Below are 72,089 nucleotides of genomic sequence, written 5' to 3' on the forward strand. Positions count from 1 at the left end.
GCCTGAGGGGACGGGACTTCCTGACACAGACTTCCTGTTTTACCTTCACACACAGAGAGAGCACTGACAAGTGTAGAGCAGAGATGAGGGGTCACAGTGGAGTCGATGGATATTCCGGATCCACTCAGTGTAAATCAAGTCATTTAATTCAACTCAGGTCATATACAGTATGTTCACTGTCCATGTAACTCCTGGTTGAGGTTGACCCACCAGGTCTGGCACCGGGACTTTAACAACTAGGGGGAAAATGCAAACTAAGGGACCTTAGATTAGTGTCTAATGTGTCACTGTGTCTCCTTCTCACTCTCCACACATATCCTAGTGTGTTGGCCTATGCAGTGCACTGGCAGACCTCTGGCTGGACTGGTGGTCATCTGTAAAGACAGACTGAATGGGGAGGGATACAGCCACCAAGGCACTGTGCGGGTGACAATAACAGTGTATATGTGTCACAGAAGGATGGTGAGGGGTGGACGGCTCATAGTAAAAGCTGGAATGGAGTGAATGGAATGGAATGGTATCAAACATGGAAACCATGTGTTTGATAGCATTCCATTCATTCTGTTCCAGCCATTACTATGAGCCGTCCTCCCCAATTCAGGTGCATGTGGTTTGTGAGTGTGTGTGTTTGCATGGGTGTGTATATAATAACTGTTTTGCTCTCTCCAGACAGTGAGTTTCTCCAAAGAACTATACAGCACCTGGAGAGACTGTTCCCACTGCTCCTAACATCAGTAACCTTGCTTGTGTTGTTTTAAGAGATATGTTATACTGTATTACAAGGCTATCTTTCTTTTATTGTTACTTTATGCTTTTCACTGTGTTTCCTTTGGCCATGAGATGGTAGGCCTTTTTGATTTTCATTACGGTTTTGTATTGTCTGGGTTTGTCATGTTGTTTTCTATCATACTGTGTTGTGTTGTGTAGCTGTGTAGCTGGGGTGGGCTGCGCGCCTCCGGGGTCAGGTGACCAACACAGATGAGACAGGTCAGGTGAGGATCTACAGCCAATCAGTGATGTTTATGAATCTAGCAATATTTTAAAGGCTCCTCACTGAGACTAAGCCAATTTTCAAAAGCTAAAATCAATGTAATTTTTTTAGCAAGCTAGCTTCATACTTTTTTCTGACATGCCGAAAATGCAGTCTTGTTGATTACATTTGACACTTCACGGCCAGCAGAGTTTTACACGTGACCACAGTTTGCATTGAATTGTGGGTCATATCAACCTCGCAAGTGACCAAAGTTATTCACTCGCTCCCTCGAGCTAAATTGAGATCAGAGGGGGGCAACGTTAGTGAATTGGACATCCACTTAAGATGGCAATCAAACTGCATCCGGTTTCGGCGTGGAATCCCCAGAGGGAAAGTGGATAGCGCAAGGGCTGAGGGGGTAAAAATAACGTGTTTGGACTGCAGCCCTGGTCTCTACTGACCCTGAGCCGGGAGGACCACTTGAGAACCTGGTATGGGCTGACCCTGCCATCTATACTCACATTCTATTATACCCTATCCTTAACCCTATTAGCTAAACTTTCCTCTAACCCTGACCTTAACCCTTTAACCTAACTCTTAATCTTAACCCTAACCCCTTACCCGTTAGCCACCTAGCCACAATTTGTAAGATATCATATGTTTCGCAAATTCATAACATATTGTATGTTTAGCAAATTCGTAACATATAATGCGAATTGTAATTCGTAATATATCATACTAAAAGGAGTGTCTCGGAGTTACATAGAGAATAATACAAATGACTCTGAGACCAGGTTGCGACATTAGGTAGCCTATGCCTAACTTGGTGGTTGAGGGTATTAAAAATATTACATTTTCTTGAGACAATATGTCTGGGCATAGGTAGACATTGCAATTAGAGGATGCATTTTATGCACATTCTATAATAATAGGCTATTCAACAACTGTCGGTACAAACTTTGATTGAGGAAATTATGTAATTAAAAAGGGTTTTGCACTACCTTACCTTAAAAAAATAGCACTACACCACTGGCCTTCACCCTCCTGAAATACCACAGTCACACCATACTCATATACTCTTTCATGAAATGCTTGTGTGGTCTTACTATTCACATTTGGCGGATAGTACTGAGGTTCATTAATGTTTTCACAACATTCTCACACTTTCTCTCTCTCTCTCTCTCTCGCTCTATATAAGTATTCAGACCCTTTGCTATCAGACTCGAAATTGAGCTCAGGTGCATCCTGTTTCCACCTGTGGTAAATGCAATTGATTGGACATGAAAGGCACACACCTGTCTCCATAAGGCCCGACAGTTGACAGTGCATCTCAGAGCAAAATCCAAGCCACGAGGTCGTAGGAATTGTCCGTAGAGCTCCAAGACAGGATTGTGTCTCGGCACAGATCTGGGGAAGGGTTCCAAAAAATGTCTGCAGCATTGAAGGTCCTCAGAACACAGTGGCCTCCGTCATTCTTAAATGGAAGCAGTTTGGAACAACCAAGACTCTTCCTAGAGCTGGCTGCCCTGCCAGACTGAGCAATCGGGAGAAGGGCCTTGGTCAGGAAACCCATGGTCACTCTGATAGAGTTCCAGATTCCTCTGGAGATGGGAGAACCTTCCAGAAGTACTCTACCAATCAGGCCTTTATGGTAGAGTGGCCAGATAAAAGGCACATGACAGCCCACTTGGGGTTTGCCAAAAGGCACCTAAAGGACTCTCAGACCATGATAAACAAGATTCTCTGGTCTGATAAAACCAAGATGGAACTCTTTGGCCTGAATGCCAAGCATCACATCTGGAGGAAACCTGGCACCGTCCGTACGGTGAAGCATGGTGGTGGCAGCATCTGCTGTGGGGATGTTTTTCAGCAGCAGGGACTGGGAGACTAGTCAGGATCAAGGGAAAGATGAACGGAGCAAAGTACAGAGAGATGCTTGATGAAAACCTGCTCCAGAGCTCTGACTGGGGTGAAGTTTCACCTTCCAACAGGACAACGACCCTGAGCACACAGCCAAGACAACGCAGGAGTGGTTTTGGGACGAGTCTCTGAATGTCCTTGAGTGGCCCAGCCAGAGCCCGGACTTGAACCCAATCGAACAGCTCTGTAGAGATGTTCCTCACCCAACCTGACAGAGCTTGAGAGGATCTGCAGAGAAGAATGGGAGAAACTCCCCAAATACAGGTGTGCCAAGCTTGTAGCGTCATACCCAATTAGACTCAAGGCTGCAATTGCTGCCAAAGGTGCTTCAACAAAGTACTGAGTATAGAGTCACTTTTTTTGTGTCATTATTACCAGTTCGGATTTAAGTACAACTTTTGTATGACTTAAGCCTTTAGTGAGAGGTCTAATGCTTTAATATTTAATCATTTATACTGCTACATACATAGTGTTACTTTAACTGTAGCTAGGTCATCACTTTGGGTAGCCTCAAAGCATTTGATTTTCCCTTACATGAAGTCTATAGGAAAATAGCAGTAAGATGTTTTTGAGAGAATGTATATATATCTGGTTTGTGTCTGTAGTAAGTTTAATGTGTGTATCCTTTGTGTGCTTGTAGGTGAGGGAGGAATGTTTGGATCGCTGTCGTCCTGTCATGACAACTCCTCCTCTTTCTTCTGCATGGGAAAGGTACTGTATTCTGAAACAGAGCCTGGGACTGAGGAGAGAGTGAGATGTATGTTTATATGAATATCCCACTCATCATTCCTTACAGCAAACAGTTTCTTCATTCCTCAATGTTTTCTATATCTGTTAAAAATCAAATCAAATGTATTTATATAGCTCTTCGTACATCAGCTGATATCTCAAAGTGCTGTACAGAAACTCAGCCTAAAACCCCAAACAGCAAGCAATGCAGGTGTAGAAGAACGGTGGCTAGGAAAAACTCCCTAGAAAGGCCAAAACCTAGGAAGAAACCAGGTTATGTGGGGTGGCCAGTCCTCTTCTGGCTGTGCCGGGTGGAGATTATAACAGAACATGGTCAAGATGTTCAAATGTTCATAAATGACCAGCATGGTGAAATAATAATAATCACAGGCAGAACAGTTGAAACTGGAGCAGCAGCACGGCCAGGTGGACTGGGGACAGCAAGGAGTTATCATGCCAGGTAGTCCTGAGACATGGTCCTAGGGCTCAGGTCCTCCGAGAGAGAGAAAGAGAGAATTAAAAAGAGCATACCTAAATTCACTCAGGACACCTGATAAGACAGGATAAGTACTCCAGATATAACAAACTGACCCTAGCCCCCCCGACACATAAACTACTGCAGCATAAATACTGGAGGCTGAGACAGGAGGGGTCAGGAGACACTGTGGCCCCAACCGATGATACCCCCGGACAGGGCCAAACAGGAAGGATATAACCCCACCCACTTTGCCAAAGCACAGCCCCCACACCACTAGAGGGATATCTTCAACCACCAACTTACCATCCTGAGACAAGGCCGAGTATAGCCCACAAAGATCTCTGCCACGGCACAACCCAAGGGTTGTGTTCTCTTCCTCCATCTCACTCTCTGTCTGACTTGTGTTCTCTGTGTGACTTGTGTTGTCTGTCTGTGGTTTAGGGTGTCATTATCTCCACCTCCACAAGGGGGAGTGCCAGACTGTTCTGGATAGTGTCTTATTTATAAACCTCTGATAAACAGGGTGAGTCTTCTGGTCTCATTCACTTTGTTTTATCTCTATCCTGTCCTCGCTTCTGTTCTGACAATCTTTCATATTCTCTTTCCTTCTTCTCATTGTCTCTCCATATCCTCTCCACCACTCTTCTTTCTCTTCCCACCCCTCACTTTTCTCACTGTGTTTTCCTGTAGACTGAGTGTTGGAAAGAGGACAATGAGAGAGAGACTGTAAAAGAAGACTGGAGTGTAGAGATGTACCGTTTAGACAGATGATGCTTCTTTTCTAACCTGAGCAGGGAGGTCAGTGTGTGTTTTTGTGTGCAAGTACATATTCTTGTCAGAATGTCTCCCTCTCTGTCAGAATGTCTCCCTCTCTGTCAGAATGTCTCCCTCTCTGTCAGAATGTCTCCCTCTCTGTCAGAATGTCATCCTCTCTGTCAGAATGTCATCCTCTCTGTCAGAATGTCATCCTCTCTGTCAGAATGTCATCCTCTCTGTCAGAATGTCATCCTCTCTGTCAGAATGTCTCCCTCTCTGTCAGAATGTCATCCTTTGTCAGAATGTCATCATCTCTGTCAGAATGTCTCCCTCTCTGTCAGAATGTCATCCTTTGTCAGAATGTCATCCTCTCTGTCAGAATGTCTCCCTCTCTGTCAGAATGTCTCCCTCTCTGTCAGTGACTCTGTAGTGGGTTGTTGTTGAAGGCCCAGGCAGGGGTTTCACGCACCCCAAAAATCTGAGGGGGCACAAAGTAGGGGGTGGTCCAGAGGGGGGATAAGTTGGAGAATTTTGTATTTAAAAATACATTATGTCTATTCTGCATATCTAAGCATACCTCTTGAGCTGCCTGTATCCTCCTGACTGATGGAATGTGAGTTTTCAGTATATCTAGCTATTGCTTGCTTTTCTGAAGTCTACAAACCTTGCCAGCCAGCATGCCAGATAAGATCATTAGACAAGCTAGCTACTCTAATTTGATTGATGGGCTGAAATGGCTTGTTGGTAGCTGCTTTTAGCAACGCTAGGAATTACTACACATTTATATAGCATTTCTTGGAATTAGATTGCAAAAAAAACGTAATAGTTCCCCTGGATGCGAGAAGTTACAATTACATTTCAATTTACTCTGTTGATTGTCTTTAGGCTTGCTCCTTATGGGAACTTGAGACAAAAAAACATCTAATGGAACATATAATTAAACAGAATTTTGAAGACCCATACAGTTTCTCTAGCTTTTTTTGCAGGTATGGGGCATTGGCAGGACTTTTATTTTAACATGAGGTAAGAGGAGAAGTAGTGGGTCTACAAATCAAATAAAAAATACAATCAAATGTTATTTGTCACATGCTTCGTAAATACAGGTGTAGACTAACAGTGAAATACCTACTTATGGGTCCTTTTCCAACAATGCAGAGTTAAAGTAAAAATAACATGGCTATATACAGGAAGTACCAGTACTGAGTCGGTGCAGGGGTACGAGGTAATAACATGGCTATATACAGGGAGTACCAGTACTGAGTCGGTGCAGGGGTACGAGGTAATAACATGGCTATATACAGGGAGTACCTGTACTGAGTCGGTGCGGGGGTACGAGGTAATAACATGGCTATATACAGGGAGTACCTGTACTGAGTCGGTGCAGGGGTACGAGGTAATAACATGGCTATATACAGGGAGTACCAGTCGGTGCAGGGGTACGAGGTAATAACATGGCTATATACAGGGAGTACCAGTACTGAGTCTGTGCAGGGGTACGAGGTAATAACATGGCTATATACAGGGAGTACCAGTACTGAGTCGGTGCAGGGGTACGAGGTAATAACATGGCTATATACAGGGAGTACCTGTACTGAGTCGGTGCGGGGGTACGAGGTAATAACATGGCTATATACAGGGAGTACCAGTCGGTGCAGGGGTACGAGGTAATAACATGGCTATATACAGGGAGTACCAGTACTGAGTCGGTGCGGGGGTACGAGGTAATAACATGGCTATATACAGGGAGTACCAGTACTGAGTCGGTGCAGGGGTACGAGGTAATAACATGGCTATATACAGGGAGTACCAGTACTGAGTCGGTGCGGGGGTACGAGGTAATAACATGGCTATATACAGGGAGTACCAGTACTGAGTCGGTGCAGGGGTACGAGGTAATAACATGGCTATATACAGGGAGTACCAGTACTGAGTCGGTGCAGGGGTACGAGGTAATAACATGGCTATATACAGGGAGTACCTGTACTGAGTCGGTGCGGGGGTACGAGGTAATAACATGGCTATATACAGGGAGTACCAGTCGGTGCAGGGGTACGAGGTAATAACATGGCTATATACAGGGAGTACCTGTACTGAGTCGGTGCGGGGGTACGAGGTAATAACATGGCTATATACAGGGAGTACCAGTACTGAGTCTGTGCAGGGGTACGAGGTAATAACATGGCTATATACAGGGAGTACCAGTCGGTGCAGGGGTACGAGGTAATAACATGGCTATATACAGGGAGTACCAGTACTGAGTCGGTGCGGGGGTACGAGGTAATAACATGGCTATATACAGGGAGTACCAGTACTGAGTCGGTGCGGGGGTACGAGGTAATAACATGGCTATATACAGGGAGTACCAGTCGGTGCAGGGGTACGAGGTAATAACATGGCTATATACAGGGAGTACCAGTACTGAGTCGGTGCGGGGGTACGAGGTAATAACATGGCTATATACAGGGAGTACCAGTACTGAGTCTGTGCAGGGGTACGAGGTAATAACATGGCTATATACAGGGAGTACCAGTCGGTGCAGGGGTACGAGGTAATAACATGGCTATATACAGGGAGTACCTGTACTGAGTCGGTGCGGGGGTACGAGGTAATAACATGGCTATATACAGGGAGTACCAGTACTGAGTCGGTGCGGGGGTACGAGGTAATAACATGGCTATATACAGGGAGTACCAGTACTGAGTCGGTGCGGGGGTATGAGGTAATAACATGGCTATATACAGGGAGTACCAGTACTGAGTCGGTGCGGGGGTACGAGGTAATAACATGGCTATATACAGGGAGTACCAGTACTGAGTCGGTGCGGGGGTACGAGGTAATAACATGGCTATATACAGGGAGTACCAGTACTGAGTCGGTGCAGGGGTACGAGGTAATAACATGGCTATATACAGGGAGTACCTGTACTGAGTCGGTGCGGGGGTACGAGGTAATAACATGGCTATATACAGGGAGTACCAGTACTGAGTCGGTGCGGGGGTACGAGGTAATAACATGGCTATATACAGGGAGTACCAGTACTGAGTCGGTGCAGGGGTACGAGGTAATAACATGGCTATATACAGGGAGTACCAGTACTGAGTCGGTGCGGGGGTACGAGGTAATAACATGGCTATATACAGGGAGTACCTGTACTGAGTCGGTGCGGGGGTACGAGGTAATAACATGGCTATATACAGGGAGTACCTGTACTGAGTCGGTGCGGGGGTACGAGGTAATAACATGGCTATATACAGGGAGTACCAGTACTGAGTCGGTGCGGGGGTACGAGGTAATAACATGGCTATATACAGGGAGTACCAGTACTGAGTCGATGTGCAGGGGTACGAGGGGTAGAACAGACCCACGTTTGGAAAGTCTGTTTAATTGATGTTCTATTAGATGTTTTTTCTAAATTTCCCCGTATGTAAGGACCAACCCTATGAACAACTGGAAGAGAAAGTTGAAATGTAATTGTGTTTCACTTCTGGCTTTCGGCGGACTATGCTGTTTTTTTGCAAGCTAATAGCAATTCTATTGTGTAAATAGGCTACTAGTGTTGCTAAAAGCAGCTAGCTTCTTAACTAGTTATCAGGTTGGAAACATACCTGGGCTAGCTGAAGTCAACTTCATAAAATTGCTAGGTGGCTAGTAGTATTACAGAGAAACAACAAAAACATGGAATTATTATTATTATTATTACATTTTCTTACAAGACAAATCTGAGGAGGCACATGCCCCTGTGCTCCTTATGGGCATGACGCCTCTGGAAACAGGTGTACTGGAATAAACAGGTATTGGATACAGATGTCTGCCTCTGAATGGATGGACTACCCAGGGTGGGGGCACCATTGAGGTAACTTTGAGTTTGATGAGCTTGGGTGACTCTATAACCTCCGTGATACGACCTTTCTACTGTGATTCTTGACATTAATGAATGAATTCATTAATTCAGGTGACAGGATACAGGGCTTTAGTGTTCTGTCCTCACAAGAGGTTGTGTCATTACTTTGACATTGACCTGTCCACCAACAACCTGACCCCTCCCTCTCCAGCTTCCTCAACAACAGGCCCAGTGACTGCTGAGAAGTAAGTATGACACAAAATGTACTTTAAATTATATTATTTCAAGTTTTAAACAGCATTTATTTTTCTCAGACAACAATTATTGTTCAGTAAATCAGAAATGCAATGTTATGTATACATTTAGTATGAATAAAATGTGTCTCTATAATTATTCAATTTGATCTCTGTTCTTTTTTTAGTCAGGTCAGTAAATAAATATCAATGACGGTCCCATTCTGATTTGCTTCTAATAGTACCAAAAATTAGAACAGGACATGGTAGAAATAGTTTTAGTTACTTAGCTCCGTGGTCCTGGAATTCTGTCATGAACATTTTAAAATGTAATGATCTAGTTTCGTTGGTGGAGTTTAAACACTTGATCGATGTATATATCATAGAAGAGTGTAATTGTTTTTAGGCCAGCTGTTTTTAGCCAAGACGTTTGTGTTTTTAATGTACAATGTTTTTGTTGTACTGTATGTGTGTTTATAGTTTTGTTTAATGTTGTGTTAGTGTATGTTAGTTGTTTTGCCTGAAAAGTTGTTCCCTCTGCTGCTATTGGACCAGGTCTCTCTTGGAAAAGAGAAAAACCTGTACAAATAAAGGTAAAATAAAAACAATTCTCCCTCAGTGTTTCCCTGTTACACCAGATCACATGCCTGACCTGAGCCTGACCTTTGACCCTCCCTCTCCTGTACAGGGGGTCAGTACAGATGTGGCTGCAGTCCGTCTCCTGGCTGCCCTGATGGTGGCCTACAGGAGATACAGTTGAAGTCGGAAGGTTACATACACCTTAGTTTTTCACAATTCCTGACATTTAATCCAAGTAAAAATTCCCTGTCTTAGGTCAGTTAGGATCGCCACAGAATTATAGCAGAGAGAATGAAGTTTGCTAGAGAGCATTTGGATGATCCAGAAGAAGATTGGGAGAATGTCATATGGTCAGATGAAACCAAAATATTACTTTTTGGTAAAAACTCAACTCGTCGTGTTTGGAGGACAAAGAATGCTGAGTTGCATCCAAAGAACACCATACCTACTGTGAAGCATGGGGGTGGAAACATCATGCTTTGGGGCTGTTTTTCTGCAAAGGGACCAGGACGACTGATCCGTGTAAAGGAAAGAGTGATTGGGGCCATGTATCGTGAGATTTTGAGTGAAAACCTCCTTCCATCAGCAAGGGCATTGAAGATGAAACGTGGCTGGGTCTTTCAGCATGACAATGATCCCAAACACACCGCCCGGGCAACGAAGGAGTGGCTTTGTAAGAAGCATTTCAAGGTCCTGGAGTGGCCTAGCCAGTCTCCAGATCTAATTTCCATAGAAAATCTTTGGAGGGAGTTGAAAGTCCGTGTTGCCCAGCAACAGCCCCAAAACATCACTGCTCTAGAGGAGATCTGCATGGAGGAATGGGCCAAAATACCAGCAACAGTGTGTGAAAACCTTGTGGAGACTTACAGAAAACGTTTGACCTCTGTCATTGCCAACAAAGGGTATACAACAAAGTATTGAGAAACTTTTGTTATTGACCGAATACTTATTTTCCACCATATTTTGCAAATGAATTAATAAAAAATCCTACAATGTGATTTTCTGGATTTTTTTACTCATTTTGTCTGTCATAGTTGAAGTGTACCTATGATGAAAATTACAGGCCTCTCATCTTTTTAAGTGTGAGAACTTGCACAATTGGTGGCTGACTAAATACTGTTTTGCCCCACTGTATATGAGGAATAATAAAGGGAGAAGATTGCAATCATGATAAAAATAAGCAGCAAATGTCAGAAATGTGCAAGTCGTGATAAAAGTTAACAGTAACATCCATCTACAGACTGTAGCCTTGGATGCAGATGATGCAGAGATATAAGGCCCATCCTATGAACACATCCTGCTCAGCTCACAAGTACTTCCTGGTAGGCAGAAGAGGGCGCTTTTGGGCATCCAACTTTGATCTCGTCGTACAGAGTCTGCGGCTAAATGTGACAGACAACCAAGAAGAAACTGTTTCAGCATCATGAAAGGTAGACCATTTCCAAAGTAGTCTACATGGCCTGCCATTCCCTCATAGACTGTTTTGTTAGATTTTTGCTCAACGATATCAGATATGACCATTCATGTCTCGCTCTCACCTTGTTCAGTCTTGGTTCAGCCAGATCATCCACTGTCCCTCTTGTCTGGAATAAAAACAGAAATAGGTACTTAAACCCATAAACACAATGGATGAACATTGCACAAAACATAAAAATACTGCACATGTGCAGAAAATACACAGCAACAGAAATTACAGTTGGCTACACATACATGGGCTTACACAAATTCAGATACATAACGGCAATGCATACTTACATCTTTATTTATTGTACTGCCCATAACATCCGCATATATTGTCTTGTCATTTTGATGTACTGTGTCTGACAAGAACAAAATATCAACCAATCAGATCGATACTAAACAGGATATCCACAAACATAAACAGGATAAATGAGACACTTATGAGGCTCCTCTCTCTTTTTCCAATTTCCTTAATATTCCAAGGCCAAAAGTCTCTAATTATTCAACATCATAATCATCCTCAGAATACTTGCAGAGCCATCTGAAATGTTAGTTCATAAAGTTGAGGGCCCTGTGCAGTACATACCCGTGTTACGGCTGCCCCTGCAGCAATACACTGCCACCGCTACAATGAGGGTCAACACCACTACAATGCAGATGATACACCACACCAGCCCTGTCAATAATAACACCCATATCAATGTTATGCTATTAGACCATAGAGTATACAGTCACCACCAAAATGATTTGAACTCTTGATAAAGATGAGCAAAAAAAGACTGAAATGAATCATTCAAATACTGAGCTATATTGTATGCTCAAAACTATTTGGGAAATTATATTATTTTATACTAACACATTTGCTCAGTAAACATTTTCTTCTCAAAAAGATAGGTGTCAAAATGATCGACATCCCTGTTTTAAATACTCCAGCACCCTTCCCTTGCGAAGATAACGACACTGAGCCTTTTTTAATAAAACAAAAACAAAATTCTCCCCAATTTCATGATATCCAATTGGTAGTTACAGTCTAGTCCCATCACTGCAACTCCCGTGCGAACTCGGGAGAAGCGAAGGTCGAGACCAAGCCGCACTGCTTCTTGACACACTTGCCCGCTTAACCCGGAATCCAGCCGCACCAATGTGTCAGAGGAAACACTGTACTGTACTGTACTGTGTCAGCGTTTATGCACCCGGCCCACCACAGGAGTTGCTAGAGCGCGATGGGACAAGGACATCCCCTAACCCGGACAACGCTGGGCCAATTGTGTGTCGCCTCATGGGTCGGCTGCGACCTAGCCCGGGATCAAACCGGATCTGTAGTGACGCCTCAAGCACTGCAGTGCCTTAGACTGCTGCGCCACTTGGGAGGCCTCAGATTCATGATATCCTTCGTCTGCGCCTATGGACCGTCCTCTTCAATTCAAACCACAGGTTTTCAATGGGGTTCAGAGACTGAGATGGCCATTGCAAAATGTTGATTTTGTGGTACATGTCCTGGCAGAGGCAACCAGGTTTTAATCATGAAGTACTTTGAAAGGCTGGTTATGGCACACATCAACTCCATCATCCCAGACACCCTAGACCCACTCCAATTTGCAGATCCATAGATGATGCATTCTCAATTGCACTCCGTACTTCTCTCACCCACGTGATTAGTGCATTGGTGATTAGTGCATTAGTGATTAGTGCATTGGGCCAGTAACAGAAAGTTTGCTAGATCGAATCCCCGAGCTGAAAATGTAAAAATCGGTCATTCTTTCCCCGAAAGAAGGTAACCCACTGTTCCTAGACCGTCATTGTAAATAAGAATTTGTTCTTAACGTATTTGCCTCGTTAAAATTAGGTAAAATAAAAAATAACACCTACAGTACCAGAAAAAAGTTCACACCTGTTTTTTCAGTGAGGGATAAAACACCAAAAACAAACCAGGCTACGGCATGAAACTGTGTTCCAATGTATTATTTCTCCTAACTGTTATTTTACTTATTTCTTCTGTCCTCAATAATTCATTTCCTTTCTGTGCACTAGTACCAGTCAAAAGTTTAGACACACCTACACCTCCTCATTCAAGGGTTTTTCTTTATTTGTACTATTTTCTTAAATTGTAGAATAATAGTGAAGACATTAAAACCATGAAATAACACATATGGAATCATGTTTTTAAACAAAATCAAAATATATTTTATATTTGAGATTCTTCAAAGTAGCCGCCCTTTGCCTTGATGACAGCTTTGCAAACTCTTGGCATTCTCTCAACCAGCTTCATGAGGTAGTCACCTGGAATGCATTTCAATTAACAGGAGTGCCTTGTTAAAAGTTAATTTGTGGAATTTCTTTCATTCTTAATGCGTTTGAGCCCATCAGTTGTGTTGTGACAAGGTAGGGATGGTATACAAAAGATGGCTCTATTTGGTAAAAGACCAAGTCCATATTATGGCAAGAACAGCTCAAATAAACAAAGAGAAACAACAGTCCATTACTTTAAGACATGAAGGTCAGTCAATCCGGAAAATGTCAAGAACTTTGAAAGTTTCTTCAAGTGCAGTCATAAAAACTGGCTCTCATGAGGACTGCCACAGGAAAGGAAGACCCAGCGTTACCTCTGCTGCAGAGGATAAGTTCATTAGAGTTAACTGCAGCTCAGATTGCAGCCCAAATAAATGCTTCACTGAGTTCAGACATCTCAACATCAACTGTTCAGATGAGACTGCATGAATCTGGCCTTCATGGTCAAATTGCTGCAAAGAAACAACTAATAAACAACACCAATAAGAAGAGACTTATTTTTACCCCCCCAATTTGTAGTTACAGTCCTGTCCCATCGCTACAACTCCCGTAAGGGCTCAGGAGATGGGAGAGGGTCGAGAGCCATGTGTCCTCCGAAACACAACTCAGCATAGCCGCACTGCTTCTTGACACAACGTCCCCTTAACCCGGAAGCCAGCCGCACCAATGTGTTGGAGGAAATGCCGTACACCTGGCAACCATGTCAGCATGGATTGCACTCAGCCCACCACAGGAGTCGCTAGTGCACGATGGGACAGTAATATCTCTGCCAGACAAACCCTCCCCTAACCCGGACATCCCAAGGGTCTGGACTCTGACCAGGTTTTCTAGTGGCACAGTTAGCACTGCGATGCAGTGCCTTAGACCACTGCGCCACTCAGGAGGCCCTTAGATTTGCTTGGGCCAACAAACATGAGAAATCTGACCTTTTGTCTGATGAGTCAAAATTTGAGATTTTTGGTTCCAACCGCCGTGTCTTCATGAGACACAGAGTAGGTGAACGGATGATCTCTGCATGTGTGGTTCCCACTGTGAAACATGGATGTGGAGGTGTGATGGTGTGGCGGTGCTTTGCTGGTGACACTGTCAGTGATTTATTTAGAATTCAAGGCACACTTAACCAACATGGCTACCACAGCATTCTGCAGCGAAACGCCATCAGATCTGGTTTGCGCTTAGTGTGACTATCATTTGTTTTCAACAGGACATTGACCCAACACGCCTCCAGGCTGTGTAAGGACTATTTGACCAAGAAGGAGAGTGATGGAGTGCTGCATCAGATGACCTGGCCTCCACAATCACCTGACCTCAATCCAATTGAGATGGTGTGGAATGAGTTGGACCGCAGAGTGAAGGAAAAGCAGCCAACAAGTGCTCAGCATATGTGGGTACTCCCTCAAGACTGTTGAAAAGCATTCCTCACGAAGCTGGTTGAGAGAATGCAAATTGTGCAAAGCTGCCATCCAGGCAAAGGGTGGCAACTTTGAAGAATCTCAAATATAAAATATATTTTGATTTCTTTAACACTTTTTTTGGTTACTACATGATTCCATGTGTTATTTCATAGTTTTGATGTCTTCACTGTTATTCTACAATGTAGAAAATAGTAAAAATAAAGAAAAAAACTTGAATGTGTAGGTGTGTCCAAACTTTTGGCTGGTACTGTAGATAAAACAAATACCTATGTGAGAATGTTGTTCACACCATAGTCCCCTCCAAGATCATCACAGAACTTTTAACCCTGGAACTTAACCTCCCTCTGCAACTGGATCATGGACTTCCTGACAGGCCAACCCCAGGTGGTAAGGGTAGGCAACATTACATCATCGCAAAGGAGGGTGCAGGAGTATTGAAAAAAGGGGTGCCAATAATGTTGGCACCTACAGTATCTTTTTGAGAAAATAAATGATTAATTGTTAAACAAAATCTCTTTCTCTGAGCCTTTGTGTTTTTTTGAGCATACACTATATGCTCAGTATTTATCATCTTTATCAAGGGAGCCAATACTTTTGGAGGTGACTGTATATTAAGCTCTAAAACATGTCTAACAGAATATTAAGAGAATATTACATTATATTTGATAAGATAAGCTTATCAGCACACTGAAAAGTGTATGGAGTGGATTATTATTATATCTAGTTACCTGGGATGGTTGTGTCATTACTACACTTTACTGTTGTAGAGGCAGATTTCTCACTGACTGTGTTGGAGGCAGTGCAGGTTACACTGATGTCTCCGTCTGCTGGTGACAGAGAGAAGTGTATCTGCTGGTCGTCCCTGTATGTTTCCTTCCCTCTCTCCCAGGTGTAGGAGATGTTGGAGCAGACTGAAACGTTGCACATCAACCACACTGAACAGGACTGGTTGGCCAACAGCGTGATCTCCTTCTGGATCACCACCATGGATATAGGCTCTGATCAACCAGGAGAGAGAAAAAGAGAGTTGTAAAATCATTCTCCAACGTCTAACAAATGATTAAATGTAAAATGTTGTCAATAACACTACAGTCATAGACAATTAAATCAAACTATGAGAAAAAAGCTGATAACTGCCTATCGTGGACTTTCGTGCAGCAAACTCACCCTGTACTGTTAGTCTGTATGTAGTAGTCAACTCTTCCCAATTTTTCTCATAGGTTGCAATGTAAGTTCCTCTGTCTTTTTCACTCAGATTCTTAATGCACAGAGAGTAGTTCAGTGGATTATACTCCACTTTCTCCTGGTATTTAGGAGAGACCTTTCTGTCAGAAACTATTATGGTACTATTGACCTTCCAACTTTGTCTTCCAGGCTCCTGCGGTGGTTCTGATACAGCCAGGCACACCAAACCCCCCCTCAATCCATACAGGTCCTTCGGAGGGACTTCAGCCCAGATCCCTAAACAGAGAGGAATAGTTTGCACCTGTTCTTTCAGCGAGGGATAAAACACCAAAAACAAACCAGGCTACGACATGAAACTGTGTTCCAATGTATTATTTATCCTAACCGTTCTTCTGTCCTCAATAATGAATTTCCTTTCGGTGCACCATTTATTTGTCCATTGAAGACCACTTGAAACCTTTTCAACTATCTTACTATATACGTGTGTGTGTATATATATATATATATATATATATATATATATATATATATTATTATAATCAGTAATGTATCAATGATATTATTATATCAGTACCAGTCAAACGTTTGGACACACCTACTCATTCAAGGGTCTTTCTTTATTTTTACTGTTTTCTACATTGCAGAATAATGGTGAAGACATCAATACTATGGAATCATGTAGTAACCAAAAAAGTGTTACACAAATCAAAAAATATTTTATATTTGAGATTCTTCAAAGTAGCCACCCTTTGCCTTGATGACAGCTTTGCACACTCTTGGCATTCTCTCAACCAGCTTCATGAGGAATGCTTTTCCAACAGTCTTGAAGGAGTTCAAGAGTTCTTTAAGCAAGTCAGAATGAACTGTTTTGCTGCCAGATCAGGCTTTATTGATAGCCAGGTGTAGCGGTGGTAAGGATTCACTCCATGTGTCACGTTGGTATAAAGGACCGGGGGACAGGCTCAGGAATGCGTAATAGGGTTTTTTAATACACCCAAATTACAGCGTGCCATGTAAAGGCACGGGGACGAAGACCAAACAAACACGTATATAAAACACCGGGTTGAGACCCAAACACAAGAGCGAGGAGTACATTGTTATTCAATGTAGACCCGAAAACATCTGCACAATACAAGCGCCACGAAAGCCAAAACAACAAGGCACAGGTTGCTCACAGGACCAACGGACATTGGAACAATAAATCAGTGATGAAATGGGGACCAGGTGTGCGTAATGTCACAGTTCAGTTCCTAGAGGCCGGTGACTTAGACCTCCAAACCTGGTGCATGGAAAAAGCAACAGTAGCGGAGGGATCCGTGACAGTATTCCCCCTCCCCGACGCACCAGTGTGGGTCGATCAGGACCCGTTGCAGCTGTGGAAGTTGCTGCAGCGTTGGAAGGACCAGTTCAGGCGGCGTCAGGACAGACCAGTTGTGGCGGCATAAGAAGGGCCATTCCCGCTGTCTCCCTTAATGGTTGATTATTCTGTCACAGATCCCTCCGGTACTACTGCTCTTTCCGTTCGGAGGTCTACCTCACCGGCCTCTAGGAACCGAACTGTGTCAATACCCACACCTGGTCCCCTTTTCCTGACTGATTTATATTTGTATAAATGTGCCCTTGGGTTCACCATTGGGGCTGTCGATTAATGTTCCAATGTCCGTTGTGCCTGTGAGTACCTGTGCTGTGTTGTTTTGGCTTTTGTGCCGTTTGGATGTGCATATATGATTACGGGTCTCGTCCGTGGTGTATCATTGTGCGCTTGTGTTTTTGGGTCTCGTTCCATGTATGTATTACGGGTCTCGCCCCGTGTATTAATTCAAGGTACTCCTCGCTCTTTTGTTTGGGTTTCAACCCTGTGTTTTGTATACATGTTTGTTTGGTCTTTCTCCCCGTGCCTTTACAAGACAATTTGGGTCAATAAAAAACGCTATTACGCATTCCTTCGCCTGTGTCCTGATCTTTCACACAACGTGACACCATGGTGCTGAAAAGAAGGTTTTGCAGTTGGGACAGGTTAATGTAGGCCCTAACAGTTTGTGGGCACCGTTTGTCACGTTATAGTGCAATTAATGTGTTGTGTTGTGTAGTGGCTTTGCTGGCATGCATACAATTTTAGTTTTTTTTTGTGTTTGCCCGACCAAGATTTACATGCTAAAATTGCCACTGAGTTCAACCTTATTTTAAGTCCACATAGTCCACGGTTCCATACTGCATATATATTTTTAAAGAGTCCATCATGCTAAAAAATTTTTGTAAATAACAAACAAATCCATAATTGTACTGTGTAATGCCGTGCAAATGTGTATCGGGGACTACTTCAGCAGGAGGTCGCCATCACTCAAAGCCACGTTGTAATCTTCGAGCCCATTTGGTTGTTTAGATACAATTTATTGACCACTAGACGAACATTCTGCTTCTCTGCTCGGATCCTTTTGAAAGTGGGATACAGGTCACATTGTCTCTCCTCTATTTCATGGGGAAATTGTTAATTAATAAAGAACGGGGTGTTCTTCAGTTCCCTACCCTGTTGTAACAAGGCAATTTTCATTTTGTAGTGAGTTAGCATAGCTATGATAGGACGGGGACTTCCCTCCCCTCTGTCGCCGAAATGGTGAGCCCTTTGAAAAACAATTGTATCTAACTGTTTTTTGTGAATTGAGTATATAGTATGCTTATTGGTCATAGTATGGATATAGTTAATATGCCAAAAGTTCCCGGATGTTGTACTATTTTCATACTTTTAGGGCCCATAATGCAATTCTTCACAAAATGGACGTGGCTAGTTGAGCAATGTAATAAAGTAATGACTTTTCAAATAAGTTACCTTACACGTTATGTTGGCTGACAATTTGTTAGCTACGCTATCCTTACGAACCGCATAGCATTACAGCAGTATGTACCGGTATGTTAGCTAGTTACCTAACATTAGTTGGATACTAATACATCAAACTCGCCAGGCAGTTTATACTATCTAATTAACTAACCAACGTTTATTGACTTCATTATTCACATCCTTTTTAGCTAAGTGGTATAATCATTGTGCGTTTCAATGGACATTGTTAATTCTGGCTGTTCAATGGACACTGTTAATTCTGGTTAATCTACTTTGATTTCAGAGAACTCTCTTACACCGTTGAATGTGGCCGCTGTCAGCAAACATGGGCAAAAAAAGCACAATAAATTGTTTCCAGCAGCACAGTTACAGTCACCAAAGCTCTGGATAACATGAAAACAGCGCTGCTATGGCGAGTAAAATGGTCAGAGTGAGGTGTTCTCTCATTTGTGTCTGGAAGTAGCGAGCCAACATAAGCCAGTTAGCTTGGGTGCTTGACTGCCATCCTACTCCTCGGCCAGAGTGTCCAGTGTGTGCTCTGAACACTCCCGAGAGCGAAAAGCTTTGAATTTACAATCTGACAACGTTCTGGATTTACGAATGCCCAGAGCGCACTCTGGCACTGCATATTGAATTTACGAACGATTACTGTAATCCATTCCTGTTTTTAAGGCCTCAAACTCCCCTAGTATCCCAGGCAATACATCCAGCTTTTTTAACTGGTCACTCATGCTTATAAGCAATGCTCTATCTTCTGTTGACATAGTTAGAAAACCTCCCCCTCCAATGTTACATTTTAGACTGCGGCTTCCCTTCAGTTTCGCTCGCAGAGCTCGAGGAAAGGTCTTCTCTTGTTCGCTTTGATGTATCTGATAATTTTTCGAGCATATAAAAACGCTGATCAATAAATAGTTCTCAAGATTCTCTATATTATGCAGAATGTTTGTTTCACAGTTATCAATCAGCTGACCCTAAATTGTTATGAATAATTCATGGAACAAGCTCTGCCTACCACGCTATCCCCCATTATCACCTTGTTACTGTAGCTTCATTAACCTCAGGCAATACGAGATTTAACATTCTACAGACATGTCATAGAGGAATTAGCTGCCTGCTATACACTAGCTCAGCAACAGTTTTTTTTTTAACTTGTCGACTGCCTTCCGGCCTTTGAGAAGACTCTCATTGTTAGGGCAACATGAACATCTCGTCATTATATATAGAACTCTGCTCGCCAGACAGACATTTTAAGGTTAAGTTCATCGTTAGAATCTTCGTAGGAGCGTAGTTAAATCTCCGAGCTGTTTCCCAAAATCACCACTATTAACGTTACACTTGAAAACGCTCATAAGCTAACGCCTGCCTCAGACCACCTGTAGAACAGTTAAATGCGTTGTTAGATGCTGTTTTGCCCTCTCGTGTCAGTTTATACACAGAAGGTCTCCGCTAAACATATAATCACGTGGTTTATCCGTCTCTGTGACCACAAATAACTTGACTACAGTTGCCCATTTCTTTGCAATTGATACAACCAAGAGACCTATAAAAACATGCTTCAAATGAAAACCGGGATGACTGCATTAAAACATAAAATGTATAACGTTACTACAGGCCTATTTCAATCATATTGAAATACTTACATTTCACGTTCAAACAACGTAGTTATATGTTGCTACTTGTGGTCTACTGCTGTAATATGTCTGACTATATTTCATGCAGAGCACATCCCCATTTGTCCTTCCAGTCTCCAAAGTGCTTTTTAATTTACCAGAAAATGTTTTTGTTTTTAAATGGTATACATTAGGCCTATTTGTTGTTTTTCTGAACCCACTGCCCGCAAATCTTATCTATGCTTCAGAGCCAAAAAGTTGCAGGTCTTGATTGTTGACCAATGACACCTGATCAGCATTGGCACGCCAAATCGGTCGCGCATATCCAGATTAGTGACCAGAAAAAAATAGTTTCATTTAAACCAGTTTTGCCTGTTAAAAACAGAGAAGACCTACGTTTATCATTCGTATAAAATACTGTTTAGCAATCTACTACTGTCTCATCTTTGCCAGAATTGATTGATCATTTTCATTTTTCATACAGGCGTATTTGACTGGCTACTGGCTAGATGTCTAAAGATAGGCAGCTGTAACATCGCACTGCCTTCAACATTATGGGATGAGGATGAAACATATTCTGTTAAATGTATTATGTTATTTGTGAGGAAGAACAGGGATACCCGACTGGCGACGACCACTCTGCAGGCAGGCTGCCCTCCAAAGTGATGGGGAGGTGCAGACATAATATGCTTTCCATCCGATCCTGCAACCTCAGCTACAGGTTGGTTTCTTTCTCTGGACGCCAGAGAAGTGACATGATAGCCGATATCGCTAGTTGATATTGGCTGCTAACACGAATGACTTTCATCTCCAAATGCAGGTGTAACCTGCAGTATTTCTGTAGTCTACTGCCTTTTGAAAAAAATGCATCACCATTTATGGCTGTAATGACAGACTACATGTATTTGTGCAGCGACTGTGAGCGCATGTTCGGGTGTGTACACGTGCGTACGCATGGTCGCAAGTTTTGTACCACACATTTTGGGGGTCCATTGGTCAAAAAAGTTTAAAAACCACTGGGATACATAATAGTGGCAACAAATGGAGTTCGGTTCAAAATAATAATGGTAGGCTACCGTATTTCTTACAATCTATTTTGACTGGAATTGTGTTAGTCATTGTTATTAAGTGCAGCATTTTTGCAAGTTCAAAATAGTTTTGCAAAATACTTTACTCATCAGATGTTGCTGCATTCCCCTCTTCTTGATAATTTTTTCTCAATGAGTATGTGTCCCAGGATTTTTATTTTTTGAGGGGTGCATTTTCATTGGGTAAGCATTATAATACATCTTTGCCGCCTCAATATTAGCTGCCGTAGGTGGTAATATCTGTCTAGGAGCTGATCCATCATCAGTATTGTGAAATAATTATATTAGAAAGGTAATATTTGAATGGAGAAAGTTGATCAGAGCAGTGCTGGCTTTCTTCCGTTTGGAAAACGCGTTACATCTTCGTCAATTGCAGGAAATGGTTAGGGTGAGGGGGTGTAGCTCTATTTTAAGGTGTGAGCATAGAGATGTATAGAGATCGCAACGTTGTATCCCTTCCATTATGGCGTCTGTGTGTGCTCGGGCAGCGCCATTGAGGCCATCTCCATTTTGAAGTCGTCAATCTTCTTCTTCTACTACTTCTATGAGTTGGTAAATAAACTGAAAGCGTGTTTAGTGCCACCTGGAGTGTTTGAACAGGTATAAAGACACATTTTAAATTTTACTGCCACCTGCAGTTATGGAATGTTTGAGTATAATTCATTGGCTGATCCCAAATGATGATCTGATGTAGTTATGTGATCTTTCCTTAACCCATAGGAAGTCCCACCCAGTTGACTACTGCAAAATGGTAAAAGTCCTCAATGGCGCTGCCCATGCTAAAACTTGCTCATGAGTCCTCTATACATCTCTATGTGTGTGAGAGTGATTGTGACAAGAACTGAAATCCACTTCCTGTTGACAGAGTTTCTGTGCTGAGAAGTGTTTGAAGTTTTTAGGTGTGAAGGTGATCTGTATCTGAATCACTATTTCTATGGCAAGAAAGAATCAACTTCAGGCCCACATTTATAATAACATAGAAATGGAACTGAATCATGTCCAAAGGCTTTTTTTTGGTGTCTCAGGGGTAGATTTTTAAAATAAAAAAGTATCATTTCGTTTTTTAAATGTTATATTAAATGGCAAATCCACCACTTTTTTAAATCCTAATTTTCATAATCTGTAGCACAATACCAGTGTCTACATATGTAAAAACGGTCACATTTGTACGTTTTGTAGAAAGGGAGCAAGAAAATAGAAAGTTGTTTCAGGTTTTCAAAATATATTTACAATGGAAAAAAATATAAACGCAACATGTAAAGTATTGGTCCCATGCTTCATGAGTTGAAATAAAAGATCCCAGACATTTTCCATATGCACAAAAAGCTTATTTCTCTCAAATATTGTGCACAGATCTGTTTACATCCCTGATAGTGAGAATTTCTCCTTAGCCAAGATAATCCATCCACCTGACAGGTGTGGCATATCAAGAAGCTGATTAAACAGCATGCTCATTACACAGGTGCACCTTGTACTGGGGATAATAAAAGGCCACACTAAAATGTGCAGTTTTGTCACACAATGTCACAGATGTCTCATGTTTTGAGGGAGTGTGCAATTGACATGCTGACTGCAAGAATCTCCACCAGAGCTGTTGCCAGAGAATTTAATGTACATTTCTCTACCATAAGCCGCCTCCAACACCGTCTTAAAGAATTTGGCAGTTCATCCAACCGCCAATAAAATCACAGACGAGTGGTCGTGTGGGCGAGCTGTTTGCTGACATCAACGTTGTGAACAGAGTGCTCCATGGTGGTGGTATGGTTATGGTATAGGCAGGCAGGCATGAGCTACGGACAATAACCAAAATGTCATTTTATCGATTGCAATTTAAATGTACAGAGATACCGTGACGAGATCCTGAGGCCCATTGTCATGCCATTTATCCGCCGCCATCACATCATGTTTCAGAATGATAATGAACGGTCCCATGTCTCAAGGATCTGTGCACAAGTCAGGAAGCTGAAAATGTCTCAGTTCTTCCATGGCCTGCATACTCACCAGACATGTCACCCAATGAGCATGTTTGGGATGCTCCAGATCAACGTGTATGACAGCGTGCTCCAGTTCTCTCCAATATCCAGTAACTTCGCACAGCCATTGAAGAGGAGTGGGACAACATTCCACAGGCCACAATCAACAGCCTGATTAACTCTATGCGAGGAAGATGTGTCGTGCTGCATGAGGCAAAGGTTGGTCACACCAAATACTGACTGGTTTCCTGATCGACGCCCCTACTTTTTTTAAAGCGATCTATGACCAACAGATGCATATCTGTAGCAATGTGAAATCCATAGATTAGGGCCTAATAAATGTATTTCAATTGACTGATTACCTTAAATGAACTGTTACTCAATAAAATAGTTTTAATTGTTGCATGTTGGTTCAGTATAGCTAGTTTTTTAAACTATTTTTCCCCTAAAGCATTTAATGTCTGGATTTCACTGTTTTGCACTGTTTCACGCCCAGACTTGTGATATTCTGCTATATATTATACTTAGAAAATTGTGTTCATTTGTAATGATTTAATACAGCTGTTTAAAAAAAAGATTCAGCCTGAAATGCCCGAATGAGCGTTCAACTCAATGCATCGCCAATGAGTACTGATGGAAAATGTCATCAAAAGTGCATTGCAGTGGTTTGGAAATATCCATTTGCGATCAAGCTTTAACTTCCTGACTGATGTCTTGAGATGTTGCTTTAATATATCCACATAATTTCCCCTCCTCATGATGCCATCTATTTTGTGAAGTGCACCAGTCCCCCCTGCAAAGCACCCCCACAACATGATGCTGCCACCCCTGTGCTTCATGGTTGGGATGGTGTTCTTTGGTTGGCAAGCCTCTCACCTTTTCCTCCAAACATAACGATGGTCATTATGGCCAAACAGTTCTATTTTTGTTTCATCAGACCAGAAGACATTTCTCCAAAAAGTACGATCTTTGTCCCCATGTGCAGTTGCAAACCGTAGTCTGGCTTTTTTATGGCAGTTTTGGAGCAGTGGCTTCTTCCTTGCTGAGTGGCCTTTCAGGTTATGTCGATATAGGACTCGTTTTACTGTGGATATAGATACTTTTGTACCCGTTTCCTCCAACATCTTCACAAGGTCCTTTGCTGTTGTTCTGGGATTGATTTGGACTTTTTGCACCAAAGTACGTTAATCTCTAGGAGACAGAACGCGTCTCCTTCCTGAGCGGTATGACGACTGCGTGGTCCCATGTTGTTTATACTTGCGTACTATTGTTTGTACAGCTAAACGTGGTACCTTCAGGCGTTTGGAAATTGCTCCCAACGATGAACCAGACTTGTGGAGGTCTACAATTGTTCTTCTGAGGTCTTGGCTGATTTCTTTTGATTTTCCCATGATGTCAACCAAAGAGGCACTGAGTTTGAAGGTAGGCCTTGAAATACATCCACAGGTACACCTCCAATTAACTCAAATGATGTCATTCAGCCTATCAGAAGCTTCTAAAGCCATGCCATCCTTTTCTGGAATTTTCCAAGCTGTTTAAAGGCACAGTCAACTTAGTGTATGTAAACTTCTGACCCACTGGAAATGTGATACTGAATCTGTCTGTAAACAATTTTTGGAAAAATTACTTGTGTCATGCACAAAGTAGATGTCCTAACCGACTTGCCAAAACTATAGTTTGTTAACAATACATTTGTGGAGTGGTTGAAAAACGAGTTTTAATGACTCCAACATAAGTGTATGTAAACTTCCAACTTCAATTGTAGATATTACCTGAATGACCTTGACTGACTTCCCCTGCACATTGACTCGGTACTCTTGAATATAGCCTTGTTATTGTTATTTTATCTTGTTACGATTTTTCCTTTAGTTTATTTAGCCAATATTTTCTTACTTATTTGTTTAAAACTCTGCATTGTTGATTAAGCACTTGTAAATAAACATTTCACGTTAAGGTGTTCGACGCGTGTGACAAATACATTTTTATTTGATTTGATTCGAAAAGCTATTGGCCCAACCACACCAGCACAGACCGAATGTGTTTCATGAAAAAAAAACATACATGTTTATCTGAATATAGGCAGAGGTGTTATCACACAGTAATAAAGTAAGCGTTTTGAGGTATACAACCCATCACTGACAAGGCATTCCACATTCAACACACACTATTCAAAAACCAACAAGGAAGGTAGAGAAAGCTAACTGCATTCATAACTTTATCATACACATGTTATACATACTGTAAAAAACATGAGGAGGAGAAAGTAAATAATCCACACAAAACGTACCATGGTGGAGGATAGAGAGTAGGAGTATTCCCTGTTTGGAGAAGCACGAGAGGGGACCACCAGACATCTCTGTTAGGAGTTGTGTCTGTTTCCTCTGGCTGTACGTCCTCCTCATCTATCTCTGACTGGTAGATAGCTAGACTCACCAAAACACACAGAGAAGAGAGAGAGACATCATTTGATGAGGGCTGCGGTTCTAGAAAAGACTTCCGGTATGTTAGTTGAAAAGCAAGTTACATTCTATAGTCGTTCTCTGAAAAAAAACCTTCACTCAGCTGCAGAGTTATAGACGATGAGGAGTGGGCATGTTTTGGGTCTGTCACTGTGTTCATCAGTCTGATACTGGTGGTTTTTGGAGTGTTTCCTAGTTGCTGGTTGTGTGGTTAATGGTCATGTTATTTTACAGGTAACAATATTTTTGGAACTTTATGAGCAGACCACTTCGGAGAAGAGAAAGAGAACGGAGGGAAAGAGAGACAGAGAGGGTGAGAGGAGGGAGAGAGAGAGAAGGGAGAGAGAGAGAAGGGGGAGAGAGAGAAGGAAGAGAGAGAGGAGAGAGAGAGGGACAGAGAGGAGAGAGAGAGATGAGGGAGGGAGAGAGAGAAAGAAAGAAAGAAAGAGAGAAAAGGGAGATATAGTGAGAGAGAGAGAGAGCTAAAGAGTGAGAGAGAGAGAGAGAGATTGAGTGAGCATAGCCTTGCTATTGAGAGAAGCCGCCAAAGGCAGACGTGTCTCTCAAGAGAAGATAGTCTTATGTGCACACTGCCCACAAAATGAGGTGGACACCGAGCTGCACTTCCTATCCTCCTGCCAAATGTATGACCATATTCGAGACAGATATTTCCCTCAGATTACACAGACCCAAAAAGAACAAATCCAATTTTGATAAACTCCCAAATCTATTGGCTGAAATACCAGTGTACCATCACAGCAGCAACATTTGTGACTTGTTGCCACAAACACAATTGTAAATTCAGCCCGTATTTATGTTTATCTATTTGCACATCATTACAACATTGTATATAGTCATAATATGTATATTGTCTTGGAACTTTTTGTGTGTAATGTCTAAATTGATTTATTTCACTTGCTTTGGCAATGTAAACATATGTTTCCCATGCCTATAAAGCCCTTTGAATTGAATTGAAGTGAGAGAGAGAGACTTAGAGACAGAGACAGAGGATGTGATAATACAGTGTGTGGTTCCTCATATTGGCCTCATATGCCTGCAGAAGGGTTTGCATGAGCTATCCTGCATACTCATGGTACATGAAAAACCCGCCCACTTGCTTCCACCCACCCATGTGTTTTCAGGAGGAAGTGGTTTCGAGGTTACTTACAATGGCCCCCCTTCTACGTTTCAATTAACATGTTGTTGTGATGTAACTTCCTGTGACTGGTAGTCTCCATGGCGACCGGCTTCTGATTCTCAGGAGCAGTGACCTTAGAGATTTTATTACATTTCTGGAGGGGCTATGTCATGGACACTTAAAATTCCAAAATGGGGTAAAGATGGCAGCCATATTATTCAGGGAGAAATCCAAACCAGTCTAATTGAAATGAATGACAGAATAGGCAGAATCCTGATTTTACTTATGCAGGAAAATAAAAGTAAAGCATGTAATATATCAGAAATTGTGTAATACAATTATTGTCGACCTAAATATTTGTCAAATAATTATAAATATACTTTATATACCAATTCGCTGTATAAGTAGCCTCCAAAATATACACAGAGTATACAAAACATTAAGAACACCTGCTCTTTCCATGACATAGACTGACCAGGTGAATCAAGGTGAAAGCTATCATCCCTCATGTCACTTGTTACTTCGATCATGTCACTTCGATCAGTGTAGATGAAGGTGAAGGTTAAAGAAGGATTATTAAGCCTTGACACAATTGAGACATGGATTGAGGTGAACGGCCAAGACAAAATATATATATATATATATATATATATATATATATATATATTTTTTTTTTTTCTCTCCAATTTCATGGTATCCAATTGGTAGTAGTTACAGTCTTGTCTCATCGCTGCAACTCCCGTACAGACTCAGGAGAGGCACGCGTCATCCGAAACACAACCCAACCAAGCCGCACTGCTTCTTGACACAACGTACATCCAATCCGGAAGCCAGACACACCAATGTGTCAGAGGAAACACAGTACACCTGGCGACCTGGTCAGCGTGCACTTCGCCCAGCCCGCCAGTGCACAAAGAGACAAGGATATCCCTGCCGGCCAAACCCTCCCTAACCTGGATGATGCTGGGCCAATTGAGCGCCGCCCCATGGGCCTCCCGGTCGCGGACGGCTGCGATAGAGCTTGGGATCGAACCCAGAATCTCTAGTGGCACAGCTAGCACTGTGATGCAGTGCCTTAGACCACTGCACCACCCGGGAGGCCGCAAGACAAAATATTGAAGTGCCTTTAAATAGGGTATGGTAGTAGATGCCAAGCGTGTCAAGAACTTCAACGCTCCTGGGTTTTTCACGCTTAACAGATTCACGTGTGTATCAAGAATGTTCCACCACCCAAAGGACATCCAGCCAACTTGAGTCAACATGAGCCAGCATCCCTGAGGAATGCTTTCGACACCTTGTGGAGTACATGCCCAGACGAATGGAGGCTGTTCTGAAGGCAAACCGGGGGGGGGGGGGTGTGCAACTCAAGATTAGGAAGGTGTTCCTAATGTATGCTCAGTGTATGTGAACCAAAAATGTCAATTCATGTATTATTGGAAAGCTGTCATGCTATTATGATACAATATCTTTCACGGTCGTTATAATGAGGAGACCAAGGCGCAGAGTGGTAAGCGTGCACAGTTATTTAATAAAGAATGAACACTGAACAAAACTAACAAAAACAACAAAATGAACCGTGAAGCAAATATGGCTAGTGCAGAACAGGCAACTAGACATAGAATAACAACCCACAAAATACCCAAGGAATATGGCTACTTAAATATGGTCCCTAATCAGAGACAACTATTAACAGCTGCCTCTGATTGAGAACCAATCTAGGCAACCATAGACATATAAACACCTAACTTACAAAAAAACCCAAGACATACAAAACCCTCTAGACAATACAAAACTAAACAAACCACCCTCGTCACACCCTGACCTAACAGAAATCATAAAGAAAACAACGATAACTAAGGTCAGGGCGTGACAGTACCCCCAACCCCCAAAGGTGCGGACTCCCGGCCGCAAACCTAAACCTATATGGGAGGGTCTGGGTGGGCATCTAACTTCGGTGGCGGCTCTGGTTCTGGACGCCGCCACCCTTCTTTACACTGATCCCTCCGCCCTTGTAGCACTGACCTGTGGATCTTCGCCGGAGGCTCTGGACTGCAGATCCTCACCATAGGCTCCGGACTGTGGCCCGTCGCTGGAGGCTCCGAACTGTGGCCCGTCGATGGAGGCTCCGGACTGGGGATCGTCGATGGAGGCTCAGGGACTGTGGCCCGTCGCTGGAATCTCCGGACTGTGGCCCGTTGCTGGAGGTTCCGGACTGTGGCCCGTCGCTGGGGGTTCCGGACTGTGGCCCGTCGTTGGAGGCTCCGGACTGTGGCCCATCGCTGGAGGTTCCGGACTGTGGCCCGTCGTTGGAGGCTCCGGTCTGTGGCCCGTCGTTGGAGGTTCCGAACTGTGGCCCGTCGTTGGAGGTTCCGGACTGTGGCCCGCCCGTCGTTGGAGGCTCCGGACTGTGGAACTTCGCTGGATGTTCCGGTCTGTGAACTGTCACCAGAAGCTCTGGACTGGGTACTGTCGCCGGATGCTCTGGACTGGGTACTGTCACCGGACGCTCTGGACTGCCGAGGCGCACTGTAGGCCTGGTACGTGGTGCCGGCACTGGTGGTACCGGGCTGGTAACACGCACCTCAGGGCGAGTGCGGGGAGCAGGCACAGGACGTACTGGACTGTGGAGGCGCACTGGAGGTCTGGAGTATAGAGCTAACACAACCTGTCCTGGCTGGATGTTTATTTTCGCCCTGCAAATGGCATCCAGGGCGCTGGCACAGGACACACTGGGCTGTGCACACTCACCGGAGACACAGTGCGCAGAGCCGGTGCAGGATATCCTGGTCCAAGGAGGTATACTGGAGACCAGGAGCACTGCGCCGGCACCTTCCTTCCTGGCAGGATAACTATTCTAGCCCGGTGCGCTCTATTCCAGCTCCTCGCATTGGCCGGGCTAGAATAGTTATCCTGCCAGGAAGGAAGGTGCCGGCTCAGTGCTCCTGAGCCACCGTGCGCTCCACCGCATAACACTGCGCCTGACCAGTTACACACTCCCCACAGTAAGCACGAGGAGTTGGCGCAGGTCTCCAACCTGACTCATGCAATCTCCTCGTGTGCTCCGCCTAAAAATGCTGTGCTGCCTCCGAGAATGTATGTCTGTCTATCTGTCTGTCTGTCCACATAGGTCTAAACACATAGACACATAACCCCCCTAACTGGAACAGTGGTCTTACCAACCATGAGGTGAAATATCAGTCAGAGTCAGACAACCACTAATGTCATTAATCACCTTGACCTTGTCTGTAGGATGAGGAGGCAAATTGCAAGAACTCATAGTCACGCATACTGTACTTAGATTACCAATTCAACACAGTATGGAAACATTCAATATTGTTACCATGTTATATCACATTCTAACTTATGAGTCTGACCTTTGTTTACTTGGAAGACCCCTTTGCAATCATAGGTGTGAATGTGCACATTTACATTTTTCAGTTTATTAAAAACAGTCAAGGCATTTGTGTGTGTTGGTTGTAGAACTACAGTAGTTTAATGTTGAAGTATAGTAAGAGGTCATTACTATCTTAGATGAGGGGGGTTATAAAATGTTGCACATCACTATATTTTTATCAGAGAAAGGATGTCAGTGTCTCAAGTTCTTCATATGTATTTCCGTTAGTATTTCCTGATGTTACAACTGAACTATAACTGATCAACCTAAAGTACTAGTTTGGAGAGTTCTATTGTATTGCATTATATTGTATTGTATTCTAGTACCAGGGGTATTATTTGTGTATTAAAGTCAGTATCCAATGTAATGTCTAACATTTCATTATTGAGTGAGGCTGTCAACAATGTTGTGAGGCTGTCAACAATGTTTCCTTCCTAACACTTTTCCTGTAATGTTGAGGAGACAAGAACTCTATTAGGCTGAAAGGAGAGCTGACCAAAGTAGGTTGGTTGTATGGAACAGTTGACCATGAGGAAAATATCTGTTTACTGTAACAAAGCATTCATTCCATCTGGTGGATAAAATAAAAAGTTTATTAAAAAATCATGATGCAAAGATTCTGTAAAAGTACAGGTTATTAGAAGCAAACATGTACATGTGTCACGCCCTGACCTTAGTATTCTTTGTTTTCTTCATTATTTTGGTTAGGTCAGGGTGTGACATGGGTGATGTATGTGTTTTTGTACTGTCTAGGGTTTTTGTATGTTTATGGGGTTGTTAACCATCTAGGTGTTTATGTATGTCTATGGTTGCCTAGATTGGTTCTCAATTAGAGGCAGCTGTTTATCGTTGTCACTGATTGGGAACCATATTTAGGCAGCTATCTTTTTTTTGGTATTTTGTGGGTTATTTTCTATGTCTAGTTGCCTGTGTCTGCCCTAGTATTATATAGCGTCACGTTTGGTTTGTTGTTTTTGTATAGTTTGTTAAGTGTTCTTCGTCTTCATTAAAATCATGTATTCATCTCACGCTGCGTCTTGGTCTCCTCCATTCAACGAACATGACAGAATTACCCACCATAAAAGGACCAAGCAGCGTGATAAGGAGGAACAGCGCTTTGTGGAATTGTGGACTCGGGACAAAATACTGGACGGTAAAACATCCTGGACCTGGGAGGAGGTAATGGCAGGGGACAAGACCCTGCCATGGAAGCAAGTGGAGAGAGCACAGGAGGAACGGCGACGATATATGGGTACACGGCTAGCACGGAAGCCCGAGAGGCAGCTCCAATAAATGTTTGTACAGTACCATGTCCAGAGCGTCCGGCGACAGTACCATGTCCAGAGCGTCCGGCGACAGTACCCAGTCCAGAGCGTCCGGCGACAGTACCCAGTCCAGAGCGTCCGGCGACAGTACCCAGTCCAGAGCGTCCGGCGACAGTACCCAGTCCAGAGCGTCCGGCGACAGTACCCAGTCCAGAGCGTCCGGCGACAGTACCCAGTCCAGAGCGTCCGGCGACAGTACCCAGTCCAGAGCGTCCGGCGACAGTACCCAGTCCAGAGCGTCCGGCGGTAGTCTACAGACCGGAACCTCCTACGACGGGCCGCAGACCGGAACCTACCACGACGGGTCGCAGTCCGGAACCTACCACGACGGGTCGCAGTCCGGAACCTACCACGACGGGTCGCAGTCCGGAACCTACCACGACGGGTCGCAGTCCGGATCCGCCAGAGTCTCCCTCCGGTTCGGATCCGCCAGAGTCTCCCTCCGGTCCGGATCCGCCAGAATCTCCCTCCAATCCAGAGCCGCCACTCACTCCAGACTCGACCATTAGTCCAGTGGCATCGTCTAGTCCGTGGTCGGCGGTGAGGGTTCCCGCTCCAGAGACATTAAGTAAGTTTGACGAGTCAGAAGTGGAGCGGGATCCACGTCCCGAGCCAGAACCGCCACCGCTGAGTCATGCCCACCCAGACCCTCCCATATAGGTTTAGGTGTGCGGCCGGGAGTCCGCATCTTTGGGGGGGGGGGGGGGGGATACTGTCACGCCCTGACCTTAGTATTCTTTGTTTTCTTTATTATTTTGGTTAGGTCAGGGTGTGACATGGGTGATGCTTGTGTTTTTGTACTGTCTAGGGGTTTTGTATGTCTATGGTTGTCTAGATTGATTCTCAATTAGAGGCAGCTGTTTATCGTTGTCTCTGATTGGGAACCATATTTAGGCAGCCATCTTCTTTGGGTATTTCGTGGGTTATTTTCTATGTCTAGATGCCTGTGTCTGCATTAGTATTATATAGCTTCACGTTCGGTTTGTTGTTTTTGTATAGTTTGTTAAGTGCTCTTCGTCTTCATTAAAATCATGTATTCGCTGTGCCTTGGTCTCCTCCATTCAACGAACGTGACTGTGACATTCATATACAAAATATGTTATTCTATCATCTGAATGACAGAAATAATGAATCAATGATAATACATTTCAGTATATTTACAACCAAACAATTCAATACACAATACAAAGCAGATAGAATTACTGTAGCTGTTTATAAGATGTATCATCATTACAACATATCCTTTATTTAAGCTGTTACAGTAATACACACAGGGTTAAATAGAATATATTTGTTGTATTTATCTGGTAAATTAAAATAACATACAAATCCTTCATGTACAAGGTGTTATTGTGTGTGTGTCCCTCACAGAACAAACACATGAGAAATGTAACGTGAAATCACGTTTTCACATGTGCAGTTCCATGTCATATGTTGTCACATGTTGTCACATGTTATCATATTAACTTCAAATAAGATCACGTTATCACATTAACTTCAAATAATATCACGTGATCACATGAAAACATGTGTTTTTGGAATACTTCACATGTTCACTTGTAAGAGTGAATGTGTTTTTTCTGTATTTGTGTGTTCGTGTGCATGTGTGTGTGTGAGCATGCCTGCATGTGTGTGTGCTTGCGTGCATCCAGCATGCATAACCCATGTTCCCAGATGGCTCCTACGTCTCCTCTGATGGTGTGTCCCTCCATCTCCCTCAAGGACCTGTAACATATCACCACACAACATTTGTTTAGTGCTTGCAGTCAAACAAAGTCCTAAGAATAAAACAGAGATATACTGTCAATAGATACAGTATACTATGATATATGAGCATTAATTCCATAAAGGTGTAATAACCTGATAAACCATGTATTAGAAACATGTCATTTTACTACAGCCTCTGCTGTTAAGCCTATGTTACGTTACTTTCATGTGCAAGCATCAAATAAATGACATGTCAAACATTCCTTCTAACCAAAACATGCTGTAATGTCTATCTGTCTTTTCAAAACAGCTCTTCACTAAAAGGGCATGATTATAATTGTAACACTTTCACAGTATTATTGTAACATCATAGTGTGGAAATATATATTAAAATCATGTTTTTGATTGCACTGGGCCTCTCAGAGTCACAGTTTGTTGAATTCTTTGATGTACAGTCCACTCAATTATTTGGACATTTTATGTTCATGTAAACTAAGTAAACTGATTTGGATTATGCAATGAGAAGCCTTGTTAAAGTTTTGGGACAATCGCGTAAACTCTGGGTTTGCTGTGGCAGAGGACTTTTGAGGCGCTCGAAGGGGTGATGCTGCTGGAGACATGAGGAGAACTGAGACGGACACTATAGTTGTTGAATGTCAAACTTTTACATTTGAAGAGATTCCATTTAGCAAAGAGACTGTTGCTTAAGTTTACTTACCTGTTACATGTGTACAGATAGTCCTGTTAAGTATCTGTCCAATTTGCCCGAATTCGCCTATTGCTATATGGAGAATTTTGCCATGGTAGCTTCGCTTGTCAGGTCGGGAGCTGTTTTGTTTCGAGAGACCTGAGGACTTCTTTAATGACGCTGGACATCCCTTCTGTTGCATGCAAAGCATTTTCCGCCATGGATTATAGAAAGGCATTGGCCTTGGATTTATCGTTTCAGGGGGTATGCTACGGTACTGTGAGGAACACTGGGGTTTCCCATTCATTTGCTGAATCATTTGGTTTCTATCGAAATTCATTGAGCTCCAATGCACCAACATTAGTTTGCAAGCTTGAACAGTGTCATTAACTGAGTTTGAGTGCAGTCTCTATACCCTAGGGTTATATTTTTATTCCAATATTGTAATATATTCACGTAAAATTGCATTCTGTATGTGTTTGTATTTTCTTTGAGTCATTCACAGTAATATACGCCTTTTTATCTATTAGTAATATCCCTAGCCTCTTGTTTTCCCTTCGATTGAGTCAGTATCATAACATTTTAAATACTGAGATGTACTTTAAACCATTATTCCCTTGCTGATCTATCCAAGTCTGTTGTGAGAGGGTTACATATAAGTATCATATTAGTATCAATAGCATATGGATATTAGTCTTACCTGGGGTTGTGCCTGGCTTCAGTTGAGAATAGACTGAATCTGTCTCAGGTGGGGTTGTTTCTGTAGGGAGTGAGGATAAAATATATAGATATTCAATATGTGGTCAGAGGTGTGAGGTTCTGATAGGGGGAATATGGAGGGAGGGATGTCCAGTCTGTCACGATCGTCCTCCTCTTCGTCTGAAGAGGAGAGGCGAGAAGGATCAGAGGACCAATATGCGGCGTGGTAAGTGTCCATGGTGAATCTTTAATAAAGAAAGACTGAACACTATGCAAAAGAGTAACGAAAACAATAAACCAAATACGACCGTGAAGCTACAAAATGAGACCGGTGCTGACACAAGCCACTAACATAGACAATCACCCACAAACAAACAGTGCAACCCAGGCTACCTAAGTATGATTCTCAATCAGAGACAACTAATGACACCTGCCTCTGATTGAGAACCATACTAGGCCGAAAACATAGAAATGCCCCAAAACATAGAAAAACAAACATAGACTGCCCACCCAACTCACGCCCTGACCATACTAAATAAATACAAAACAACGGAAATAAAGGTCAGAACGTGACAGTACCCCCCCCCCCAAAGGTGCGGACTCCGGCCGCAAAACCTTGACCTATAGGGGAGGGTCTGGGTGGGCGTCTGTCCACGGTGGCGGCTCTGGCGCGGGACGCGGACCCCACCTCATCATTGTCTTAGTCCGCCTTATTGTCCGCCTCCGTGGCTCTCTCAGCATGACCACCCCTCTCAATGACCCCACTGGACAGAGGGGCAGCTCGGGACAGAGGGACAGCTGCTCGGGACAGAGGGACAGCTGCTCGGGACAGAGAGACAGCTGCTCGGGACAGAGAGACAGCTGCTCGGGACAGAGAGACAGCTGCTCGGGACAGAGAGACAGCTGCTCGGGACAGAGAGACAGCTGCTCTGGGCAGAGGGGCTCCGGCAGCGGCGCCGGACAGGCGGGAGGCTCCGGCAGCGGCGCCGGACAGGCGGGAGGCTCCGGCAGCGGCGCCGGACAGGCGGGAGGCTCCGGCAGCGGCGCCGGACAGGCGGGAGGCTCCGGCAGCGGCGCCGGACAGGCGGGAGGCTCCGGCAGCGGCGCCGGACAGGCGGGAGGCTCCGGCAGCGGCGCCGGACAGGCGGGAGGCTCCGGCAGCGGCGCCGGGCAGGCGGGAGGCTCCGGCAGCGGCGCCGGGCAGGCGGGAGGCTCCGGCAGCGGCGCCGGGCAGGCGGGAGGCTCCGGCAGCGGCGCCGGGCAGGCGGGAGGCTCCGGCAGCGGCGCCGGGCAGGCGGGAGGCTCCGGCAGCGGCGCCGGACAGGCGGGAGGCTCCGGCAGCGGCGCCGGACAGGCGGGAGGCTCCGGCAGCGGCGCCGGACAGGCGGGAGGCTCCGGCAGAGGCGCCGGACAGGCGGGAGGCTCCGGCAGAGGCGCCGGACAGGCGGGAGGCTCCGGCAGAGGCGCCGGACAGGCGGGAGGCTCCGGCAGAGGCGCCGGACAGGCCGGAGGCTCCGGCAGAGGCGCCGGACAGGCGGGAGGCTCCGGCAGAGGCGCCGGACAGGCGGGAGGCTCCGGCAGAGGCGCCGGACAGGCGGGAGGCTCCGGCAGAGGCGCCGGACAGGCGGGAGGCTCCGGCAGAGGCGCCGGACAGGCGGGAGACTCCGGCAGAGGCGCCGGACAGGCGGGAGACTCCGGCAGAGGCGCCGGACAGGCGGGAGACTCCGGCAGAGGCGCCGGACAGGCGGGAGACTCCGGCAGAGGCGCCGGACAGGCGGGAGACTCCGGCAGAGGCGCCGGACAGGCGGGAGACTCCGGCAGCGGCGCCGGACAGGCGGGAGACTCCGGCAGCGGCGCCGGACAGGCGGGAGACTCCGGCAGCGGCGCCGGACAGGCGGGAGACTCCGGCAGCGGCGCCGGACAGGCGGGAGACTCCGGCAGCGGCGCCGGACAGGCGGGAGACTCCGGCAGCGGCGCCGGACAGGCGGGAGACTCCGGCAGCGGCGCCGGACAGGCGGGAGACTCCGGCAGCGGCGCCGGACAGGCGGGAGACTCCGGCAGCGACGCCGGACAGGCGGGAGACTCCGGCAGCGACGCCGGACAGGCGGGAGACTCCGGCAGCGGCGCCGGACAGGCGGGAGACTCCGGCAGCGGCGCCGGACAGGCGGGAGACTCCGGCAGCGGCGCCGGACAGACAGGACCACCTGCAGGGAGGAGACAGAGAGACAGCCTGGTGCGTGGGGCTGCCACAGGAACCACCAGGCTGGGAAGACCTTCAGGAGGCTTGGGGTTAAGAGGAGGCACCTGAAAGACCGGGCTGTGGGGGAGCACTGGAGCTCTGGTGCGCAACCTTGGCACCACTTCCCCAGGCTGGATAACCACTCTAGCCCGGACCGTCCAGAGTGCAGGCACAGGTTGAACCGGGCTGTGGGTAAGCACGGGAGATCTAGTGCTTACTACACGCACCTCTCCCTTCGGCTCCATTCCCACAGTCGCCCGGTACGAGCGGAGCGCGGGCAGAGGACGCACTGCACCCTCCCAGCGCCCCGGAGACACAGCACGCAGAGCCGGCGCAGGATACCCTGGGCCAAAACTGCGTACCGGCGACCAGACCCGCTGAGCAGGCACCATACGCCCTGGCTCGATGCCCGCACTCGCATGACACTCTCGGGGGGCTGTCCTATAGCGCACCGGGCTATGGACACGTACTGGCGACACCGTGCGCTTAACCGCATAACACGGTGCCTGCCCAGTATCGCGCTGCTTATAATAAGCACGAGGGGTGAGCGCAGGTCTGCTACCTGGCTTAGCTCCACCCCTCGTGTGCCCCCCCCAAAAAAATTTTTGGGGCTGTCTCTCGTACCTGTCGCACTGCCGTGCTGCCTCCTCATATCGCCGCCGCTCAGCTTTCGCTGCCTCCAGCTCTGCTTTGGGGCGGCGATATTCCCCAGCCTGTGCCCAGGGTCCCTCTCCGTTCAGTATCTCCTCCCATGTCCAGGAGTCCTGTGATACCGGCCGCTGTTGTTGTTGCTGCTGCTGCTGCTGTCGTCGCTGTTTTCTACCACGCCGCTTGGTCCTTGGTTGGTGGGTGATTCTGTCACGATCGTCCTCCTCTTCGTCTGAAGAGGAGAGGCGAGAAGGATCAGAGGACCAATATGCGGCGTGGTAAGTGTCCATGGTGAATCTTTAATAAAGAAAGACTGAACACTATGCAAAAGAGTAACGAAAACAATAAACCAAATACGACCGTGAAGCTACAAAATGAGACCGGTGCTGACACAAGCCACTAACATAGACAATCACCCACAAACAAACAGTGCAACCCAGGCTACCTAAGTATGATTCTCAATCAGAGACAACTAATGACACCTGCCTCTGATTGAGAACCATACTAGGCCGAAAACATAGAAATGCCCCAAAACATAGAAAAACAAACATAGACTGCCCACCCAACTCACGCCCTGACCATACTAAATAAATACAAAACAACGGAAATAAAGGTCAGAACGTGACACAGTCTTACCTCTTCTTCTTGGCTTTGGTCTTCTTTTGGAGGACAACCTCAGCATAGGTCACATCATTTCCAGTCAACAAATTAAGGAATAATCTTATTTAATATTCTGCCTCTTCATTAAAACTCCCAAATTGTGAATTTAGTGACTAACTGCCAACTAGTAGAATGGGTCTTACTTGTGGCTTTTCCTGTCTTCACCTCAGAGTAGACTGGACTTTCTTTTGGATCAGCTGGCTTTTCTGAGGAAAATAAAACATTTCTTGTAAATGTTTTAACTAAACTTTGACACACTGCACATTATTCATTGATGTCACAGATAGTCACCATTATTTTTCTTGTCCAACTTTGTGAGTTGAATCTGGGCGTATGTCAAATGACTTGGTCCAACACTAGCATCTGAAACATAAAGGTGATAAACTAATATCTCTACTTAGGACTCTATTCAGTCTGTATTGATGAAGGGTTACAGATTGACTGACAGAAATGTAAAGGTAATTTCTGATTGAGTCTAAATATACAGTGTTTATCTTGAATGTAGTCTCCACTAACGTGGGTACATTGCCTTTAAATTTAAATCACACTGTAACGCTGAATTTCCACGATACGAACTGAATACAGCCCTTAGTCTTAGTGTGTTAGTCATATTAAACACATGAAGAACAGCAGCAGTAACTCTATACTGTATTCATATTAAACACATGAAGAACAGCAGCAGTAACTCTATACTGTATTCATATTAAACACATGAAGAACAGCAGCAGTAACTCTATACTGTATTCATATTAAACACATGAAGAACAGCAGCAGTAACTCTATACTGTATTCATATTAAACACATGAAGAACAGCAGCAGTAACTCTATACTGTATTCATATTAAACACATGAAGAACAGCAGCAGTAACTCTATACTGTATTCATATTAAACACATGAAGAACAGCAGCAGTAACTCTATACTGTATTCATATTAAACACATGAAGAACAGCAGCAGTAATATACTGTATTAATACTAAACACATGAAGAACAGCAGCAGTAACTCTATACTGTATTCATACTAAACACATGAAGAACAGCAGCAGTAACTCTATACTGTATTCATATTAAACACATGAAGAACAGCAGCAGTAACTCTATACTGTATTCATATTAAACACATGAAGAACAGCAGCAGTAACTCTATACTGTATTCATATTAAACACATGAAGAACAGCAGCAGTAACTCTATACTGTATTCATATTAAACACATGAAGAACAGCAGCACTAACTCTATACTGTATTCATATTAAACACATGAAGAACAGCAGCAGTAACTCTATACTGTATTCATATTAAACACATGAAGAACAGCAGCAGTAATATACTGTATTCATACTAAACACATGAAGAACAGCAGCAGTAACTCTATACTGTATTCATATTAAACACATGAAGAACAGCAGCAGTAACTCTATACTGTATTCATATTAAACACACGAAGAACAGCAGCAGTAATATACTGTATTCATATTAAACACATGAAGAACAGCAGCAGTAACTCTATACTGTATTCATATTAAACACATGAAGAACAGCAGCAGTAACTCTATACTGTATTCATATTAAACACATGAAGAACAGCAGCACTAACTCTATACTGTATTCATACTAAACACATGAAGAACAGCAGCAGTAACTCTATACTGTAGTCATATTAAACACATGAAGAACAGCAGTAACTCTATACTGTATTCATACTAAACACATGAAGAACAGCAGCAGTAACTCTATACTGTAGTCATATTAAACACATGAAGAACAGCAGTAACTCTATACTGTATTCATACTAAACACATGAAGAACAGCAGCAGTAATATACTGTATTCATATTAAACACATGAAGAACAGCAGCAGTAACTCTATACTGTATTCATATTAAACACATGAAGAACAGCAGCAGTAACTCTATACTGTATTCATATTAAACACATGAAGAACAGCATCAGTAACTCTATACTGTATTCATATTAAACACATGAAGAACAGCAGCAGTAACTCTATACTGTATTCATACTAAACACATGAAGAACAGCAGCAGTAACTCTATACTGTATTCATATTAAACACATGAAGAACAGCAGCAGTAACTCTATACTGTATTCATATTAAACACATGAAGAACAGCAGCACTAACTCTATACTGTATTCATACTAAACACATGAAGAACAGCAGCAGTAACTCTATACTGTATTCATACTAAACACATGAAGAACAGCAGCAGTAACTCTATACTGTATTCATATTAAACACATGAAGAACAGCAGCAGTAACTCTATACTGTAGTCATATTAAACACATGAAGAACAGCAGCAGTAACTCTATACTGTATTCATACTAAACACATGAAGAACAGCAGCAGTAATATACTGTATTCATATTAAACACATGAAGAACAGCAGCAGTAACTCTATACTGTATTCATACTAAACACATGAAGAACAGCAGCAGTAACTCTATACTGTATTCATATTAAACACATGAAGAACAGCAGCAGTAACTCTATACTGTATTCATATTAAACACATGAAGAACAGCAGCAGTAACTCTATACTGTATTCATACTAAACACATGAAGAACAGCAGCAGTAACTCTATACTGTATTCATACTAAACACATGAAGAACAGCAGCAGTAACTCTATACTGTATTCATATTAAACACATGAAGAACAGCAGCAGTAACTCTATACTGTATTCATATTAAACACATGAAGAACAGCAGCAGTAATATACTGTATTCATATTAAACACATGAAGAACAGCAGCACTAACTCTATCCTGTATTCATACTAAACACATGAAGAACAGCAGCAGTAACTCTATACTGTATTCATATTAAACACATGAAGAACAGCAGTAACTCTATACTGTATTCATATTAAACACATGAAGAACAGCAGCAGTAATATACTGTATTCATACTAAACACATGAAGAACAGCAGCACTAACTCTATCCTGTATTCATACTAAACATAACACAGTATACAGTACCATTATTATAGTTGTCTGAGGGATTGATCGTATCGTAGACGTGACCACCACCTGTTGGTCAAAGAAGAGAGAGACAGGTTAGTTAGGTTGGTTCTCCCTCAGGGACAGAGAGTACAGTAACATGTTATATAAAGTGGATGTTGATGAGACAGTGTATGAGGTTACAGAGAGTGGTAAAGTCTGGGCTGAGAAACTGACCATGCTGCAGACGTGTATACACAGCATCAGGAGCCTGACCCTGGGTAGATCCTTGGTCCTGTTGGGGGTCCTGGTTGGTGCTCTGGGTCTGGGGGTGTCTAGAGGGAGAGAGATACTCATGAAGAACTAAGACGATATGTTACTGAATAATCATAGTTGAGAGACAGGTGTACTCACAATAATATTCTGTTAAAACAGGAACCTGTAATTAGAAATGCAAACTATTGTTCATCTGTATTGAACTATTGTAATTACACATTTTTCTAACTAAACATGAACTACAGAGTTAAATGATGAATAAGACAAATCTTACCTTTGGCGTTTTTAAATCTCCACAGCAGGACGAGGAGAATGACCAGTAGAACACCAGCAACAACCAGACCCACAACCACTCCTACTAGGACTGGTGTAGAGGATCCAGGAGCTACGGCTGGAGAGAGAACAGCACAACACCATCAGACTCTGAGAGAGGTAATATAGGACTACAGACTGGCCTGTATATTTTGATAATTTAGTTGAGAGGTCATATTTTCTATGGGATTGCAAATCCAAACGTTTTTTAACTTCAACACTAAAATCACTATCACACAGATGATGAAAAGGTAACTTGTGATCAGAATCGTTTTCTCACCTCTCACTGTCATCCAGCTCTCTGGTGATTCTCCCTTGTCAGGGTATTTGCATGTGTAGAATCCTTCATCTGATTTGGATACTGCAGGGATGGTCATCTCTCCCGTGGTCTCATTTTTGATGAGTACTCCATCTTTGTAGAAATCAGCCTTGATGTTTGAGCTGGTTGTCCTGTATTTGCAGCGCAGAGTCACAGAGTCTCCTTCAGTCAGGGGATGGACAGGGCTCTCCAGGATCACATTACCAGCTGTTTAACATAATATATAAATAATACTGTAAATCTGCATACTAGAGTCATCACCCTCAAAATATTATGATCTTCTATTTTATAAGAGATGCATTTCGGTTACAGAATTGAACATCCTATCATACATTGAAATATTGTTGTTTTGTGTGTGAATGTCGTACAATAGACGTACCATCCACTGTGATGTTGACAGCATTACTGTACTCTCCTGATCCAGACTCACACCAGTACACTCCACTGTGCCATGTGTATGTGGACCTGATGGTACATGTAGACCCTGTTATTGATCCCCAGTTAGAGACACACCCTGACTCTACTCCTCTCTCTGTGTATCTCATCAGTCTCCATCCAGTAGAGTTCCCCTTCAGCTCACAGCTCAGTGAGAGAGACTTTGATCTAAAGTGTTGAGTTGTGTTGGGACTTATTCTGAGAAACACTGAAGGCTGCAGATCTGAAACAATGAGAGACAGAGTCAAACCTTTAGTAAAATAATATATATTATACACGAGGGAGACTTAAATATGTTTCAATGCGTTTAGTTACCTCCTGACCAGAGAAACTGAGGTTCACTGTAGTGTGTGTCATAGACTGGGTCTCCTCTCCCAGCTCTACACACATATCCTCCTGTGTGAGTAGGACCAGCAGGGATCAGAGTGTAGGAGTCTTCACTAGTCACATTTTCAGATAGGGGCTGTAGAGAGTAAGACTTGTCTGATAGAGAGGGTAACCCAGCTCTGTAGGGAACAGTCCTGTACCAGGAGAACCTCCAGGCTGTAGACGTCTTGTCAACTTCACAGTTCAGAGCCACTGAGTCTCCAGGGTTCAGCCACTGAGGAGAGACACTCAGGACAGCCTTGGGTTTACCTGTTATGAAGGAAAGGCAGGATTCAAACTTTTAATCTTAAACATATTTGAGCAACCATCATGACTTGTATAATCTTAAATAGACTTACCAGACACTTTCAGTTGTACAGCTTCACTGGTCTTGGAGAACTTGTTTCCCTTCACACCCTCACAGGTATATGAACCACTGTTAGACATGTAGACAGGACTGATTCTGTACTCAGTCTTTGTGTTAAAGGGGATCACTAACTGACTATTCTTATACCATCTGTAGTTCCAGTCAGAGTCTCCTCCTCCCTGTATGTCACATCTCATAGTAACAGTCTCTCCAATGAATATCTGGGTCCAGTTGGGTTGGAGGGTCAGAACAGCTACATGTCTCTCTGCACAGACAGAACACAGACAACTAACTGAATTAACAGTTGGAAGGAAGGTGTTCTTAATGTTTTGTTCACTCAGTGTATATCGTGCAAATAAATACTTCCAGCTCTTACCACATTCTTTACATTCTCTCTCAGACACAAACATCCATGGATAAAAATGTCAATAAAGAGCTTCAGTATAACAATACATCCACTACTTGAATATTGAAACAGGGAAAGGCCAACATATTAAGTGGGGCTCCAGTCCACAAAGTAATAAGTATACCAGTATTACAATAAATGGTTGAAATGACTGAATAGCATCTCACTATCAACTCATGTGCAGAGTTATTCACTGAAATTAAAGGAGAAGTTTGCATTTTTACAACAAAATGTCAATTTTTAAATGTAAATACCATGTTATAGAACAGTTCAGACACGTTTTTTGTGATTTAAAACTTATCCTAAACAGCAAATCACTTCCTCATCCTCCTTATGGGGAACCCCCAAAAAACATGAACAGTCTCTAAAATCACCCTAACATGTCATTTTAGAAACGGTAAAGCTCTCAGTTTAATGATGCAGGTATTTTAACGTTGTATGCATGAAATTGTGTCGTTCTGAACTTTATCCGAAATACTATATTCCGTTTTGCGCGATTCGAGACATTTTCCTTATCAAACTCTTCCATTCTCCATGTAGCTTGCTGCTACAGGTAACTGCCAAAATAAAGGAAACACCAACATAAAGTGTCTTATTAGGGTGTTGGGGCACCACAAGCCATCAGAACAGCTTCAATGAGCCTTGGCACAGATTCTACAAGTGTCTGCAACTTCCTGTGTGGAAGATTAGCTCTGATTAGCTCTTTCATTCATGTCATTATGACAGCAAAGTCAGATCATGAGAGCTCTCATTCCTATCAGTACATTCATGCTCCATGAGATTATGGTGAGATGCTTTTCAGAATGGTGAGATGCTGTCAGAATGGTCAGATGCTTTTCAGACTGGTGAGATGCATTTCAGAATGTTGAGATGCTGTCAGAATGGTCAGATGCTTTTCAGACTGGTGAGATGCATTTCAGAATGTTGAGATGCTGTCAGAATGGTCAGATGCTTTTCAGAATGGTGAGATGCATTTCAGAATGGTGAGATGCTGTCAGAATGGTCAGATGCTTTTCAGAATGGTGAGATGCTGTCAGAATGGTTAGATGCTTTTCAGAATGGTGTGATGCTTTTCAGAATGGTGAGATGCATTTCAGAATGGTGAGATGCTGTCAGAATGGTGAGATGCTGTCAGAATGGTCAGATGCTTTTCAGAATGATGTGATGCTTTTCAGAATGGTGAGATGCTGTCAGACTGGTTAGATGCTGTTAGACTGGTTAGATGCTGTTAGACTGCCCTTATGGAAAAACCACATGATTTCAGATGTGGTTATGAGTTGAGACTTCTGGGGCTGATATTTCACATTAAGTTTCACATGTGGATTTTCACATGTGATTACATAACTTTTTTAATTCATTTTCACATGACAAAATTGCCATTTTTTTAAAACTTAACGGAAAGGTTCACTCATTTTGAATGTTAAATTGTTTTTGTGCATTTCTAAAGGATGTTCTATCGATTCCCTGAGTCATTTCATGTTTTCATGTGTATCTGAGTTGTTGGAGTTCAAGCAGGCAGAAATATGGCTGGTATGACGTATCATACTGGCTCCAATACAGACTTTAGTCTACCTGCATAAACACAACCATCATAACACAATTACCTATCAGTCAAATAAAACATGTACATAAACTATGTTTCCTACCTCTTTACAGATCATACATACACAACTGAATCCCCTTTTCTCATAACATTAATGAACGTGAGTGAGGAAGGAAAAGCAGAGACAAAGATGATGAAACATAAAGAGATGGAGGTTTGATCAAATAAATGAATATCTACCATCATCTTCATCACAGTGTCCACAGTAGATGAGGATACTCAGCACTTCAACAAAGACAAAGTCATTACAATACAGTAGTAATACAGTAGTGTATACCGCTATAGTAATAGAATAGTAATATTAACATTAGTGCATTGTGCTCATAGACAAACACACAAACACTAATACGGCCTTACTTACAGAGCAGCACACAGAGCAATGTGTTCTCCATTCTGTCCCACTGACAGGTGACCTTCTCTACAACTACAGTTCTTCTGACAAACCCCTCTACTTCCTATATGACAGACTGTTTAGATCACACCTCTTCACCGTCACACAGAAAAATAGAGAAAATGATTGAGAAACGTACAAAGGCTGTGAGAAAAAAAGAGTAGCGGTTGATGGCGTGTTCATTTTCTGACCAACTTCTTCTTATGATTGGCTACATGACCTCACACTGGTTCCTTCCTCTTTATTGAAGGAAAGGAGGATGGAATGAGAATAGAGGTCTGAGATTAGATCAGTTTGGTATCAGAATGTGCAGATGTTAGTTCATTTTTACAACCACCATGCACAGATGCCTCCCCCCAAAGCTAAGTTATGGTAACGACTGGTATCCCAGCTAGCCTCAGCTTCAGCTATCCCCTCCATAAACACATGGAGAGCAAGACTTGTCTGATAGGGAGGGTAACCCAGCTCTGTAGGGAACAGTCCTGTACCAGGAGAACCTCCAGTCTGTAGACGTCTTGTCAACTTCACAGCTCAGAGTCACTGAGTCTCCAGGGTTCAGCCACTGAGGAGAGATACTCAGGACAGGTTGTGGTTGATTTGGGATTAGACAGAGGACTGGTTAAAAACTTTCAATCTAAGAAATTATTCTAGTTGCCCATTGAGTTGTTTGCATGATTAGATAGACTTACCAGACACAGTCAGTTGTACAGCTTCACTGGTCTTGGATAACTTGTTTCCCTTTACACTCTCACAGGTATCTGAACCACTGTTAGACATGTAGACAGGACTGATTCTGTACTAGTCTTTGTGTTAAAGGGGCTGAATAACTGACTATTCTTATACCATCTGTAGTTTCAGTCAGAGTCTCCTCCCCCCTGTACAGTGCCTTGCGAAAGTATTCGGCCCCCTTGAACTTTGCGACCTTTTGCCACATTTCAGGCTTCAAACATAAAGATATAAAACTGTATTTTTTTGTGAAGAATCAACAACAAGTGGGACACAATCATGAAGTGGAACGACATTTATTGGATATTTCAAACCTTTTTAACAAATCAAAAACTGAAAAATTGGGCTTGCAAAATTATTCAGACCCTTTACTTTCAGTGCAGCAAACTCTCTCCAGAAGTTCAGTGAGGATCTCTGAATGATCCAATGTTGACCTAAATGACTAATGATGATAAATACAATCCACCTGTGTGTAATCAAGTCTCCGTATAAATGCACCTGCACTGTGATAGTCTCAGAGGTCCGTTAAAAGTGCAGAGAGCATCATGAAGAACAAGGAACACACAAGGCAGGTCCGAGATACTGTTGTGAAGAAGTTTAAAGCCGGATTTGGATACAAAAAGATTTCCCAAGCTTTAAACATCCCAAGGAGCACTGTGCAAGCGATAATATTGAAATGGAAGGAGTATCAGACCACTGCAAATCTACCAAGACCTGGCCGTCCCTCTAAACTTTCAGCTCATACAAGGAGAAGACTGATCAGAGATGCAGCCAAGAGGCCCATCATCACTCTGGATGAACTGCAGAGATCTACAGCTGAGGTGGGAGACTCTGTCCATAGGACAACAATCAGTCGTATATTGCACAAATCTGGCCTTTATGGAAGAGTGGCAAGAAGAAAGCCATTTCTTAAAGATATCCATAAAAAGGGTTGTTTAAATTTGCCACAAGCCACCTGGGAGACACACCAAACATGTGGAAGAAGGTGCTCTGGTCAGATTAAACCAAAATTGAACTTTTTGGCAACAATGCAAAACGTTATGTTTGGCGTAAAAGCAACACAGCTCATCACTCTGAACACACCATCCCCACTGTCAAACATGGTGGTGGCAGCATCATGGCTTGGGCCTGCTTTTCTTCAGCAGGGACAGGGAAGATGGTTAAAATTGATGGGAAGATGGATGGAGCCAAATACAGGACCATTCTGGAAGAAAACCTGATGGAGTCTGCAAAAGACCTGAGACTGGGACGGAGATTTGTCTTCCAACAAGACAATGATCCAAAACATAAAGCAAAATCTACAATGGAATGGTTCAAAAGTAAACATGTCCAGGTGTTAGAATGGCCAAGTCAAAGTCCATACCTGAATCCAATCGAGAATCTGTGGAAAGAACTGAAAACTGCTGTTCACAAATGCTCTCCATCCAACCTCACTGAACTCGAGCTGTTTTGCAAGGAGGAATGGGAAAAAATTTCAGTCTCTCGATGTGCAAAACTGATAGAGATATACCCCAAGCGACTTACAGCTGTAATCGCAGCAAAAGGTGGCGCTACAAAGTTTTTTCTTAAGGGGCTGAATAATTTTGCACGCCCAATTTTTCAGTTTTTGATTTGTTACAAAAGTTTGAAATATCCAATAAATGTCGTTCCACTTCATGATTGTGTCCCACTTGTTGTTGATTCTTCACAAAAAAAATACAGTTTTATATCTTTATGTTTGAAGCCTGAAATGTGGCAAAAGGTTGCAAAGTTCAAGGGGGCCGAATACTTTCGCAAGGCACTGTATGTCACTCACTGTAGCTTTGGAAAGAGCTGTGAGAGAGGAGAAGCAACCTAATCAGATGATTTGAATATTATTTGATACACATCATGTTGATTCATTTCCAACAGTTTAGCTGTTGTAGAGTTTTGATAAAAGTACATTTTAGGTGTATAACAGTTGCAGCCAAATATATTGGCACCCTTGCACTTTTCTTAAATAATTCCCTATTTCTTCTTAAATAAGTTGATATTTACTGTCAGTATAGCGGGGCAGGGCTGAAACATAGATTTGCAGATTAGACACATGCTATACATTTCTTAAGCTGGATACAAGTAGCTCTTTCAAATGACTCTTTAAAGAGAAGTTTTAACAGGAATTAGTCATGTTCAGTTAGTGAACCATTTGTGTGGTTGTATCGGGTTAGAGTGATGAAATGCAGAAAAATACGTTCTGATTATTTACTCACGTTGAGTGTTCCCCGGAGGAAAATTCACAAAGCACTTAAACACAGACAGAGACAGAGAGGGAGAACGAGAGAGAAAAATAGAGAAATAGAGAGAGAACTGACTAATTTACATTGAGAGACTGAGAACAGGAATAGAGCTAGAAGACCAAAACTATACCATTTTATTGAGTCTAAAATATATTTGGTAAAAAACGACACAATGTCTATAGATTTCTAATGTTTCTCAGGCTCATTCAACAACTGAATTAGAAGCTGCAGTGACCAACAACTCCATTCCTCTGTAAACACAGTGTAACCAAACAAAGTCATCATCTGATGCCATATGTATTGTGTATGGTTGACATACTTCATATTCTATAAACAAAACAATTTCTCATCCATTAAAGGAAGTGTGTTCTATTCTGAGCCGCTGGTGAGTGACTGAAGACACCAGCGTTTCCTCTGAACCGGAACTCTACAGTTCCTGTAACTGTGACACAAATGGGTCTTTGTCAGAATTAGAAAGCTGTAGATCCTTAAAGAGAAACAGAATAAATGAGCATCTGATGTCATGTTCATCTTGACTCAAATTCCTCTTTCTGTAAAAGGAGCAGACCCAGCAACACTGTGTTCTTATTGTTGATGGAAGAGAGAACTAACACAACTAAAGAAATGATCTGAGGAAGGAGCATTGATGATAAAATTATATTTGTGCAAATGTCAACATTGCATTGACCATACCAGATCACGTTTACATTTTCAGTAGAATCTTTAGTCACTAGGATAGGTGGAGAGGTGGCAAAGGGTTGACTTCATGGTTTAGGAGCTATTAAGAAGTTAGCTGTGTGTAGTAAAACGCCAAATGGATCTACCTCCTGGTCCTCTTCCCCTGCCTTACCCACCAATGGTAGAGACAGAGATGACCACGCCTACTGAAATGCCGGATTGGACAACGTCACCAGAAGATGACTCAAGCCAACCCACTACTGAACAAGACTGGTGTCAGGAAGAACCACCCTCTGCCTCAAGTGACACCTCTGAATGGGAACAGCTGTTAGACTCATTGCTGATAGAGTAAGGGCACTGTCATAAACGGATGCCCATATATGTACTGTTATAAGAGTAAGGGCACTGTCATAAACGGATGCCCATATATGTACTGTTATAAGAGTAAGGGCACTGTCATAAACGGATGCCCATATATGAACTGTTGTTAATGTGTGGTAAAGCAGCTGTGCGTCCTCCAAGTTTGTAGAGGGGAGGACACTCACGTGACCTCGAGTGAGAGATAAAAAGGTATATATAGAGAAACTGCCGATACTTCGGCGCTGACTTCTTGAATCTCAAATTCATTTAGACAGCCATTTGACCTCTGGCTATTTTGAGCCCGAGGTCAAATTACTTTAAAGATTCTAACTTGCTGGATACTAGGGTAAGAGTCCGTTTACCTATCGAACAGTTGACCCTGTGTGCAGTATACGTTTGGACCGAGTGTACCGTTGTGACAAAGTCTTAATTGACAGAGGAACACTGTATCACCCGCCGGGTTGCTTGCCCCAGACACTGCGGTAGATCAACAACAGAATTACCACTTGCTGAGAACGGTTGGTAAATTGTTCGAATCGACTCTGTCTCCGATTACCAGTGACACGTGTACTGTTGTAAGAACATCTTAACTGATTGAACACAGTACCTTGCCCTGGAATCGCGGTTTCAGGTTATTTGACAATACTATCCAACCTGAGGGCAGGTTAGAGTACTCAGTCTAACTTGAATCTCGAAATTTTGTCAAACCAAAGATTCCTTCGTGGGGAGAGTATCTATACATAGACTAAATTCTCAGCCAACTCTGACCGATTGAAACTTTGCTCCTGATACCGTGGGTCTCCCCGTCATCTCTCAAAGGTAATTAAAGAGCTATTATAAGCATTAATAAGTGTTATCATTGTACCAGGCTTTATAGAGCATTAAGGCATTTGCATGTTTTTGATTAACACTGTGTGTGACCGAGTAACAAATTGTGTATTTTGAAGTGTGTTTGATTGTAAAAGACAAAAAACAGAGTCTTTCCAAAAATAAACGGTAGCCATATTTTGTCTCGAGTAAAACGCCCTCCCAAGACAGTTAACGGCACAGGAGATAACAACTCTGACACTCCCCTCTACCGGGACACTGGAAACGGAGACTAATACAAAGTGAGTTACCATTAAAAGACAAGGAGGAAGGTGTGTCCAGTAGTGATTCATTAATTGTCTTATCGATCTATCTAAGTTTTATTATCCAAGCGATACATAGCCGACGGGCAGAGTAGTGAGACTAAGTTGACTAAAGGTCTTCACACTTTAAACTAGATACATCACAGAAGGGGAATACTCAAAATCATATAGAGACTGGTAGGACTAGTGCTTAATAACAACTCAAGGATCCATTAGTGGTGTAAAAGGAGTCTAGAGGATAAACGTGGGGTTCACACATCCCAGCTAGAGCTAGACCGTTGAGAGTGACAAGGCAAAAGACCTCTCTACGCGGACAACGTATCGATAAAGAAAGAGAGGCAGGGCTACGCGAGCGGTCCTGGTTATACCGAGATAGCCTGAAGTATCTATAGTGCCCTGTCCAATCCAGGGAACGGGACGCTAACCACCTCTAGCACGCCGCTGCCGGCCAAGGGGCGGGGCTGAAGGTTTCGTATCGCGACATGTGTGTGAAGATTCTTGGTAACAAGGCAGGTCTGTCAACTGTTCAGAGGAATAACACAGGAAATGAGTTATCAGACTGCAGTGGAGGCTCCTCAGAGGAGGATGGGGAGGACAATCCTCCTCAGTGAATTTCATAAAAAGACATATTTTAAAACATTTAAAAAGTGATCCTTTTTAGATCAAACTATATTAAATATATTCATGTCACCAAATAATTGTTTAAAACACACTGTTTTGCTATGAAGGTCTACAGTAGCCTCAACAGCACTCTGTAGGTAGCACCATGGACAGCTAGTTTCCGTCGTCTTCTGGGTACATCGACTTAAATACAAAACCTAGGAGGCTCACGGTTCTCACCCCATTCCATAGACTTACAAAGTAATTATGACAACTTCTGGAGGACATTCTCGAACCTATCAGAGTCCTTGCAACATGAACTGACATGTTGTCTACCCAATCAAAGGATCAGAGAATTAATCTAGTACTGAAAGTGTAAGCTACAGCTAGCTAGCACTGCAGAAATGTAAAAAAATTACGTTCAGTTTTACTTACTTAACTAGCAAATGCAGCTAGGTAGTTTAGCCTACTGAAACACCCTGCTCAAACAGGGGGATGCTATGTTAGCTAGCTGGCTATGACTGGACCTCTTCCAAGTCAAGATAAGCTTTTGGTTCTACTAATTTATTGCCACCGGGGCCAGCTGGTGTAATCGCTAAACTACTTACTGACTGTACACTGTAACGTTACTGCATGATTGAAGCAGGTTTACTAATGCTTTAGTTCTATTAGCCATGTTGACTATGACGTTACCTTAGCTAATATGGTTACAATGATGTAGGCTGTGTGTAGTGGTTATGACATGGTTTGGCTTGGAAAGTATTTTTTTGCCTGGTCACATACAGCTGATGTGTTGTGCATTGAAGTCCACAAGCGAAGAGAAAAGGTGAGAGGAGGAGAGCGCATATATGCAAGAAGGAATACAACGTGGCTGCTATGAAAGTGACCCATGTTTACATGTGATCAGTGGTGTGTTCATTCCGCCGATTCTGTTGAAAAACGTTTCTTAAACGGAAGCAAATGGGAATAAACATACCTGAATTCATCCAATAGAAACTCGTTTGCAACTGTAGGATTAATGATTACACCCTAGATCAATTAGATTCAGGCAAGAGTGTGTCACTGTCTGTCACCTCAAATTTGTCATAGGCTTTGTATCATGTAGTAGCGTAAACCTATCGTTGTTACATTGAACTGGGTGAATGGAATTTGAAAAACAGTCATCCAATATGCTGTAATAGAAATAAGGCCATGCTCATAAGGAAAGAAATTGTCCTCCCTCATCTTAAACGGCACTGACCGCCACTGTCAGTGATAGATTAAATGTAAACGAGAAATTAATATGACAAGTGAACTACAGTATACTGTATGCTAAAATAACATTAACATCTGTCTCTCTGATAAACACAGAAAGCCCCATACACCTTTTCCTGTATAGGCCTATTCATCATTTTGACATCTACAACCCTCTCTATTTGTCTCTCTCTGACCACAGTGGAAAAAAACAGCTTCACACACACCACCCTCCTTCACAAACCCTCACTGCAAAAGAGGAAGAGATCAAACCATAACCACTCAACTCCTCTCTGTTTGAGGAGGGTTGTTGGTTTGTGGTAACTATAACAAACCAGTGTAACGTTTCTCAGACTTTGTGCACAGCTTTTTATTTCTTGAGAGGCATACACACAAACAACTGACTTAAGTGGTTCAACCTTTGTTTTGATTGGTTGAAAAGGTTACAAACATATATAAATTGGGGACCTGGTAGCAGTTGTGAGGGCAACAATGTTGCAGGAAGCAAGGCAGGTTGAAGTGCTCAAAGTGTAAATGTATTAACAGTTCTTGTTGATCCAACAGTGAAAGCGCCATATAAATAGACCTACAATATATCAGCCTAGATTTACTAAATACAGTGTATACACAGGCCACAGCCCAAAAGGATTAGCCTTTGTATCAGGCTTAATCTGTCGTATCTATAGGTAGAGGGCAAGACTGAGAGAAACCACATCTAATCTGTCTCACAGGACATCAAACAGGTACATTGTGCACCTGCCCCACCCAGGACCCGACCAATACCCAATTGGCAAGTACAACTGGCAAGTAAACTGGTTTTAAATGTGAGGCAATTTTCATATCCCTAAATTTGTCTAAATCAGAATGAATCATACTATTTCATCACAGTACATGACGTGAACAAAGGTTAAAAAAAAATTAACAGTACTGACTCCCAAACATGGCGCACAGGCCACGTATCTCTATGAACACTGAGTCGCGAGCTCCCATTACCCACAGACATGACAAACACTGACAGACATGGAGCAGAGATGCACAAATTACAAATAAAGGAAACGTTACACTATGGAATAAACTAAATGTATTTCTGTAAGTGTAGCTAGTGTTCATGTCCACCTGAACATCGTATCCACTTGGAGGATTACAAACGCGGAAATTACTGCAGTTAAATTTTCAAGTTAAATGCACCAATAATTTGACCAAGCATTTCCTCGACACATGATTGTACTTGCGCACAGTAAATACTCATCATACCGGTAAAATTGGAAAAGAACAACAATATATTTGGAGAAGTTCATTACTAAATACATGGGGAAAGCATGAACACGCCAAACTATTTATAAATATGTCTCCGTTTAACTGAAACATATTCTCAACCACATCATGGATAATGTGGCAGAAGCTTTTGCTGACCTCTGCTGTAATGAAATTGTGCCAACCTGTGAGTTGCCAAACTGCCAACTACTACCAAAGATGGTGGATAAATGAAGGTCTTACTCAGGCACTTTCCATTGAAAGAAATGGTCACAGTTCCGTTCTGCTTAAGCCTTAAGTAGTGACTCTCCCATAGACACCAATGTGTTAGCAGCTGGGTCTGGTCTGCTTAGTTCATTGACTGACTGTATATGAAGCAGAAAAAAGGAGATATTATTAGTAAATATTGTGAATAATGGCACTGATGAGACACCTAGTGGAATGTATTGAATGTGGACAACTGATGACCGTATCTAATCAGTAAGATGGTTCTGGAGCTCAACATGTATTCTCCATGCAACACATTACAGAGATCTGTCATCTGATAACAATAGCATGACATTAATGAACTGACACACATCTCTCTTTTTGTTGAGTCATGCTGGAATAACACAGTGGAGAGTGCTGTATGTCAAATGTATTGTGAGCCATGGTGATACAGTAGTAGTAGTAGTATTAGGAGTAGTAGTACTAGTAACTGAGTATTTCATACACATTGGTACATGTTTGGTCATTTTAAAAGCATGAAATAGGATCAAAGGACTAATACCTCATGTGAATAAACCTCACCACATCATTTACCTGCCTTGGACAACAAGCAACAGAGACAGTATGTAAATATAATAATAGTGTCACTGTCACCGGTTAAACAAATAGATTCACAGAAAACAACAGTTGCTTCCACAGCTGTCAGTATCAGGCTCCAAGAGAGCCGACAAAAAGTGACATTGAAAGGTTGTGTCATTCTGAAATGTATTATTATTAGAAGTGATTTGATGATATATGATGTTATATACAGTATTAAATTGGGATTATGCATCATATTATATTAGGATTTAGCATCATACCCAATAAGACTTAAGGCTGTGTCATAGACCCTCAAAGTTCCAAAATGGGGTAAAGATGGCAGCCATATTGTTCAGGGAGAAATCCAAACCAGTCTAATTGGAATGAATGCCAGAATAGACAGAATCCTGATTTTACTTATGCAGGAAAATAAAAGTAAGGTAATATATCAGAAAATGTGTAATAGAATTATTGTCAACCTAAAATATCGTCATATATTTATAATTACACTTTATATGGGTTTCATACCAATTGTCTGTATAAATAGCCTCTAAAATATACACAGAATATACAAAACATTAAGAACACCTGCTTTTTCCATGACATAGACTGACCAGGTGAATCCAGGTGAAAGATCCCTTATTGATGTCATGACATAGACTGACCAGGTGAATCAAGGTGAAGCAATGACCCCTCACTGAAGTCAGTTGTTAAATCCACTTCAATCAGTGAAGATGAAGGGTAGGAGACAGGTTAAATAAGGATGTTTAAGCCTTGACACAATTGAGACATGGATTGATGTGAACAGGCAAGACAAAAGATTTAAGTGCCTTTGAATAGGGTATGGTAGTACTGTAGGTGCCAGGCGTGTCAAGAACTGCAATGTTGCTAGGTTTTTCACATTCAACAGGTTCCTGTGTGTATCAAGAATGTACCACCACCCAAAGGACATCCAGCCAATTTGACACAACTGTGGGAAGCATTGGTCAACATGGGCCAGCATCCCTGAGGAAGGCTTACAACACTTGGTGGAGTCCACGTCCCGACTAATTGAGGTTGTTCTGAGGGAAAAGGGGGGGAAGGGGGGTGCATCTCAACATCAGGAAGGTGTTCTTAATGTTTAGTATACTCAGTATATGTGAACAGACTATAAATGTCTCCATTTGCGTATTGTTGGAAAGTTGTCATGTTATTATTATGCAATGTTGCATTTCAAACTTTTCCAAGTCCTATTGTCAACTGATTTCATCCAGAGTATGGCTGTGGACTGCATTGTTTGCATGGAATGTTGACATATTGGCAGTTGATTAAAATAATGTTTGGAATCATTCCTCTGAAACTGGCTGGCTAGCTAGCTAGCAAACATAGAGCGCAAATGAATTCTTCAGATTCATTATTTTACACAAAATCTTATCACAGAACTGGCAAACCATGATTGAGCAACTCCCTAACTAAAATGGCTGCCATTTATCCCATCATAAGAAGGTTCATGTCCATTGTAGTATTCTAATTCCTAATTATATGGCAGTGACACTTTGACCTCTGCTGTCAGTCTGTCTGTCTGTCTGTCTGACCACATAGGTCTAAACACATAGACACATAACCCCCCTAACTGGAACAGTGGTCTTACCAACCATGCAGGGAATATCAGTCAGAGTCAGACAACAACTAAAGTCATGAATCACCTTGACCTTGTCTGTATGATGAGGAGGCAATATGCAAGAACTGTTAGTCATGCATATGTAGGTTAGCACTTGCAATTCAACACAGTATGGAAACATTCAATATTGTTACCATGTTATATCACATTCTGACTTATGAGTCTGACCTTTGTTTACTTGGAAGACCCCTTTGCAATCATAGGTGTGAATGTCCACATTTAATTTTTTCATTTATTTTAAACAGTCAAGGTATTTGTGTGTGTTGGTTGTAGAACTACAGTAGTTTAATGTTGAAGTATAGTAAGAGGTCATTACTATCTTAGATGAGGGGGGTTATAAAATGTTGCACATCACTATATTTTTATCAGAGAAAGGATGTCAGTGTCTCAAGTTCTTCATATTTGTTTCTGATAGTATTTCCTGATGTTGCAACTGAACTATAACTGATCAACCTTGCATTATATTGTATTGTATTCTATTACCAGGGGTATTATTTGTGTATTAAAGTCAGTATCCAATGTAATGCCTAACATTTCATTATTGAGTGAGGCTGTCAACAATGTTGTGAGGCTGTCAACAATGTTGTGAGGCTGTCAACAATGTTGTGAGGCTGTCAACAATGTTGTGAGGCTGTCAACAATGTTGTGAGGCTGTCAACAATGTTGTGAGGCTGTCAACAATGTTGTGAGGCTGTCAACAATGTTGTGAGGCTGTCAACAATGTTGTGAGGCTGTCAACAATGTTGTGAGGCTGTCAACAATGTTGTGAGGCTGTCAACAATGTTGTGAGGCTGTCAACAATGTTGTGAGGCTGTCAACAATGTTGTGAGGCTGTCAACAATGTTGTGAGGCTGTCAACAATGTTGTGAGGCTGTCAACAATGTTGTGAGGCTGTCAACAATGTTGTGAGGCTGTCAACAATGTTGTGAGGCTGTCAACAATGTTGTGAGGCTGTCAACAATGTTGTGAGGCTGTCAACAATGTTGTGAGGCTGTCAACAATGTTGTGAGGCTGTCAACAATGTTGTGAGGCTGTCAACAATGTTGTGAGGCTGTCAACAATGTTGTGAGGCTGTCAACAATGTTGTGAGGCTGTCAACAATGTTGTGAGGCTGTCAACAATGTTGTGAGGCTGTCAACAATGTTGTGAGGCTGTCAACAATGTTGTGAGGCTGTCAACAATGTTGTGAGGCTGTCAACAATGTTGTGAGGCTGTCAACAATGTTGTGAGGCTGTCAACAATGTTGTGAGGCTGTCAACAATGTTGTGAGGCTGTCAACAATGTTGTGAGGCTGTCAACAATGTTGTGAGGCTGTCAACAATGTTGTGAGGCTGTCAACAATGTTGTGAGGCTGTCAACAATGTTGTGAGGCTGTCAACAATGTTGTGAGGCTGTCAACAATGTTGTGAGGCTGTCAACAATGTTGTGAGGCTGTCAACAATGTTGTGAGGCTGTCAACAATGTTGTGAGGCTGTCAACAATGTTGTGAGGCTGTCAACAATGTTTCCTTCCTAACACTTTTCCTGTAATGTTGAGGAGACAAGAACTCTATTAGGCTGAAAGGAGAGCTGACCAAAGTAGGTTGGTTGTATGGAACAGTTGACCATGAGGACAATATCTGTTTACTGTAACAAAGCATTCATTCCATCTGGTGGATAGAAAATGTCATGTTTTTTTAAAAAGCATGATGCAAAGATATTTTAAAAGTACAGGTTATTAGAAGCAAACATGTATATGTGACATTCATATACAAAATATGTTATTCTATCATCTGAATGACAGAAATAATGAATCAATGATAATACATTTCAGTATTTTAACAACCAAACAATTCAATACACAATACAAAGCAGATAGATCTTATAAACAGCTACAGTAATTCTATCATTACAACATATCCTTTATTTAAGCTGTTACAGTAATACACACAGGGTTAAATAGAATATATTTGTTGTATTTATCTGGTAAATTAAAATAACATACAAATCCTTCATGTACAAGGTGTTATTGTGTGTGTGTCCCTCACAGAAAAAACACATGAGAAATGTAATGTGAAATCACGTTTTCACATGTACAGTTTCATGTCATCACATGTTGCTTCACATGTCACATGTTATCATATTAACTTCAAATAAGATCACGTTATCACATTAACTTAACATGTGATCACATGAAAACATGTGTTTTTGGAATACTTCACAAAAATGAATGTATTTTTTCTGTATTTGCGTGTTCTTCTGCATGCGTGTGTGCATTTGTGTGTGTGTGGGCGCGTTTGTTTGTGTGTGTGTGAGCATGCCTGCATGTGTGTGTGCTTGCGTGCATCGAGCATGTATAACCCATGTTTCCAGATGGCTCCTACTTCTCCTCTGATGGTGTGTCCCTCCATCTCCCTCAAGGACCTGTAACATATCACCACACAGTTATTTATCCCTCCATCTCCCTCAAGGACCTGTAACATATCACCACACAAAGTTATTTATCCCTCCATCTCCCTCAAGGACCTGTAACATATCACCACACAAAGTTATTTATCCCTCCATCTCCCTCAAGGACCTGTAACATATCACCACACAAAGTTATTTATCCCTCCATCTCCCTCAAGGACCTGTAACATATCACCACACAAAGTTATTTATCCCTCCATCTCCTTTAAGGACCTGTAACATATCACCACACAAAGTTATTTATCCCTCCATCTCCTTTAAGGACCTGTAACACATCACCACACAAAGTTATTTATCCCTCCATCAAGGACCTGTAACATATCACCACACAACATTTCTTTGAGCATGCAGTCAAACAAAGTCCTAAGACTAAAACAGAGATATACTGTGAGTAGATACAGTATACTATGATATATGAGCATCAGTACCCTGATAAACCATGCATTAGAAGCATGTTGTTTTTCTACATCCTCTGTTGTTCAGTCTGTTGTGTTACTTTCATGTTCAAGCTTTAAAAAAAACGTCAGTAATTTAAAAGTCCATTGCAGCTGTTTTCATCTCAATAACAAATCATTTCTGGGTAACAACTTTGGCGGAAGTCGTGACAGGAACTCTCTTTCTGTTTCTTGTTCTATTGGAAGGCCAAAACTCAGATCGGGTGACATTTAAAAGACATATCGGTCTTTTAAAAACAACTCTTAAACTCCAAGGGCATTATCATGAAGTCAAATGGCCTATTGCGTGAATACTACTTTTGAGGCACTGGAAGGGGTGATGCTGCTCGAGACATGAAGAGATCTGGGACGAACACTATCGTTTTTAAACTTACAACTTTTACATTTGAAGAGATTATGAATTGCATTTAGCAAAGAGACTGTTGCTTAATTTCTCTTACAAGTGTACAGAATGTTGTGTTATATATTTATAGAATTGACCTGAATTCATCTGCCGCTGTGTGGAGAATTTCAGCATGGTAGCTTACCTTAACGGATCAGGAGCTGTTTTGCTGCTTGCTAGGTCGAACAGTGTCAGTGACTGAGTTTTAAGAGTACACTCTCTGTACCCGGGGGTTATCTTTTTATTCTTGTATTGTAATTGATTGTGTGGTATCTGTGTATCTGCTAACATTTTATTGATAATATATTCACATTAAATTGCATTCTGTGTGTTTGTATTTTCTTTGAGTCATTCATTTTGTTGCATCGGAGAACATTCTGGAAACAGTAATATAAGCCTTTATTTATCTATTAGTAATATCCCTAGCCTCTTCTTTTCCTCTAGCAAGCAGTGGTGTAAAAAGTACCCAATTGTCAGAATTGAGTAAAAGTATAGATACCTTAATAGAAAGTTACTCAAGTGAAAGTCACCAAGTAATGTACATCTTGAGTAAGTCTAAAAGTATTGTCTCCTTCGTACGAAGGAGACCAAGGCGTAGCGTGGTATGCGTACAATCTCTTTATTAAAAGAATGAACACCGAACTAACAAAACGTGAATCTATACAATATAGTGCTGACAGGCAACTACACATAGTCAAGATCCCCCACCAGAAAGTGGGAAAAAGGGCTACCTAAATATGATCCCCTAACAGAGACAACGATAAACAGCTGTCTTTGATTGGGAAACAAATCAGGCCAACATAGATATACAAAAACCCCTAGACCTACAAAAACCATAGGCATACAAAAAAAACCTAGACATACAAAAACCCCTAGACATACAAAACCCCATAGACATACAAAAAACTAGAGTACCCACCCTAGTCACACCCTGACCTAACCAAAATATATAGAAAAACAGAGATATCTAAGGTCAAGGCGTCAAAGTATTTAGTTCTAAACATACTAAAGTATCAAAAGTAAATGTAATTGCTAAAATATACTTAAATATCAAAAGGAAAATTATAAATATTTTCAAATCCCATAAAATAAGCAAACCAGATGGCACCATTTTATTGTTTTGAAAATGTACGATTAGTCAGGGGCACACTCTAACGCTCAGACATAATTTACAAACGATGCATTTGTGTTTAGTGAGTCCGCCATATCAGAGGCAGTAGGGATGACCACGTGTTCTCTTGATAAGTGGGTGAATTGGACCATTATCCTGTCCTGCTAAGTACTTTTGGGTGTCAAGGAAAATATATGGAGTAAAAAGTACATGATTTTCTTTAGAAATGTAAAGTAAAAGTAAAAGTATGAATATTAAAGTTTAAAGTAAAGATAACCAAAGTGTTAAGTAGTACCTGAAATCATTTTTACTTAAGTACTTTACACCAGTCAATATCATACAAGTTCATACACTGAGATGTGTTTTTCACCCTTATTCCCTTGCTGATCTGTCCAAGTCTGTGGTGAGAGGGTTACATATAAGTATCATATTAGTATCAATAGCATATGGATATTAGTCTTACCTGGCTTCAGTTGAGAATAGACTGAATCTGTCTCAGGTGGGGTTGTTTCTGTAGGGAGTGAGGATAAAATATATAGATATTCAATATGTGGTCAGAGGTGTGAGGTTCTGATAGGGGGAATATGGAGGGAGGGATGTCCAGTCTGTCACGATCGTCCTCCTCTTCGTCTGAAGAGGAGAGGCGAGAAGGATCAGAGGACCAATATGCGGCGTGGTAAGTGTCCATGGTGAATCTTTAATAAAGAAAGACTGAACACTATGCAAAAGAGTAACGAAAACAATAAACCAAATACGACCGTGAAGCTACAAAATGAGACCGGTGCTGACACAAGCCACTAACATAGACAATCACCCACAAACAAACAGTGCAACCCAGGCTACCTAAGTATGATTCTCAATCAGAGACAACTAATGACACCTGCCTCTGATTGAGAACCATACTAGGCCGAAAACATAGAAATGCCCCAAAACATAGAAAAACAAACATAGACTGCCCACCCAACTCACGCCCTGACCATACTAAATAAATACAAAACAACGGAAATAAAGGTCAGAACGTGACACAGTCTTACCTCTTCTTCTTGGCTTTGGTCTTCTTTTGGAGGACAACCTCAGCATAGGTCACATCAACAGGTCCAGCTGCGGATGACAATGGACATTTCCAGTCAACAAATTAAGGAATAATCTTATTTAATATTCTGCCTCTTCATCAAAACTCTCAAATTGTAAATTTAGTGACTAACTGCCAACTAGTAGAATGGGTCTTACTTGTGGCTTTCCCTGTCTTCACCTCAGAGTAGACTGGACTTTCTTTTGGATCAGCTGGCTTTTCTGAGAAGGAGGAAGAGGGGCAGAGATTTTGTTGTATTTTAAAACATTTTAAAATGTTTCAACTAATCTTTGACACACTGCACATTATTAATTGATGTCACAGTTTAGTCACCTTCTTTTTCTTGTCCAACTTTGTGAGTTGAATCTGGGCGTATGTCAAATGACTTGGTCCAACAGCAGCATCTGAAACATACAGGTGAAACACTAATATCTCTACTTAGGACTCTATTCAGTCTGTATTGATGAAGGGTTACAGATTGACTGACAGAAATGTAAAGGTCATTTTTGATTGAGTCTAAATATACAGTGTTTACCTTGAATGTAGTCTCCACTAACGTGGGTACATTGCCTTTAAATTTAAATCACACTGTAACGCTGAACTTCCACGATACGGACTGAATACAGCACTAACTCTTTCCTGTATTCATACTAAACATAACACAGTATACAGTACCATTATTATAGTTGTCTGAGGGATTGATCGTATCGTAGACGTGAACACCACCTGTTGGTCAAAGAAGAGAGAGACAGGTTAGTTTGGTTGGTTCTCCCTCAGGGACAGAGAGTACAGTAGCATGTTATATAAAGTGGATGTTGATGAGACAGTGTATGAGGTTACAGAGAGTGCTAAAGTCTGGGCTGAGAAACTGACCATGCTGCAGACATGTATACCCAGCATCAGGAGCCTGACCCTGGGTAGATCCTTGGTCCTGTTGGGGGTCCTGGTTGGTGCTCTGGGTCTGGGGGTGCCTAGAGGGAGAGAGATACTCATGAAGAACTAAGACGATATGTTACTAAATTAACATAGTTGAGAGACAGGTGTACTTACAAGAATATTCTGTGAAAACAGGAACCTGTAACAAGAAATGCATACTATTATATAGGGTAATTTATGTTTTAAACTATTGTACTTAGAAACATTTCTAACTAAACATGAACTAAAAGGTTAAATGATTATAAAAACACCAAAGGTGAGATTTTTTTCTTATCGACACAGCAGGACCAGGAGAATGACCATAGAACACCAGCAACAATCAGACCCACAACCACTCCTACTAGGACTGATGTAGAGGATCCAGGAGCTACGGCTGGAGAGAAAACAGCAAAACACCATCAGACTCTGAACAAAAATATAAACTCAACGTGCAACAATTTCTATGATTTTACTGAGTTACAGTTCAAATAAGGAAATCAGTCAATTGAAAAAAATCTATGGATTTCACATGACTGGGGAGGGGCATAGCTATGGGTGGGCCTGGGAGGGCATAGGCCCACCCACTTTGGAGCCAGACCCACATACTGGAGAGCCAGACACAGTCAATCAGAATGAGTTTTCCCCCTGAAAAGTGCTTTATTACAGACAGAAATACTCCTCAGCACCCACAACAACCCTCATCCCTACCATCCCCCCCTCAGATGATCTGCAGGTGAAGATGTCAGATGTGGAGGTACTGGACTGGTGTATAGACCGGCCTATATCTTTTGATAATTTAGTTTAGAGATCATATTTTCTATGGGAGTACAAATCCAAACGTATGTTAACATCAACACTAAAATCACAAGTACATCACACAGATGATGAAAAGTTAACTTGAGATAGTAAATGTTTTCTCACCTCTCACTGTCATCCAGCTCTCTGGTGATTCTCCCTTGTCAGGGTATTTGCATGTGTAGAATCCTTCATCTGATTTGGATACTGCAGGGATGGTCATCTCTCCCGTGGTCTCATTCTTGATGAGTGTTCCATCTTTGTAGAAATGATGTTGATCTTGATGTTTGAGCTGGTTGTCCAGTATTTGCAGCGCAGAGTCACAGAGTCTCCTTCAGTCAGGGGATGGACAGGGCTCTCCAGGATCACATTACCATCTGTGTAACATAATATATAAATAATACTGTAAATCTGTATACTGGAGTCATCACCCTCAAAATATTATGATCTTGTATTTTATAAGAGATGCAATTCAGTTACAGAATTGAACATCCTATCATACATTGAAATATTGTTGTTTTGTCTGTGAATGTCGTACAATAGACATACCATCCACTGTGATGTTGACAGCATAACTGTACTCTCCTGATCCAGACTCACACCAGTACACTCCACTGTGCCATGTGTATGTGGACCTGATGGTACATGTGGACCCTGTTATTGATCCCCAGTTAGAGACACACCCTGACTCTACTCCTCTCTCTGTGTATCTCAACAGTCTCCATCCAGTAGAGTTCCCCTTCTTCTCACAGCTCAGTGAGAGAGACTTTGATCTAAAGTGTTGAGTTGTGTTGGGACTTATTCTGAGAGACAATGAAGGCTGCAGATCTGAAACAATGAGAGATAGTCAAACCTATAGTTATATAGACATGAGGGTGACTTAAATATGATTCACAGCAGTTTCAAAAGCAGTAATTTACCTCCTGACCAGAGAAACTGAGGTTCACTGTAGTGTGTGTCATAGACTGGGTCTCCTCTCCCAGCTCTACACACATATCCTCCTGTGGGAGTAGGACCAGCAGGGATCAGAGTGTAGGAGTCTTCACTAGTCACATTTTCAGATAGGGGCTGTAGAGAGTAAGACTTGTCTGATAGAGAGGGTAACCCAGCTCTGTGGGGAACAGTCCTGTACCAGGAGAACCTCCAGTCTGTAGACGTCTTGTCAACTTCACAGCTCAGAGTCACTGAGTCTCCAGGGTTCAGCCACTGAGGAGAGATACTCAGGACAGGTTGAGGTTTCTGGTTTTAGGCCAGAGAGAGTCAGTTTTCAAACTTTCAGTCTTAGCAACCCATGGAGATGTTGACATGATTAGATAGACTTACCAGACACATTCAGTTGTACATCATCACTGGTCTTGGAGAACTTGTTTCCCTTTACACCCTCACAGGTATATGATCCACTGTTAGACATGTAGACAGGACTGATTCTGTACTCATTCTTTGTGTTAAAGGGGATCACTAACTGACTATTCTTATACCATCTTATACCATCTGTCTCCTCCTCCCTGTATGTCACATCTCATAGTGACAGTCTCTCTAATGAATATCTGGGTCCAGTTGGGTTGGAGGGTCAGAACAGCCACATGTCTCTGCACAGACAACTGAATAAAGAATTACACAATTTTAAATGTATTTATTTATCAACAGGTCTTCTCGTGAATATAGCTTCAAGTTAGCGACAGTTGTTGGGATACAGTAAGTAGACAAAATATTACACCCTAAATTACATTTGATCAATGTAAAATGGTATCAATTTATCATAAAACCATTTTAGACTCACCAGTAACATGGACTGGGTCACTGTACAGGGTGTAGTAGACTGGGTCTCCTCTCCCAGCTCTGCACCAGTACTCTCCAGCACATCTGTCTCCAACCATACAATCACTGTCATGTACTGTCATGTTGTGTCTTGTTTCTGTCCTTTCCCTTCACCCTGTCTCCCTCTGCTGGTCGTTGTTAGGTTACCTTTTCTCCCCCTCTTTCCCCCAGCTGTGCCTTGTCTCCTCCTAACTACCTCGTCACCCCTTTTCCCACCTGTTCCCTTTTTCCCTCTGATTAGTCCTCTATATCTCTCTCTGTTTCTGCTCCTGTCTTTGTCGGATTCTTGTTTGTGTTGTTCATGCCTGAACCAGACTATCGTCATGTTTGCTGCAACCTTGTCCTGTCGGAACCTGCCGGTCCATCTGAGCCTACGTTTTGTTTTGTTATTAAAGAAGCTCTGTTTACGTTAATTCGCTTTTGGGTCCTCATTCACGCACCGTAACAGAAGAATCCGACCAAGAATGGACCCAGCGACTTCGGATCCTCTCCACTCAGCCGTCGAGATCCAGGGAGCGATGCTAGGCAGACACAAGCAGGAATTGTCTGCTGCTCGACATGCCGTTGAGACCCTGGCCACCCAAGTCTCCAACCTCACAGAACAGGTTCACCATCTCCGCCTCGATCCACCGGCCACTTCCAGGGCTTTCGAATCTCCGGAGCCCAGAATCAATAACCCGCCGTGTTACTCTGGGGAGCCCACTGAATGCCGCTCGTTCCTCACCCAGTGTGATATTGTGTTTTCTCTCCAGCCCAACACTTACTCCAGGAGCACTGCTCGTGTCGCCTACGTCATATCTCTCCTTACTGGACGGGCTCGTGAGTGGGGCACGGCAATCTGGGAGGCAAGGGCTGAGTGTACTAACCAGTATCAGGACTTTAAGGAGGAGATGATACGGGTTTTTGATCGATCTGTTTTTGGGGAGGAGGCTTCCAGGGCCCTGTCTTCCCTATGTCAGGGTAATCGATCCATAACAGACTACTCTATTGAGTTTCGCACTCTTGCTGCCTCCAGTGGCTGGAACGAGCCGGCTTTGCTCGCTCGTTTTCTGGAGGGTCTCCGCGCAGAGGTAAAGGATGAGATTCTCTCCCGGGAGGTCCCTTCCAGCGTGGATTCCTTGATTGAACTCGCTATTCGCATTGAGCGACGGGTTGATCTTCGTCACCGAGCTCGTGGAAAGGAGCTCGCGTTCTCCGTTGCCCCCCTCTCCGCATCACTACCATCTTCCTCTGCCGGCTCGGGTGCTGAGCCTATGCAGCTGGGAGGTATCCGCATCTCGACTAAGGAGAGGGAACGGAGAATCACCAACCGCCTCTGTCTCTATTGCGGTTCTGCTGGTCATTTTGTCACTTCATGTCCAGTAAAAGCCAGAGCTCATCAGTAAGCGGAGGGCTACTGGTGAGCGCTACTACTCCTGTCTCTCCTTCAAGATCCTGCACTACCTTGTCGGTCCATCTACGCTGGACCGGTTCGTCAGCTTCCTGCAGTGCCTTAATAGACTCTGGGGCAGAGGGCTGTTTTATGGACGAGACCTGGGCTCGGGAACATGACATTCCTCTCAGACAGTTAAGGGAGTCCACGGCCTTGTTCGCCCTGGATGGTAGTCCTCTCCCCAGGATTCAGCGTGAGACGCTACCTTTAACCCTCACTGTTTCTGGTAATCATAGCGAAACCATTTCTTTTTTAATTTTTCGTTCACCTTTTACACCTGTTGTTTTGGGCCATCCCTGGCTAGTTTGTCATAATCCTTCCATTAATTGGTCTAGTAATTCTATCCTCTCCTGGAACGTCTCTTGTCATGTGAAATGTTTAATGTCTGCTATCCCTCCTGTTTCCTCTGTCTCTTCTTCACAGGAGGAGCCTGGTGATTTGACAGGGGTGCCGGAGGAATATCACGATCTGCGCACGGTGTTCAGTCGGTCCAGGGCCACCTCTCTTCCTCCACACCGGTCGTATGATTGTAGCATTGATCTCCTTCCGGGAACCACTCCCCCCCGGGGTAGACTATACTCTCTGTCGGCTCCCGAACGTAAGGCTCTCGAAGATTATTTGTCTGTAGCTCTTGCCGCCGGTACCATAGTCCCCTCCTCCTCTCCCGCCGGAGCGGGGGTTTTTTTTGTTAAGAAGAAGGACGGGTCCCTGCGCCCCTGCATAGATTATCGAGGGCTGAATGACATAACAGTGAAGAATCGTTATCCGCTTCCTCTTATGTCTTCAGCCTTCGAGATCCTGCAGGGAGCCAGGTTTTTCACTAAGTTGGACCTTCGTAACGCTTACCATCTCGTGCGCATCAGGGAGGGGGACGAGTGGAAGACGGCGTTTAACACTCCGTTAGGGCACTTTGAATACCGGGTTCTTCCTTTCGGCCTCGCTAACGCTCCAGCTGTCTTTCAGGCATTAGTCAATGATGTCCTGAGAGACATGCTGAACATCTTTGTTTTCGTTTACCTTGACGATATCCTGATTTTTTCACCGTCACTCCAGATTCATGTTCAGCACGTTCGACGTGTCCTCCAGCGCCTTTTAGAGAATTGTCTTTTTGTGAAGGCTGAGAAGTGCTCTTTTCATGCCTCCTCCGTCACATTTCTCGGTTCTGTTATTTCCGCTGAAGGCATTAAGATGGATCCCGCTAAGGTCCAAGCTGTCATTGATTGGCCCGTCCCTAAGTCACGCGTCGAGTTGCAGCGCTTTCTCGGCTTCGCGAACTTCTATCGTCGTTTCATCCGTAATTTCGGTCAGGTGGCAGCCCCTCTCACAGCCCTTACTTCTGTCAAGACGTGCTTTAAGTGGTCCGTTTCCGCCCAGGGAGCTTTTGATCTCCTCAAGAATCGTTTTACATCCGCACCTATCCTTGTTACACCTGACGTCTCTAGACAGTTCATTGTCGAGGTTGACGCGTCAGAGGTGGGCGTGGGAGCCATTCTTTCTCAGCGCTCCTTCTCTGACGACAAGGTCCACCCTTGCGCGTATTTTTCTCATCGCCTGTCGCCGTCGGAACGTAACTATGATGTGGGAAACCGCGAACTGCTCGCCATCCGCTTAGCCCTAGGCGAATGGCGACAGTGGTTGGAGGGGGCGACCGTTCCTTTTGTCGTTTGGACTGACCATAGGAACCTTGAGTACATCCGTTCTGCCAAACGACTTAATGCGCGTCAGGCGCGCTGGGCGCTGTTTTTCGCTCGTTTCGAGTTCGTGATTTCTTATCGTCCGGGCTCTAAGAACACCAAGCCTGATGCTTTATCTCGCCTCTTCAGTTCTTCAGTAGCCTCCACTGACCCCGAGGGGATTCTCCCTGAGGGGCGTGTTGTCGGGTTGACTGTCTGGGGAATTGAGAGGCAGGTAAAGCAAGCACTCACTCAGACTCCGTCACCGCGCGCTTGTCCCAGGAACCTTCTTTTCGTTCCCGTTCCTACTCGTCTGGCCGTTCTTCAGTGGGCTCACTCTGCCAAGTTAGCCGGCCACCCTGGCGTTCGGGGTACGCTTGCTTCCATTCGCCAGCGCTTTTGGTGGCCCACCCGGGAATATGACACGCGTCGCTTCGTGGCTGCTTGTTCGGTCTGCGCGCAGACTAAGTCCGGTAACTCTCCTCCTGCCGGCCGTCTCAGGCCGCTTCCCATTCCCTCTCGACCGTGGTCTCACATCGCCTTAGATTTTGTCACCGGACTGCCTTCGTCAGCGGGGAAGACTGTTATTCTTACGGTTGTCGACAGGTTCTCTAAGGCGGCTCATTTTATTCCCCTTGCTAAGCTTCCTTCTGCTAAAGAGACGGCACAAATCATCATCGAGAATGTTTTCAGAATTCATGGCCTTCCGTCAGACGTCGTTTCGGACAGAGGTCCGCAATTCACGTCTCAATTTTGGAGGGAGTTTTGCCGTTTGATTGGGGCTTCCGTCAGTCTCTCTTCCGGCTTTCACCCCCAGTCTAACGGTCAAGCAGAACGGGCCAATCAGACTATTGGTCGCATCTTACGCAGTCTTTCTTTTCGCAACCCTGCGTCTTGGTCAGAACAGCTCCCCTGGGCAGAATACGCCCACAACTCGCTTCCTTCGTCTGCGACCGGGCTATCTCCTTTTCAGAGTAGCCTCGGGTACCAGCCTCCGCTGTTCTCATCTCAGTTCGCCGAGTCCAGCGTCCCCTCCGCTCAGGCTTTTGTCCAACGTTGCGAGCGCACCTGGAAGAGGGTCAGGTCTGCACTTTGCCGTTATAGGGCGCAGACTGTGAGGGCTGCTAATAAGCGTAGAACTAAGAGTCCTAGATATTGTCGCGGTCAGAGAGTTTGGCTCTCCACTCAGAACCTTCCCCTTAAGACCACTTCTCGCAAGTTGACCCCGCGGTTCATTGGTCCGTTCCGTATTTCTCGGATCATTAATCCTGTCGCAGTTCGACTTCTTCTTCCGCGATATCTTCGTCGCGTCCACCCGGTCTTCCATGTCTCCTGTGTCAAGCCCGTTCTTCGCGCCCCCGCTCGTCTTCCCCCCCCCCCCCCCATCCTTGTCGAGGGCGCACCCATCTACAGGGTCCGTAGGATTTTGGACATGCGTCCTCGGGGCCGTGGTCATCAGTACCTAGTAGATTGGGAGGGGTACGGTCCTGAGGAGAGGAGTTGGGTTCCCTCTCGGGACGTGCTGGACCGTGCGCTGATCGATGATTTCCTCCGTTGCCGCCAGGTTTCCTCCTCGAGTGCGCCAGGAGGCGCTTGGTGAGTGGGGGGGTACTGTCATGTACTGTCATGTTGTGTCTTGTTTCTGTCCTTTCCCTTCACCCTGTCTCCCTCTGCTGGTCGTTGTTAGGTTACCTTTTCTCCCCCTCTTTCCCCCAGCTGTGCCTTGTCTCCTCCTAACTACCTCGTCACCCCTTTTCCCACCTGTTCCCTTTTTCCCTCTGATTAGTCCTCTATATCTCTCTCTGTTTCTGCTCCTGTCTTTGTCGGATTCTTGTTTGTGTTGTTCATGCCTGAACCAGACTATCGTCATGTTTGCTGCAACCTTGTCCTGTCCTGTCGGAACCTGCCGGTCCATCTGAGCCTACGTTTTGTTTTGTTATTAAAGAAGCTCTGTTTACGTTAATTCGCTTTTGGGTCCTCATTCACGCACCGTAACAATCACACAGAGAGGGAGAGGGGGAGAGAGAGTACAGGGGGAGAACTGCAGGTCAGGAAGACACTGGATGAACACCAGAGGGCGTAGCACGAGTAGATGTGACAGATGTGGGTCTGGATCTTCTCTCTCCCTGACACCAGTAGAGACCCTGGTCAGACTCAGCAGCTCTACTGATGTGATGGTGTCTCCTGTTATAGTGCGTCTTTCAGACTGGGATGCTACATAATCATTCCTGTCTTTGTACCACTTGTAGCTCCAGCTACTGTCAGACCCTACTGAACACATCAGAGTAACTCTCTCTCCAGAAAACACAGGTTTTGGCTCTATACAGTCAGTGTAGTTTCAGGCAGAGCTGAGAAAATTCAGAGCAGAATATTAAAACATCTGCATATATGCATGGTGATTGAAAATAACTGAGCTGTTGCTGTAAAGCTTTGATAAAATTCTATTGTCCATAGGGTGTATGTTGACTCCATTTAGTTAGAATTTACAGTATGCATGACTGTATTCAGTAAGATTAACCCACATTGGCTCAGACTTGAGAATATCTAGATTGAAAATAGCTCACTAGTGACGATGATGGGGAGAGATAAGCTGAGATTTGACCACCGGGGCCGCCTTGTCCTTTTCCCCTGACACTGGTACTGACCAGCTTGGTCAGGGAGAGAGATGGTGATGGTATCACTGGTCTGACTGGAAAGCTGTTGGTTGTTTCTGGACCAGAGGTACGTCCAGTCTGTGTAGTCTGATATGTCACACTGCAGAGTGACTGTCTCTCCAGAGTAGAGGAGACCCTGAGGAGAGACACTCACTGAGGCCACAGGCAGAGCTGTGGAAACAAACGAGATATATCCAATATACACTGATTGTACAAAACATGAGGGACTTTCCATGACATAGACAGACCAGGTAAATCAGGTAAATCCATATGTGTCACCTGTTAAATCCACTTCAATCAGTGTAGATGAAGGGGAGGAGACAAGTTAAAGATGGATTCTAAATCCTTCAGACAATTGAGACATGGATTGTTTATGTGTGCCATTCAGAGGGTAAATGGGCAAGACAAAATATTGAAGTGCCTTGAACGGGATATGGTAGTAGGTGCCAGGAGCTCCTGGGTTTTTCACGCTCAACAGATTCACTTGTCTATCAAGAATGGTCCACCACCCTAAGGACATCCAGCCAACTTGACACACCTGTGGGAAGCATTGGAATCAACATGGGACAGCATCCCTGTGGAACACTTTTGACACCTTGTAGAGTCCATGCCCCGATGAATTGAGACTCTTTCGAGGGCAAAAAGTGGACGGTTGCAACTCAATATTAGGAATGTGTTCTCAATGTTTGTACGCTCAGTGTAAATGATTCTAGTTACCCATGTAGATGTTTAAGTGATTAGTTAGACTTATCAGAAATTGTCGATTGTACAGCATCACTGGTTTCAGAGCGCTTGATTCCCTTTACACCCTGACAGGTATATGAACCACTGTTCAAACCAAGTTTACATACACCTTAGCCAAATACATTTAAACTCAGTTTTTCACAATTCCTGAC

At 43.3% G+C, this 72,089-nt stretch overlaps 2 protein-coding genes and 1 long non-coding RNA gene across 6 annotated transcripts; all 3 read right to left on the bottom strand.

The window, feature by feature from the left end:
- Positions 1–10,699: 10,699 nt before the first annotated feature.
- Positions 10,700–25,821, bottom strand: LOC110531638 (SLAM family member 8). 3 transcript variants are annotated; one of them, XM_021614951.2, is made up of 7 exons: positions 25,654–25,812; positions 15,842–16,135; positions 15,403–15,672; positions 11,557–11,646; positions 11,265–11,323; positions 11,048–11,092; positions 10,700–10,891 (listed from the first exon to the last, which is right to left on the bottom strand). In XM_021614951.2, the coding sequence occupies exons 1-7, from the start codon at positions 25,766–25,768 to the stop codon at positions 10,811–10,813; spliced, it is 954 nt and encodes a 317-aa protein (XP_021470626.2). In that variant the 5' UTR covers positions 25,769–25,812; the 3' UTR covers positions 10,700–10,810. The 3 variants fall into 3 exon arrangements, with proteins under 3 accessions (XP_021470626.2, XP_021470625.2, XP_021470627.2); XM_021614950.2 differs by having other exon boundaries at positions 11,265–11,329; positions 25,654–25,810; XM_021614952.2 differs by lacking the exon at positions 15,842–16,135 and having other exon boundaries at positions 11,265–11,329; positions 25,654–25,821.
- Positions 25,822–32,846: 7,025 nt separating this feature from the next.
- Positions 32,847–46,349, bottom strand: LOC110532941 (obscurin-like). 2 transcript variants are annotated; one of them, XM_036987476.1, is made up of 15 exons: positions 45,728–46,349; positions 45,547–45,591; positions 43,350–43,622; positions 42,940–43,260; positions 42,569–42,847; positions 42,151–42,396; positions 41,833–41,949; positions 41,697–41,721; positions 41,520–41,617; positions 41,322–41,372; positions 38,615–38,686; positions 38,467–38,529; positions 38,300–38,322; positions 34,790–34,837; positions 32,847–33,407 (listed from the first exon to the last, which is right to left on the bottom strand). In XM_036987476.1, exons 1-14 carry the CDS (start codon positions 45,756–45,758, stop codon positions 34,796–34,798), a joined length of 1,686 nt encoding a protein of 561 aa, XP_036843371.1. In that variant the 5' UTR covers positions 45,759–46,349; the 3' UTR covers positions 32,847–33,407; positions 34,790–34,795. The 2 variants fall into 2 exon arrangements, with proteins under 2 accessions (XP_036843371.1, XP_036843370.1); XM_036987475.1 differs by having other exon boundaries at positions 32,848–33,407; positions 34,778–34,837.
- A 12,678-nt stretch (positions 46,350–59,027) lies between these two features.
- LOC110531640 lies at positions 59,028–62,890 on the bottom strand. The gene is made up of 7 exons (XR_005053198.1): positions 62,780–62,890; positions 62,582–62,632; positions 62,240–62,310; positions 62,065–62,127; positions 61,869–61,935; positions 61,298–61,345; positions 59,028–59,047 (listed from the first exon to the last, which is right to left on the bottom strand). It is a non-coding gene; the product is annotated as an uncharacterized LOC110531640 (long non-coding RNA).
- Between the last annotated feature and the right edge of the window lie 9,199 nt (positions 62,891–72,089).

The sequence above is a fragment of the Oncorhynchus mykiss genome, chromosome 9, assembly GCF_013265735.2.
Source record: "Oncorhynchus mykiss isolate Arlee chromosome 9, USDA_OmykA_1.1, whole genome shotgun sequence".
Classification (NCBI taxonomy): domain Eukaryota; kingdom Metazoa; phylum Chordata; class Actinopteri; order Salmoniformes; family Salmonidae; genus Oncorhynchus; species Oncorhynchus mykiss.

What these genes read in the sequence shown, in the direction of transcription:
- LOC110532941 (XM_036987476.1), bottom strand. Translation starts at nt 45,758, where the DNA reads ATGGAGAACACATTGCTCTGTGTGCTGCTCT. An exon ending in ACACTGTGATGAAGATGATG is followed by an intron (nt 43,623 to 45,546) that starts GTAGATATTCAT and finishes CTGTCTGTGCAG; the next exon opens with AGAGACATGTAGCTGTTCTG. An exon ending in TGTCAACATCACAGTGGATG is followed by an intron (nt 42,397 to 42,568) that starts GTACGTCTATTG and finishes TATGTTAAACAG; the next exon opens with CTGGTAATGTGATCCTGGAG.
- LOC110531638 (XM_021614950.2), bottom strand. Translation starts at nt 25,768, where the DNA reads ATGAGGAGGACGTACAGCCAGAGGAAACAGACACAACTCCTAACAGAG. An exon ending in CAGGGGCAGCCGTAACACGG is followed by an intron (nt 11,330 to 11,556) that starts GTATGTACTGCA and finishes TGTTCTTGTCAG; the next exon opens with ACACAGTACATCAAAATGAC. An exon ending in CTGAACCAAGACTGAACAAG is followed by an intron (nt 10,892 to 11,047) that starts GTGAGAGCGAGA and finishes TGTCACATTTAG; the next exon opens with CCGCAGACTCTGTACGACGA.